This window comes from Macaca fascicularis, chromosome 11 (assembly GCF_037993035.2).
Source record: "Macaca fascicularis isolate 582-1 chromosome 11, T2T-MFA8v1.1".
Classification (NCBI taxonomy): domain Eukaryota; kingdom Metazoa; phylum Chordata; class Mammalia; order Primates; family Cercopithecidae; genus Macaca; species Macaca fascicularis.
This window is the reverse complement of record NC_088385.1, coordinates 75,366,368-75,427,315: the sequence shown is the minus strand read 5'-3', so window position 1 is coordinate 75,427,315 and position 60,948 is coordinate 75,366,368. Positions and strand designations below refer to the sequence as shown.

The 60,948-nt window shown below is 39.4% G+C and overlaps 1 protein-coding gene and 1 non-coding gene across 23 annotated transcripts; one reads left to right on the top strand and one right to left on the bottom strand.

The window, feature by feature from the left end:
- Positions 1–6,652: 6,652 nt before the first annotated feature.
- RAP1B (RAP1B, member of RAS oncogene family) lies at positions 6,653–57,120 on the bottom strand. 22 transcript variants are annotated; one of them, XM_045365582.3, is made up of 10 exons: positions 56,975–57,120; positions 46,728–46,764; positions 30,760–30,790; positions 19,908–19,990; positions 18,222–18,290; positions 16,621–16,677; positions 14,363–14,503; positions 11,093–11,236; positions 10,321–10,437; positions 6,653–7,895 (listed from the first exon to the last, which is right to left on the bottom strand). In XM_045365582.3, exons 4-9 carry the CDS (start codon positions 19,962–19,964, stop codon positions 10,351–10,353), a joined length of 555 nt encoding a protein of 184 aa, XP_045221517.1. In that variant the 5' UTR covers positions 19,965–19,990; positions 30,760–30,790; positions 46,728–46,764; positions 56,975–57,120; the 3' UTR covers positions 6,653–7,895; positions 10,321–10,350. The 22 variants fall into 22 exon arrangements, with proteins under 22 accessions (XP_045221517.1, XP_045221515.1, XP_073863470.1 ...); XM_045365580.3 differs by having other exon boundaries at positions 56,984–57,120; XM_074007369.1 differs by lacking the exon at positions 56,975–57,120 and adding an exon at positions 49,550–49,611.
- LOC123567773 (small nucleolar RNA SNORA70) lies at positions 40,531–40,664 on the top strand. Its single transcript, XR_006690876.1, has one exon. It is a non-coding gene; the product is annotated as a small nucleolar RNA SNORA70 (small nucleolar RNA).
- Positions 57,121–60,948: the final 3,828 nt, after the last annotated feature.

The following is a 60,948-nucleotide window of genomic DNA, read 5'->3' as shown; positions in this document are numbered from 1 at the left end:
TAGTGTGTTGCTTCTGGAATTGTAGAACTAGTCCATACTAAACCTTTGATGGACTCTAATTAAAGTCTCACCTGATCCCAGACTTCCCTCGGAATGCTTGTAGAGTGCTTAATTCTGGGGCTTTCCTAGGTCCTCAGGATCTCTCTAGGGAGACCTGAGGGTCTGCTGATTCAGTTCAGAATGTTTTGAGTTACCCTGGAGCAGACCCATACTAGTCTTTGGTACTGAAAAATTGTTACAATGTTTTGGTAGGTTAATGGCTCCCAAAGATATGTCCACATCCCAACCCCCAAACTTCTGTTAACTTGATTTGAAAAAAGTGTCTTTGCAGATGTGATTAAGCATTTTGAGATGAGATTATCCTGAAGTATGTGGGTAAGCCCTAAATGTCAAAACAATTGTCCTTGTAAGAGAAAGATTAGACAGAGGAGGAGATACAAAGATGGAGGCACATGTGATGTGGCATAATGCCAAGGAACAGGTTCTCTCCAAGAGCCTCTAGGAGTACATCCTAACACTTTTGATTTTGGCCTTCGACCTTCAAAACTGTGAGAGTACATTTCTGTTGCTTTAAGCCACCAAATTTGTGATAATTTGTTACAGCAGCCCTAGGAAACTAATACATACTTTTAAACTAGGACACTAATTTTTTTAAGAAAACAATAGAAATAGATCAACATATGAGAATCCAATTAAAAAGAATTTTCTCCCTAATATGTTGGGTAAAGCAACAAAATACCACTTATGAACATTGAGAGAAAATGAAGTTTACATTACTGGGGAAGTAGAGAAATACTGCAAAGGCATGTATTTGAAAGATGACTTGCCAAGCACAGTGGTTCATGCCTGTAATCCCAGCACTTTGGGAGGCTGAGGTGGGTGGATCACGAGGTCAGGAGTTCAAGACCAGTCTGGCTAAGACGGTGAAACCCCGTCTCTACTAAAAATAGAAAAATTAGCTGGGCGCGGTGGCGGGTGCCTGTAATCCCAGCTACTCGGGAGGCTGAAGCAGAGAATTGCTTGAACCTGGGTGGCGGAGGTTGCAGTGAGCTGAGATCACGACACTGCACTCCAGCCTGGGTGAGACAGAGACTCCATCTCAAAAAAAAAAAAAAAAAAAAAAAAAAAAAAAAAAAAAAAGATGACTTATCTTGTTACAGCTGAATTTTAAAGTTTGCCAATACTGGCTCTGAGACAGACTTTATAGTTGCTGCAGATATACATAGACCTGGTACTAATTAGAGGATGGTATTTCCAAAAACTATCCCATCATCTCCTTACATTTGTAGCAAATTCACCACCAAGTATATACAGAGTGATAAAAATAATGAAACATTTTAGAGCATAAAATTACTGCTGGTTTATAGCATACTAGAAGAGGAACAATAGTATTTTGCTCTTTGCCATAAGAAATTCTCAATTGCTGCTCAGCTATTTGCCTTGTTCTCCGCCCGTGTCGTAGTCCAACCCTTCTCCCCATCCCAAGCCTGTTTAGGCCAGGCTTTCCTTTTTATTACTATTTTTAACCCCATGTAATTCTTAGGAAAATAATTTCATTCACACTCATGGTTTCAGTTGCCTCCAATATGTCAATAACTCCAAGGTCCAGCCATTCAAATCTGACTGTGCACTGAAAATACAGGTTCAGAGGTAGCTGACAAACTGGCTGTGTTAATCCTGGCTCCACCATTACCCCTCTCTGGGTTATCTTTCACACATCTGGCAAATCTGTTGCTTCAGTTATGTAACATTTACTATTAGTCTCATTTAGAACAGTAGAGGGCTCCCCACAACTACCTGCTGTACCATACCCATCCGATTCTATTCCATTTCCAGTAGGGAAAAGATACTTTTTTCTTTTTTAAGAGACAGGGTCTCCCTATGTTGGCCTCAAACCACTGGGGCTCAAGAGTTCCTCCTGCCTCAGCCTCCCAAGCAGCTGGAATTACAGGAAAGCACCACCACACGCACTTATTTTTTTCTGCTAGCCACATAGTTTTTCATCATTTGTTGATTTGCTCAGGAAATCTGATACTGACCTGTTAATAATTAACTAGATGTAATAGTTGGGAATATAAATCAAACAGTCCATATATTTTGCAAAATACAATTTTTACTACGGGTCACTTGTTTTAGTATGGATAATGGAACAAGAGCCAACTACGGTTAGACAAGTTACTAGATTTGATAGTTTGACTGGTCTTTCCCATCACTGACTTGCCAGCAGAGACTGGATTTTTTTTTTTTTGCAGAGTCTCTGTTGCCCATGCTGGAGTGCAGTGGTGTGTTCTCAGCTCACTGCAATCTTGGCCTCCCAGGTTCAAGTGATTCTCCTGCCTCTCCTGAGTAGCTGGGATTAATAGGCACACACCACCACGGCCATCTAATTTTTGTATTTTTAGTAGAGACACGGTTTCACCATGTTGGCCAGGCTTGTCTCGAACTCCTGGCTTCCAGTGGTCCACCCATCTCGGCCTCCTGAAGTGTTGGGATTACAGGTGTGAGCCACCATGCCAGGCTAGAGACTGGATTTACCATATCGTTTACTCCTTCCTACTCTCCTCTGCTCCAAACCTACTGCACTGCATGTTAAAGAGTTCGACAGTAATAGAATTTCCTGTTCTGAAATCAGTGCCCACAGGGGACATAACTACCAGACTATAAATAGAAATTTGAAAGGGTAATAATGGTAGATGACAAAAACAGAGGCTTTTGATCTCTGCCTATTTAAAAACTGAAACCTGACTTAAGTGAATATATTATTCACATAAAAATCCTGTAATATATGTATGTGCTGTTTAGTTTTCAGAAAAAAACCCTGCATTTTGACCCAAATGTTGAATTTGGATAATTGTCTCATTTATGTGGGTCTGTAAGGAAAGTCAGGTTAAACTAGGTTCACAGTAAAATATAGTAAAAACTGTCTTCATACCCTTTTGGAGAAATCAGAAAAATTAGATTACCTATGAATAAAAAAATTTATGAAAAATGATAGCTCACTTTTCAATCATTACAATTTTCTCCAATGGAAAGCTCTTAGAAAGTTTAACAAACCGTTACCAATAGAGCTTTGTTCACTTGCTGTGTGTTTTCCCCATGTGGGCAGAAAATCCCTGCTGTACCTCTTGATATTGTAAACAGCACCTGAAACACGGTAGACAATACTGAATGGATTTATTGATTCTTAGAGACAAAAATCAGGTAGATATCCCTAATTTTGGATAAAGGTCAGTAACCTACAGGCCACCAACAAGGATGTTTTAAGGAAGCAAGTTTAAAATATGTGTAATGTGGAATACTTTTTTTTAAAAGAAGGCAGCATTTAGAATACAGACCTATTTAGCAATAAGCACTTTTCAAAGATAAACTAACGTCAAGCCTAAGGAATTAGTTGATTAATCTGTTTAGTAGTCTTGTTTCAACAGGTATCCCAACAGACTCATCCATTTTCCTCCCAATAGTCAAGGAAACATAAAACGTTTAGTTCTGTTCTCAATCTACTTTTCTTCTCTCATGTATTCTTGAAATATCAAATGTATTGATTAGGCTGGGTGCAGTGGCTCACACCTGTAATCCTGGCACTTTGGGAGGCTGAGGCCAGCAGATCACCTGAGGTTGGGAGTTCGAGACCAGCCTAACCAACATGGAGAAACCCCATCTCTACCAAAAAATACAAAATTAGCCGGGTGTGGTGGTGCATGCTTGTAATCCCAGCTACTCGGGAGGCTGAGGCAGGAGAATCACTTGAACCCGGGAGGCAGAGGTTGTGGTTAGCCGAGATTGCACCATTGCACTCCAGCCTGGGCAACAAGAGCGAAACTCAGTCTCAAAAAAAAAAAAAAAAAAAAAAGGAAAATCAAATGTATTGATGCACTGTAACAAATAGAACAGACTTACTTATCTTTTGATTTTTTCTAAGACAGGGTCTCACTCTGTTGCCGTGGTGGGAGTGCAGTGGTGCAAACACAGTTCCCTGTACCCTCCATCTCCTGGGATCAAACAATCCTCCTTAATAGCTGGGACTACAGGTACAGATATGCACCACCATGCCCAGCTAATTAAAAAAAAATTATTATTTTTTTTAAGAGATGGGGTCTCTGTTGCCCAGGCTGATTTTTGTTTGAAAAAAAAAATTTGGCCGGGCACGGTGGCTCACGCCTGTAATCCCAGCACTTTGGGAGGCCGAGGCGGGCGGATCACGAGGTCAGGAGATCGAGACCATCCTGGCTAACACGGTGAAACCCCGTCTCTACTAAAACTGCAAAAAATTAGCCGGGCGAGGCGGCGGGCGCCTGTAGTCCCAGCTACTCGGGAGGCTGAGGCAGGAGAATGGCGTGAACCCGGGAGGCGGAGCTTGCAGTGAGCCGAGATTGCGCCATTGCACTCCAGCCTGGGCGACTAAGCGAGACTCTGTCTCAAAAAAAAAAAAAAAAAAAAAAAAAAAAAAAGAAAAAAAAATTTTTAGTCTTACAAATCACAATGTTAAGGCTCACTGACAGATGAGACAAGCCTGCAAACACTTCTAAGGTTTCTAAGGTAAGAGTTATTAATTGTAAAACACTGTGTAACTCCCTTTTACATTTCCAATATTTAAAAAGAGACAGAATAGATGGAGATTAAATTCAATGAAAACACAGATTAAGAGTTTACCTCAAAGAAAAGTTGTAGTGATGAGTTTTGATTCTAAGTTTGCTGTCCCACAACTAAAGATGGAATGATTTAAAAAAACAAGGCAAAACTTCATTTTATAAATGGAATTTTAAAAATTTCTATTTGTAATGCCCATATATGGTAAAGATGAGCTATTTACATTTAAGAAATAACTGAATCAACAAAAAAGTCAATACAGGGTTTTTACACTTTTTAGAAAAATGTAAGTGAAAGACCACTTTGATTTTCTCCTAAAACTCAAGTTTCTCCAAGTATCCTCGGGGACATGCAAAGGAACTCATGCCTTTTCTGACTCAATTATTTTAGTATTTTCCCATTAAGCACCAGAAAAGTCAGTCTACATGAGTTGTGTTCCTAAACTGCAGTTACTATTTTGTATAGGAGAAAATGGTGCTTTTTGCCAAACCACAGCCTTATTCCAATCAGCATTAAAAAAAAAAAAATTACATATTATATATATTATTTTATATATATATATATATATCTCTCTCTAGAAGACAGCACTGGCATTCATTTCACTCTTCTATGAAGTAGGTATTATCATTCTCATTTTATAGATAAGGAAACCAAGGCACCCAACCAAAGGTATATAGTAGGAAGTGGAAGAGCTGGGATTAAAAACCCAGGAAGTCTGGCTCCAAAGTTTATATTCTTATTCACTATAGTAAACCATCCACCTTGTAACCCTAATATTCATCTGTAACTAATGTGTTGTTTCCCACCAGAGCAGTAGTTCTTAACCAGGGTGATTTTGCCCTCCAAGTTCACCTCCCCCGTCCCCCAACAATCCAACTGGGGGACATCTGGCAATGTCTGGAAACATTTTTGGTTGTCACAACTTGAAGGCTGGGGTGGTGTTACTGGCATCTAGTGGGCAGATACTAAAATTCCTATAATGCACAGGAGAGTTGCCAGAATACATTATCAAATAGAAAACATCGATAGTGCTGAGATTGAGAAACTCTTCAATAGAATATAAATTCTAGGAGGACAGCATTTCATAGTTGACCTTGGTTGCTGCTACATCCTTAGGCCTAGAACAATTTTTATACTTAAGTACTTAATTTGTCCAGTGAATGAATATTTAGTTGTTCGAGCCTACAACTGTGCCTGGTACATAGCTGGTAGGCAGCAAACATTTATTAAAAGTAATTATTGAATTAATGGCAGTATCAACGGATGTAACAGGACATACTAAATTGAAGTAATTTTAGTGTTTCACAGTCCCAGTTTTTTGGGCTTAATTTTTTTCCCAAATGAATATAAATAAAACCGGTTCTTCCAAAAACAAGTCTCTTTTGTAAAGAATCAGACTTCTTTCTTAACATGAAAGCCTTTAAAAATGTATCATTCAAACAGTGTATATTTAGGGAATTAGCAGATACCCCTCTATTAGATATTATCACTAATTAATTACTCCAGTAGCTGGAAAATACTTTGAAAAAGTTTGTGTGAAGAGCTTCTTTACAATTTATTTTTACACTTTAAAAATAATTCTGTAAGAATTCAGTTCTTACAGAAGAATTCAATTATAGCATATTTAAGAAAAATATCAATTCTCTAAAAAGTGCTTAATCCACATCACTCAGATTTTTATAACCACAATATTCTAACTTCATCCTGTATTTTAAAAAATCATAGTGTAACATCCATCAAAGTATTTTAAATCGTTCCTCTTTTACCTACCTCCTCAAAGAGCTACTGAACATTACCCAAAGGCTCTGTTCATAAGTAATACTGCTTGATTTACAAAATTATTTCTCAAGGAAAACTTCAAAAGGTGGTTATGTGGATACTCGAACAATACCAGAAAACCCCCTGCTTACTTATTCCTGTAATTAATGAGTCTGGTTGCCCAAATGTTAAATTATGAAACCACGCTGTGTAAAATGCACCTATTACAATTAAAACCAGGGTAAACCCATATTTATTTACTAGCACTGTTAAAACATTACACAAAACACATTCAAGTGGCAAGTAATTATAATGCAAGCCCTTGCATGGCAATCCAAATTTATTGAACTACTGATGCTAAGTTATACAAAATTGCACCACTTTAATTAAGGCTTTTAGTTTACATTTGGCCACCTCAAAGTAGTTGTAACATTAGGTTGGTCAATTTAAATACTGTGGCTCCCTGTTGGATAGACACACAATCTTTACATCCAAACATTAATGCATACAAAGCAACAAGGCATTGTTAAATAAAACAGCAATAGTTACTGCAAATTAGGCCTTGTGACCAATTACATATGATTAAAATTACTTCCCACATTCACATCCACAGTACTCGTCCACCATTTAACATCTCAACCAAAACGTTACACATGTGAAACGATCACTAACAGGCAAAAATACTAAACCTGTATATTTGGTATTGCAAATACACTTATGCATGAGCAAGCAAGGGATTCACAGTGAGAATCTACAGCTGCAGAAGCCTGAAAATGATTTACAAAAATTGTTAAATCATTAAAAAATTGTTTGAAAATATACACTTCTTGTTGTAGACCCCCACTGTACACACGACTATAAACATTGTTCCCTATGTAAACAAAAAAAGGAAACATATAATAAGAGATTTGAAAAGTCTGGACATTTCCTTCCCAACAGATATTAAAGGCAACGTCTTTAATCTAAGACATTATACTGAAAGGACTATCATATTTTAAAGACAAGATCACTGTCTCCACAGGTTTTTTAAAAATTAAAAAAACTATATAGCTGTGTTAATCAAAGCGCTTATTTTGTACAATAATAATGACCTTGAATTTCTTAAAAAAAATTACAATAAGCTACAAGTATCAAAGAAGCGAAGTTATCTGGAGTAGTCTATATAGGAGCTCTTTGGACTTTCTTTTATTATGCTAAAATAGTGGTGCTTTTAGGATTTACATTATTGTACTCTCCAATACAAAGTATGGGGCATGTTAAAGTATACAGTACACCATTTTCATACATGTACAACATTGGTGGATGAAGAATGTCTCTTAGCAGTAATACTGGATGTAACCTCTGGTTTTACCAGCTGCGTACTCTAGGATTATTATATAAGTAAAAATCTCTCTTGTGATACTGGAAAGTGATTAGAATGTGCAAACTGATATAGTAGCTTTCATCCGCCTCTTAAAGGGTACCACCACAGGAAAGTCCATTTAAGATGTTGGTAGGTTTAACAAAGTTGGAATGCTGGCACTGTTGAATTGGGCAACAGTTCTTCAGACCTGTCAAAAGGAAAAAAATTAATTAAAAACATGGGCTGGAAAAAGTAAAAACCCAAAAGGAAACAGTTAAGAAAACAAGTCTTAAAAGTGTTAGAAATGAATATAATCTAGGTTCTTGTTCTAGGCATTACATTAGTGGCAATGTACCACAATTAATGGCAGACCTTTTCATCTTTTCATTCCAAAAAGATGAAGTCTATTCTGTTGCCCTCTTGAAAGTCAGTTAAATGAAAATCTTAGGAACAGAAAGGGAAAGTACCTTTGTGCACATTTTTGTGCATTACCTTCCAAGGATTAAAAAGGAAAAAATCACATTAAAATTGTTAGTCAAGTCAACCTTACTAGAATTAGGATTAAAAAGTCAGATAGCAATATTAACAAAATGGGTGATCCTGTGTTTACACAATTGTAGTGTAATCCTAGAATTAGATCATAAGTATAGAATGCACATCTAACCATTTTTTTTCTAGTATCAGATAATCAAGTTCTTCCTTACTCTTTCAATAAGAGTGGCTAAAAAGCTCGTTTAGAGAAGCAGACAAGTAGAATTTATTTCATGATGGTGTTTTACAGATTTACAATCACGTTATATACTTTCTAAATTCCACATTTAAACATTCTATTAAGACTGATGTCAGAAAAAGTTGGTATTATACTAAAATCACATGTAAAGTTTTTTAAAAAGTAAACTTAGAACTGTTAAATATGTACTTTGAATAATTTTCTACATACATGCCTGCACTAAAAAATGTTTCCTATTTTATTTTCCTGGTGATCAGACTTGTTACAAGCTCCGAAGAGTTGTTAATATAGACGTGGCTGCTGAAATAATTTTCACAAATGCCTAGAACTTTAGGTCCTCATTCTGAGTCTGAACGAGGTTTGCAATCAAGTTTTCTAAATCCTAGCAGACTTGCAAATTAAAAAAGACAGATGGAAGTGTGTGAGCTCAAGCACATGTGTGCTGCTAAGAATGGGCACGTGGTCAGGAATTACAGGATATCAGAATGAGATGATATATCACTAAACAGAAAGCCCTAGATGGAAGGTGGGAATAAAAACTCTAAAAAGATACAGAATCAAAGTGCTATGGCAGCACTGAATCAATTAACATAGGAAGAAACAAGAGTCAGGAATATCAAAGGTTCTTAAGAATAAACAAACAGTTTAACAATAGTTTAATGACAGGTGAAGAGGAAACCATTATCATTGGCAAACAGCAGCTAACAGCTGAGTGTTAAGTATGTGCCAGGCAATGAGAGAGATCTGTGCAGCAAACCCCCATGGTACACGTTTACCTATGTAACAAACCTGCACATCCTGCACATGTACCCTGGAACTTAAAGGTTGAACGGGAAAAAAAAAGTGACTGGTGCATGATGAACATCTCAGGGGTGGGGGTGGGGTGCGTGCGTGTGTGTGTGTTTTAAATTAGGGATGGGGTTGGCTGGGCATGGTGGCACACGCCTGTAATCCCAGCTACTCAGGAGGCTGAGGCAGGAAAATTGCTTGAACCCAGGAGGTGAAGGTTGCAGTGAGCTGAGATTGCACCACTGCACTCCAGCATGGCGACAGAGCAAGACTCTGTCTCAAAAATAAATAAATACATATAAATAAATAAATAAATAAATTAGGGATGGGGTCTAGCTATGTTGCCCAAACTGATCTTCGACTCCTTGCCTCTAGCAATCCTGCCTCAGCCTCCCAAAGTTCTAGGAATATAGGCATGAACCGCTGTACTTGGCCATGTTAGGGGTTTTTATTAGCAACACTACCCTGTATTTATCTTAATACAGAATTTATCATGTTTTGCAATTAACTGTCTTTTTCGTTCAGTATACCTGAATTAGCTTAAAGTAATTAAGAGTCAAGGAGAGAAGGCTGGTCTTGTTCAGCACTGTATTGCCAGCACCAACCAGTATACAGAATGAACTTATTTAGAATATTCACTTAGTCAGGTGTGGTGGCCCAGCACTTTGGGAGGCCAAGGTGGGTGGATCACTTGAGGTCAGGAGTTCAAGACTAGCCTGACCAACACGGAGAAACCCCGTCTCTACTAAAAATACAAAAATTAGCCAGGCATGGTGGCACATGCCTGTGATCCCAGCTACTCGGGAGGCTGAGGCAGAAGAATTGCTTGAACCTGTGAGGCGGAGGTTGTAGAGAGCTGAGACTGCGCCACTGCACTCCAGCCTGGGTGACAGAGCGAAACTCCATCTCAAAAACAAAAAAAAAGAATACTTTACTCATGATGATAGGTAAATATTTTAATTAATAAGACAGCATACTAACTCATGGATATCTTATAAAAATAAACCATTTATTTTTCAGAACCAACAAAAAGAATTCTATACTTGCTTTCATGACAGAGTGCCCTTAATAAGGTTGAGTGATTAAAAGTTAGAGGAAAGATAAGTGAACATACCTGGCTCAGAGCTACAATGCATTTAGTATATTAAAGCAGCTGACATGATGACTTTTTGCGAGCCTTCCCAGGCACTGGAGTTTTTCTGTTAATTTGCCGCACTAGGTCATAAAAGATCTGCAAATACATTAATTTGTTTTAATTTACAGGAGGAACACCTCCCCCCGCAAAAATAAAAAAGTAAATTGAAAAAACAGAAATTTCCATGGATATAAATTAATCCCCAGAATTGTTCAGCTAAGGAATGAGAATAAAATCAGGTGTTATAACTGCCAAGCTCAAATTTTTTGGGGAGTGTTAATATTGTGCTCCTTAAAATAATTAATTGAAGGAGTGCAGAGACCTTAACTTAGTTCAATTAGAACATTTACCATCACACAAAGAAAAAATCCTTTTAAAAACTAAGTTTTTGCTCTACAACATGACTTGGAGCCTTTCAAGAACCATGCATGCCTTTTGGCATTTTAGTCTCTTTTTTTCATAACATCCTTCATATACCTGAAGTCTTAAATCTGTCTTCCCTATCCCTGTATTTTCTGTCCAGTCTTCCTTTTTCATGGTACATATCAATGTACAAGTATTTAATAGAGACTGAAATAGTATTGTTGTTTATTTACTACATGGATACATTTAACATAAGAGGTTTTTTTTTTTTGTCCTGTAACATCATTATGTACCCTGAGTACCTATTAAGTTGGGGTTAAGACATTTTCTGTTCATCTTCAATGTTGTACTTCAAATAAAGAGCCACTGTAAGTATATTTGACCATACCTCATTAACATTTATTTTTGATTTTGCAGAAGATTCTAAGAATGCACAGTTGTTCCATTGTCTTGCTAGATTTTGACCTTGTTCCTTTCCTACAACTCTTTCATCTTCCAAGTCACACTTATTACCAACAAGAATCATCGGAACCTAAAAATACATTTGTGAGAGTAAAAACAAATAAGTAAATATGCTATATGAATTGAAATAAAAAGAATTCTAAGAGTCAAATCTAAGAATTACTTTTCATATAATGCCACAGAAAAAAATAATGTATAATAAAATTTACAGCCTTAATAATTTAATCTGTAACATAAACATTAGTATTAACTTTGATGTCAATTATCTCCACTGCCTTCTCTTTTCATGGAGATGTCAAACAATAACTCCAAAGGGAAGAAAAGAGAGAAAGAAAGAAAACTCTCATATGTTAAGTAAAAAGAACACAACCTAGTCAATGCAGACATAAATAAGACACTTTTACATAAAATTTTGAGAAAACAAGCTATGATCCTGTTATGAGAGATGGGGAAAAAACCTTAAAATTTTATCATAATGAACTTATAACTAATTATACAAAGCAAAACATAAACTTTTTAAAAGGAAGTACAAAACGGTGTTACTGTGAAAATCTAATATATTTCAGCACTTTAAAATGTTTCTCTAAAGGGTGTGAATCAACTTCAAGTTTTCTGGTTTCCTGACGTGCATTTATTAAACTCAGCATTCTCAGTTGCACAACACGAAAAGGAGAAATTTGGAAGGCCCCCAAAGCAGAATTTTTAATTTCTCAAAGTCTTGTATTAAAAAACCCAATCAAGGCCGGGCACAGTGGCTCACGCTTGTAATCCCAGCACTCTGGGAGGCCGAGGCAGGTGGATCACCTGAGGTCAGGAGCTGGAGACCAGCCTGGCCAACAGGGCGAAACCCTGTCTCTACTAAAAATACAAAAATTAGCCGGGTGTGGTAGCACACGTCTGTAATCCCAGCTACTTGGGAGGCTGACACAGGAGAATTGCTTGAACTTGGGAGGCAGAGGTTGCAGTGAGCCGAGGTCATGCCATTGCACTCCAGCCTGGGCGACAGGGCAAGACTCTGTCTCAAAAACAAAAAAAAAAACCAAAAAACCCCAAAAAACCACTCAAACTTAATTTACTAAAAATCAAGACCACTTATTAAATGGATTTACAAATTAAAAAATGTTCCCTGAGGTTGCTGTAATTATGTAGGGTCCCCCCAAATTCCCTTGTTTCAGAAGTCCAGAAAATAACAGTATTTACCATGGGTGTCTCCCAGCTCTCACAATATTTGCTATAATTAAACTGCAGTACAACGAGTTGTATTTATTTATTTTGAGACAGGGTCTCACTCTGTCACCCTGGTTGGAGTGCAGTGATGTGATCTGGGCGCACTGCCAACCTCTACTTCCCAGGCTTAAGCAATTGTCCCACCTCAGCCTCCCAAGTAGCTGAGACCACAGGCACGCGCCACCACGCCGGCTAATTTTTTTTTTTTTTTTTTTTAAATTTCTGGTAGAGGTGGGGTTTTGCTGTGTTGCCCAGGGAGGTCTTGAACTCCTGAGCTCAGGGGATCTACCTGCCTTTGCCTCCCAAAGTGCTGGGATTACAGGCTTGAGCCACCGCGTCCTACAGGTGATTCTGATGCAAAATCAATTTTGAGAACCACTGCTGTATTTAGTGTGATGAGGAACTAAACTCCATTATGGTAGACTCTGAAGGGGCACCTAAATTAATAATGTTAGAATCTAATGTATTTGTTGCCTTTCTTTTTTTTTTTTTTTTTTTTTTTGAGACGGAGTCTGGCTCTGTCGCCCAGGCTGGAGTGCAGTGGCCAGATCTCAGCTCACTGCAAGCTCCGCCTCCCAAGTCTACGCCATTCTCCTGCCTCAGCCTCCCGAGTAGTTGGGACTACAGGCACCCGCCACCTCGCCCGGCTAGTTTTTTGTATTTTTTTTTTAGTAGAGACGGGGTTTCACCGTGTTAGCCAGGCTGGTCTCGATCTCCTGACCTCGTGATCCGCCTGTCTCAGCCTCCCAAAGTGCTGGGATTACAGGCTTGAGCCACCGCGCCTGGCGCCTTTCTTTAAAAATTATTATTATTATTATTGTCCGGGCACAGTGGCTCATGCCTGTAATCCCAGCACTTTGGGAGGCCGAGGTGGGTGGATCACCTGAGGTCAGGAGACCATCCTGACCAACATGGTGAAACCCCGTCTCTACTAAAAACACAAAAATTAGCCAGGTATAGTGGCATGCGCCTTCGTCCCAGCTACTCAGGAGGCTGAGGCAGGAGAACTGCTTGAACCCAGTAAGGTGGATGATGCAGTGAGCCCAGACTGCGCCACTGCACTCCAGCCTGGTGACAGAGTGACACTCCAGCCTGGAGACAGAGTGAAATTCTGTCTCATAAAATAAAAATAAAAAAAAAGGCCAGAGGCAGTAGATCATGTCTGTAATCCCAGCACTTTGGGAGGCTGAGGCGGGTGGATCACAAGGTCAGGAGATCGAGACCATCCTGGCTAACATGGTGAAACCCCGCCTCTACTAAAAATACAAAAAATTAGCCAGGCATGGTGGCGGGCACCTGTAGTCCCAACTACCCTGGGAGGCTGTGGCAGCAGAATGGCGGGAACCCGGGAGGCGGAGCTATCGGGCCACCGCACTCCAGCCTGGGCGACAGAGCGAGACTGTGTCTCAAAGAAAAAAAAAAGAAGGAAGGGTATAACATTTAATTTTCTTTTTTTTTTTTTTTTTTTTTTGAGACGGAGTCTGGCTCTGTTGCCCAGGCTGGAGTGCAGTGGCCGGATCTCAGCTCACTGCAAGCCCTGCCTCCCGGGTTCACGCCATTCTCCTGCCTCAGCCTCCCGAGTAGCTGGGACTACAGGCGCCCGCCACCTCGCCCGGCTAATTTTTTTTGTATTTTTTTAGTAGAGACGGGGTTTCACCGTGTTAGCCAGGATGGTCTCGATCTCCTGAACTCGTGATCCGCCCGTCTCGGCCTCCCAAAGTGCTGAGATTACAGGCTTGAACATTTAATTTTCACAGGATAATGGCAAATGAGGAAATTTCTCACTTTCCACATGATATATATTTGAAAACATGTATGGGTATTTTTGCCTTTCAAGGAAAAAGTATAAAAAAACCACCACCCCCCTCCCCACCAAAATACATGAGCTTTAAAATGAATTTAAATTTAGACTTATACAATTATAATCAGAGTTTTGAAATAAAATATATTTATTAGGAAGTCAGCTTACATCATCAGTGTCTTTAACTCGAAGAATCTGTTCTCTCAGGTCTTGTAAATCGTTAAATGTGGACTGTGCTGTGATGGAATAAACTAATGCAAATCCTTGTCCATTTTTCATGTACAAATCCCTCATTGCTGTAAATTGTTCCTACAATAGAAAGAAAGGAACGTTAAACAACAAGAATGTTTTGACAGTTATTTTTACAATTTCGAAGTCTATAATTATAGCTCAATGAAGAATATTGTAGTATTATGTAACTTTGTTAAAATTACAATCTATGACAAGATACTATTTGAAAAACTGGCATTTTAGTTCCTTTTTTTTGAGACAGAGTCTTGCTCTGTCACCAGGCTGGAGTGCAGTGCGCGATCTCAGCTCACTGTAACCTCTGCCTTCCGGGTTCAAGTGATTCCCCTGCCTCAGCCTCTAGAGTAGCTGGGACTATAGGCGGGTGCCACCATGCCCGGCTATTGTATTTTGGTAGAGATGGGGTTTCACTATGTTGGCCAGGATGGTCTCCATCTCCTGACCTCGTGATCTGCCCATCTCGGCCTCCCAAAGTGCTAGGATTTACAGGCGTGAGCCATCACACCTGGCCAGAAATAGGTTTCTTATTTTAAAATCATACACCAAAGTAGATTTATATATAAAAAATATACTCAAGTGGAACAGAAATATCCCGTCCCCAAAAGTTACTAAAGGCAGCTTTTAAAAATACATCATAATGTGTAAGAGCACCTCAACTGTATCAGCCAAGTTAATCTATACAGCTATGACTCAAATGCTGTAGTTCTGTAGGGCTCCATTAGCATGATCTACACCATCCCATTTTCCCATACTACTTTTTCTTCGCTAGACTGAGAGCATTCGAAGGTAAGAACACAGTGACTGACATGTATCAGGTATTCAAACATTAGCTGAATGAATACCATACACCAACAACAAATCTTCCCTTCCTCTTCACATACCTACAAATCTAGTTTGTCTATAAATACCTGGAAGGAGAACAGATACCAATCAAAATATTTCTTTTTCTGGAGACTCGCTCTGTCACCCAAGCTGGAGTGCAGTGGTGCGTTATCAGCTCACTGCAACCTCTACCTCCAAGGTTCAAGCAATTCTCCTGCCTCAGCCTCCTGAGTAGCTGGGACTACAGGTGCCTGCCACTGCATCTGGCTAATTTTTGTATTTTAATAGAGACGGGGTTTCACCATGTTGGCCAGGCTGGTCTTGGAACTCCTGACCTCAGGCGATCCACCCACTTTGGCCTCCCAAAGTGCTGGGATTACAAGGCATGAGTCATCGCACCCAGCCTCAATCAAAATATTTCACACAGCTGCTGAGGAATGAATGTATGCCTGTATTATTTGAAATATGGTAATATATTGTTTTAAAAGTACTAGTGAGACTGAAAATTTTCCTTCTAACACATTTTCTAAACTTTTAAATGACCCACTGCAATTACAAAAAGTGCAATATACTTTTTTTTGTTTTGTTTTTGAGACGGAGTCTTGCTTTGTTGCCCAGGCTGGACTGCAGTGGCACGATCTTGGCTTACTGCAACCTCCGCCTCCTGGGTTCAAGCTATTCTCCTGCCTCAGCCTCCCGAGTAACTGGGATTACAGGTGTGTACCACCACACTTGGCTAATTTTTTAATATTTTTAGTAGATATGGGGTTTCACTGTGTTGGCCAGGCTGGTCTCGAACTCCTCACCTTAAGTGATCCACCCACCTTGGCCTCCCAAAGTGCTGGGATTACAGGTGTGAGCTACTGCGCCCGGCCAATATAAAACTAAGAATTCAACAGAACAACAAAAAAAAGATTTAAAGTTTAGCAACCAGTACTCTTATTTTTTTTTTGAGACACAGTCTTGCTCTGTCACCCAGGCTGGAGTGTAGTGGCACAGTCTCCACAGTCTTAGCTCACTGCAACCTCTGTCTCCTAGGTTCAAGAGATTCTCCTGCCTCAGCCTCCTGAGTAGCTGGGATTACAGGCATGTTCCACCATGCCCAGCTAATTTTTATATTTTTAGTAAAGACGGGGTTTAGCCATGTTGGCCAGGCTGGTCTAGAACTCCTGACCTCAAGTGATCTGGCAACCTTGGCATCCCAAAGTGCTGGGATCAGAGGTGTGAGCCACTACGACCAGCTGCAAGCAGTACTTTTAAATAAGCTTAACTAATATTTGTCTATAGAGTACTAGCGTTTATGAAGTCAATACTGTACAAACGGTGCATATACTTTGATATTTAGTTTTACCTACCGTTCCTGCAGTATCCAAGATTTCAAGCATACACTGTTGTGCATCTACTTCAACTTGCTGGTAGAAAAATTAAAATACATGTTCATTTTTTAAATGTAAGACTACCTTAATATACACAAAAAAGCTAATGTATCAAAAATAAGATACACAGATTATAACAACTTTACAAACTACTATCAAGCAATACTTCAACAAAGCAGGAGGAAAAATAGCTAAGTAATCAAGATTCAAAGACCCCCAAATTGTAATCGGGTTCAAAAGCCATGTGTTCTCAAGTCAACAGAGGGAAACCTACAAGATCCAGTCTCAGTATGATCTCTCAGCACTTAATTCTAGAGAAAAAATAGTTTCAAAATAGCTCAAATAAATAAACAAAACCAGCAATAGTTCCAACAATATCGTAAGTAATCTATCTCAATTCTCCCATGATACTTTCGATATACCTCATTTCTCTAGGTAACTATATGCCCTCACCATACTGGAACAAGATTTCTGGTATTAAGGAAGCAGAGCCACAGCTATTAAATAACTTGCACATATATCCCTGTTACCCCTTTCCATCTAATATTTCCTAGGAAAAAATAGGTATTTAGAATTAGATATAGAAAGAAAAGAGTATTACTGTCTCATAGCTGGGGTGCAAAAAAGTTTCCAGTTTTTTTGGTAGACTGTGGACATGGAGGGAGGAACGGAAACACAGTATTTGTACAACAGCAGGGCCAGGTTAGTTGCTTCATAAAAGCTGGGAAATACCTCTTTCCCTACTATGTTAAAAATGTCTACACATTGTTTTATTGTCACATAATGTTAGTGGTCACAGGAATTCACCTTACTATAGGCTGAGCATTCCTAATCTAAAAATTCAAAAATTGCAATGTTCCAAATCCAAAACTTTTTGAGCCATGTGTGGAACATCATGCTACAAGTGGAAAATTCCACACATGAGCTCATGTGACCAGTCACAGTCAAAATGCAGCCAAAACTTTGCTTCATGCGTAAGAATATTAAAAATATTACATAAGATTATGTGTATAAGGTGTATATGAAACCATGAATTGTTTAGACATGGGTCCCATTCTATTTCATTATGTATATACAAATATTTTAAAATCAGAAAATAATCTGAAATCTGAAAACACTTCTGGTCCCAGGTATTTTGGATAAGGGATATTCAACCCATATTGTGAGTGGTGGCACTTTCTCAAGAGGTTAGTAAGTAGAAAGCTTAGGAAGACTTGTGTCCACCAATTTCTAGGTTAAAAAGAAGGGAGCTTGAGAGTAATCAGTCTTGCTAGGTAGGGGATAGGAAGTAACATGGGGCTACTACTTGAAATGGATGGCATGCTTTAAAGTTTGCGTGTCAAATTACAACTTCAGGGTCAGGATAAACTTAAAATTCTGTGAATATGTGAGAGTATGAGGGTTTATGATCCTCTTAAACTGGTAAATATGCAATGCCAGAAAGTAATTATAAACTTTTCCCACTAATTTTATAAATTAACTCTGCCTCCATCCTACTTTATACAAAACATTCAGTAATTATACAGCTAAAATATTTATATTAAAATCAAAAGCAAAAGGCCTTCCAAAGTAATATATACCTTTCTATAAGAATCTTCTATCGTAGGATCATATTTTTCTACAAAAATTCCTTGAACAAACTGTACAGTCTGAAAAAAAAATTAAGAAACCATTATACTTCTAAAGAAAAGAGTACATTCAATCTTTAAATTGTAAACTGATTTCACACAGGGAGTTACACCATCGGTGAAAAAAACCACAGCCAATACTACATTTGAATGTATATATTTGGTAAGAAAATTACCTCAGAAAGCTGTTTTCTATTTTTAAATAAATAATCACTATGCTCCTTATTGGGTAATTCTAAATTTAGAGATCATATATTTAAAAATTTTAAATGTCTCTTGTTTCAGTCTTTTATTCTTTTATTTTTTTTCTTTGAGACAGAGTCTTGCTCTGTCTCCCACGCTGGAGTGCAGTGACACAATCTTGGCTCACTGCAACCTCCGCCTCCTGGGTTCAGGCCATTCTCCCACATCAGCCTCCCAAGTAGCTGGGATTATAGGCATGCACCACCACATCTGGCTAATTTTTGTATTTTTAGTAGAGATGGGGTTTCACTATATTGGCCAGGCTGCTTTAGAACTCCTGACCTCAGGTGATCTGCCCGCCTCGGCCTCCGAAAGTGTTGGGATTATAGGTGTGAGCCACCGTGCTGGTGTTGTTTCAGTCTTAAGAGCTTAAATTTGAATTTTAAATTAGAAATTGACTAATTTTATGTTATGTATACACACATACATGCACAATCAACTCCCCATCACTTTGGATACAAATTGAAAAAGCAGTTCATTTCACATCATATATACTTCTCCGTTTGTTCCAAGCATGTCAATTCTCAGCTAGGTGGCCTTTCTAAGTGGCCAAGATGGTTTATCTTATGAGTGAGGCAGGTCAATCTATTTGCTTGTGAGGCTTTGCTAAGCTCTGAACTATTCATCAAATTATTTTCCCTACGTTTTTCCCCTTTCCCAACCCTCATTACCGAGTTATTCTTGCTACACCATTCCTTGATGCAGAAAACATGGCCATTAAAATAATAATGTAAAACTGGACAGTCAAACGTAATATTTGAAGAAGACTTTTTATAAGCTTTGATATTTTCTAACATAAAATGTATAGGGTAAGACTATAGGTAAGAAGAAAAAGCAAGCCAGGCATGGTGATTTATGCCTGTAATTCCAGCACTTTGGGAGGCAAAGGTGGATTACTTGAGGCCAGGAGTTTAAGACCAGCCTGAGCAATACAGCAAGACACCATCTCTACAAAAAACTTTATAAAAATTAGCCTGGCATGAAGGCACATGCCTGTAGTCCCAAGCATTCAGGAGGCTGAGATCACCTGACCCCTTAGCCTGGGCAACAGAGTGAGACCCTGTCTGAAAACAAATAAAAATAAAAAGACCAAAACTTATTCTACCTGCCTCTGAAATGCAAATGCAAAAAGACACATATTTGTATGCTCTCAATCTCTGTGCTTAGCTCAAATTGTATTCCAGCATAATTCGTGTCATTCTGGAGTCAATGTTCCAGAGAGAATATGATCCACCCAGATATAATTAAAAGTTGAGTAAAATTACAAGAAAAATATTACATTGCTTCTAAAGTCATTAAGGGATTTTATCTTAACAAAGACTTATCAAAACCTAAAACTCAACAGAAAAAGAACGTCTCGGAGTGAAAGGCTTAGGTAAAGTAAGAATGACTTACCAAAGCAGACTTTCCAACGCCTCCTGAGCCAAGAACGACTAGCTTATACTCACGCATGATGCAGGCTTGTCAAAACCTAGTACCTTATTAAAGAAAAAAAAAAAAAAAAAAAAAGAATTCTAAGTAAAGTTTTGTATTCCTGTGCTTTTCACAGAAATAAAACATTCAGGAAAATAGATTTATTTAAAATGATTACTATACAACACAAATACGGAGCACCCTATGAGCAGACTTACTAAAAGATGCTCAGAGGTAGAAGAAAACTACAGAATCACTTGATATCAAGAGTTCAAGACCAGCCTGGCCACCATAGCAAAACCCTTTTTTTTGGGGGGGGGGAGGGCGGCACTTCACCACGTTGGCCAGGATGGTCTCAATCTCTTGACCTCATGATCCACCCGCCTTGCCTCCCAAAGTGCTGGGATTACAGGCGTGAGCCACCATACCCAGCTGCAAAACCTTGTTTCTACAAAAAAAAAAAAAAAAAAAAAAGACAAAAATTAGCCGAGTGTGGTGGCACATGCCTGTAATCCCAACTGCTCGCAAAGCTGAGGCATGAAAATTGCTTGAACCTGGGAGGCGGAGGTTGCAGTGAGCTGAGATCACGCCACTGGGCTCCAGCCTGGGCAACACAGTGAGATTCTGTCTTAAAAAAAAAAAGATTTAATGGGATACAAAATAAAAATTGATTTAAGGAAATTTTCAAAAGTATTCTGGCACAGCCCCAATAGCTAAAGTAAAGAGATGGCCTTTCTTTTTGTATATGGGTTCAGGTCTGAAATAGGAAACTTAAAATAGAAAATTGGTAATCTGAAAAAATCTACAATGGTTGAGATTTTCAGTCTTACAAACAAGCTAGAAAAAACTAAATAAAAGGGTCTTTGTTTTTGAAGAAATGAAAACCTACAGATGAAGCTACTTGTACAAACAGAGCCACAGGAGAAACTGATGTTGCACATTCACTAAGAAATGGAAGTACAATAACCCCAAATCTGTTCAATTTTGCTGCTCCAAGGGTAATATGAGCATCCAATTCTCCACCCTTCCTCCACTGGGGGTGGGAGTGGGACTGACTACATATAGTCACAGGAAACCTTTTGGGGGTGATGGAAGTGTTCTAAAAACTGGTTGTAGTGGGCCGGACTACACCTGTAATCCCAGCACTTTGGGAGGCCAAGGCGGGCAGATCACGAGGTCAGGAGTTTGCGACCAGCCTGGACAATATGGTAAAACCCCACTTCTACTAAAAACACAAAAAATTAGCAGGGCGTGGTGGTGGGCACCTGTAATCCCAGCTATTCCGGAGGCTGAGGCAGAAGAATCGCGTGAACCTGAGAGGCAGAGGTTGCAGTAAGCCGAGATCACACCACTGCACTCCAGCCCCAGCAAGAGTGGGAGACTCCATCTCAAAAAAAAAAAAAAAACCCCACAAAACAAAACACGCCAAAAACCGGTTGTAGTGATGGCTGCGCAACTGCGCAACTATATTCACTAAAACCTCCAAACGTAACACAACTGACCGAAACAACATAAAAACAATTTAAAAATACTGAATATAAAAACTATACATTTATCAGAGGTGTTTTCTAAGAGACGTATGCCTTTATTTTCTTATCTCACAAAGGTGGCTGAGTTGGCTGTGGGAGTTATACTTCTTTAGTGAGATTAGGGACTCTTTTTTCCCAGCTGCTTCATTTATCCATGAATGAGCATTATTATTTGTTGCTAGAATGAGTCAGGTTAATCCATATTATTGTATCTATCAGTAATTTGCTCCTTTTATTATTATTGATTAAAATATACCATCTGAATACATGACATTTTCTTTACCCATTCACACCAGCTGATGAAAATTTGGATTGTTTCCAGTTTGGGGATGTTATCAGGGTATTTTTGTTACCTTAAAGAGCAAAACAAAACAAAAAAGCCCCAACAGTACGATAGTCAAGATTTGAATCAATATTTTTTCAAATCTATGCTTTCTACTACACCAGTCTTGAAAACACTGTTTAAAAGACTTTTTAAGACTGAAATAACAAACAGATTTTTATTGTGAATGCCAACTCCGACTGACTGGCAACAGCCATTGTCCTGTTTTTAGGATAGTGTGGTTGCATCTAGTTTTGCAGAAGAGACAACTCTGCTCAATAAGCAACATAACTGGCTTGTAGTGCTGGTAGGGACTGGGAAAGAGTTGTAGCACCTGTATCTGTGTAGTGTATTTGTGATCTTTAGGCATAACCTTTCTGTTCAAGTGTTCTTTTCCTGAAGTCCTTAGTTCAGTAAGAATGAGCATTTTGAAATATGTCAATTCCCTAAAATTTCATGCACAATTAAAAATGGGAATAGTTACATCAGATTTTCAAAGAGATTTGTAACAACTACTATTTGAGACGTTGAGATTAATTGTTCTCTTTCACAGAACCCCATGGGGGAACAATTTTGACAGCATAGCATAGTGGCGAATGGTACCTAAGTTTCAAATCATGGTCTTCTATAATCTTGGGCAAATCATGAAACCTTTCAGAGCCTCACTTTCCTTCCAGGTAAAATTAAGATAGTAACAGTTACATGATAAGGTTGTGAGATGGATTAAAAAGAAGGTAAACTCCATAAGGATAGGGATTTTTGTCTGTTTTACTCACTGCCATATTCCCAGAACCTGAAACTGTGCCTGAAGTATGTGTTCCATAAATTAAAGAAAGAATAAGGAAACAAATGTAGTAATTCTTCAGTCACTGACACAACACCTTGCACATACTTGGGCAACAAAAGATAAATTTTAGGCTGGGCGCGGTGGCTCATGCCTGTAATCCCAGCACTTTGGGAGGCCCAGGCGGTTGGATCACTGGATGTCAGAAGTTCAAGACCAGCCTGGTCAACACGGTGAAGCCTCTAAAAATACAAAATTAGCCGGGTGTGGTGGCACGTGCCTGTAATCCCACTTACTCGGGAAACTGAGGCAAGAGAATACCTTGAACCTAGGAGGGGGAGGTTGCAGTGAGCCCAGAGCGCACTGCTGCACTCCAACCTGGGTGACAGAGCAAGACTCCGTCTCAAAAAAAAAAGTAACTTTTAAAATAATAGTAATGTCAATGGTTTGAGCTGCCACTCACTACGCTAAGAGAACTGCTATTCCTTCAGTTAAGAATCACTGCTCGACTTTTTTTTTTTTTTTTTTTTTGAGACGGAGTCTCGCTCTGTCGCCCAGGCTGGAGTGCAGTGGCGCAATCTCAGCTCAATGCAACCTCCGCCTCCCAGGTTCACACCATTCTCCTGCTTCAGCCTCCTGAAGAGCTGGGACTACAGGCGCCCACCACCATGCCCGGCTTATTTTCTGTATGTATTATTTTTAGTAGAGATGGGGTTTCACCGTGTTAGCCAGGTTGGTCTCCATATCCTGACCTCGTGATTTGCCCACCTCGGCCTCCTAAAGTGCTGGGATTACAGGCATGAGCCACCATGCCCCGCCCACTGCTTGACTCTTTAATCTATAGCTCAATAAAACATATAAGAACCCTCCATGTCAATATAAAAAAGCAAAAAGCTGTGCACACATCAGTATTGTGAATCATTTAAAAATGTTCAGAGATAATGACTGGGAAATAGCCCTCCTTTAAGTATTTAAAAAACACATTACTAAACAAAAATCCTGTAATATTGGCATTATCTCTGACAGCTAATATTAATCACAGAAGTCTTAATGAAATCTATTGTACCTCAAGTTATGCAGACTGCAATTTTGACAGCCTAGGAGGAATCTCATTATTGAAAAAATCTTGAGAGTATAATAGAAAATAAATTTCAATTCCCTGGAATAAAAAAAAAAGAAAAAAAAATACACAACAAGGTGGTAGGATAGGGAATTTTCTTTTCCTTTTGCTTATTTTTTTCTGACAGTTCAATTGTTAACAAATAAAAAAATATACAACAAATGAAACAAAACCTGAAGTTAACAGAGAAATTGTGAAGTTGTTCCATAATTACCCCAATATTATATAATAAGAATGCTGATAATTACTGGTATTTTTAAGAAGCAGACTTTAGAAAATTCAAAAATACCAAGTTTAGCCACTCAACTCATAGAGTAACTATAAAACACTGATGCTGGAAGAGAAAAGTATTTCTTGGATTAATAAACTAATGGTGAGGGTACCTTTTTAAAGAAATAAGCAGGTAAGCATAAAAGAATCAATTAAAGTTTAATTCTGTTAAGCCTTAATTACTTCCCAGAAAACACTTCTCAAAAAGGGCTAAGAGATGCTTAACTACTGAAAATTACAACATTAAACATATTTTAAGTGCTTTATAGGAAAAGAAATACTCAATGTAAATGCTGACATTTTAAACACCTATCTTACATCAATGCAATATTTACCATTAATTAGCAAGCAAAGTTTATCTAGAATGAAAAGATAAATAAGGTAGCAAAGGACTTAAGTTAGTACTTTAACTGGTGTGCCACAAGCAAATGATTATATTCTCAGAAGCTTGCTCATTTTTAACTACTTGTACATCAGGTAGTTAGAAGATAAGGATTAAGTCAAAAAGAGGATACAAAGTAATACCAGAATACCTGATATTACAAATTATTAAGAGTTCTGACTATCAGAAGGTATTACTGCCATGTACTACCATTTAAAGTGAAGAGATTTTGGAAGAAAAATAAAAACTATGATCAACAGAAAAATAAACTCAAAGAAATTTTAGAATGAACAACCTTCAAGAAGTCAAAGGCAACACAAATTAAATGAAACTGTGTTAGCAATGAGAGATATTGGCTAAATACTGTGCCTAAAATTATGGTGCTATTGGTCTACTGTGTAACATTCTAGTTTGAATTTCCAGCATAAGTGATAGGATTTTGTTCATTTACATGTGCTCTCTTTACGGTATTCCTTGTAAACAATAGCATTTGTAAAAACTGGATGCAGTTTGAAACTATCTGTACAGTTAAGAATTACTAGTTATCAATAATATGCCTATGTATGAATTAATCTGCAAATGTAGTACATTTGTATTAATCTTTAGTCTATGAATTAACCAATTATACCAACAACTGAGGGACTCCTGGATCTTCATTTTACTCAACCCGTTGAACAGAAAAGACTGTAGCATATATGCAAAATGAACTTAATGTTATCAACAGTGCAACTATACGATACTTCATCAGCAAAAAGGTGCAATTTCTATATCAAGTAGGCACATACACAATTATAAACTTTATGCATGATTCACACTGCCTCTCCAACACAATCTAATATTACAGATGAAGAAAATCAATTAAATCTCTAAAGAAAGCTATCAAAATACTAAAAATTCCACTACTGTTCAAACTTAAAGTATTTTCTACACTGATTTAATTTGTTTTTATCTTTGATTCAGAGGAACTGTGGAATGCACTGATCTTTTCAAATGCATAAATGTTTCTGCTATTTATCTGAATATATTTTTGGTGTAGTTTTTAGTATTAGGTCATTTACATTTAAAGATTCCTAATCTGAGTTCCTCAAATAAACACCTAAAATTTCTGTGACTACAACTAACCTGACTGATGAAAGTAACTGACAGCTTTTACACTTGGCTATTTACTTCTTGCAAAATACCTACTACCTTACTCATTTGTTTAAAAGTAGTTTACTTATTATTACTTTTACAACTTTTTCCATTTCCTCTACAGGCTGGAGTTTTACTTGCATTGGTTCTTTTTTATCAATTCAAAAAGCTGTTTAATTCTAGTTTCAGAGCAAACCACAGCAAAGACATGGAAAGACAAGAAAATAAAACCTCCTTTGGCATTGTCCAGAGTCAGGTTTCAGTGGCTGCTTCGTAACTATTTGAAATGAAAGTAGAAGAAGGGGGTGGTGGCTCATGCCTATAATGCCAGCACTCTGGGACACAGAGACAAGTAGACTGCTTTAATGCAGGAGGAGTTCAAGACCAGCCTGGGCAACATGGCAAAACCTAGTCTTTACAAAAAATACGAAAATTAGCCAAGTGTAGTGGCACACACCTGTAGTCCCAGCTACTTGGGAGGCTGAGGTGGGAGCATCACTTGAGCCCAGGAGGTCGAGGCTTCAGTGAGCCATGTTTGTGCCACTGCACTCCAGCCTGGGTGACAAGTGAGACCCTGTCTCCAAAAAAAAAAAAAAAAAAAAAATCATATTCTACATTAAGTTCAGTAAATTTATCTAAGATAATATTTCATTAATCAGAAATTATTAACTAGTATTTTCACAAAACAATAATGAATGCAATAATAATTCTGAGTTCACAGAAAATCCTGAAGACATGACTCAAAGAAAATAAAAACTGGTATTACCGGGTAGTTTTTGTCTAAATGTGTTCACTATATTAAACATCACAATGCAAATAACTGATTTAATTATCCAACATTCTGGATTGCCTGTAACATTCTTCCTAAGATTCAACTGTAGATATTACTGTTCCAAATTATGAACAAGGGTTATTCTAAAAAATCACTGAGGAAACTAAAAAGCATAACAAAATGATAAATTTATGTATTAAAAAGAAAATTCTTGTTTACTTGGTGCTGAGATTTATTGAGGACATACTCCATCATCCCAAGAACTGTGCTGGTCAGAAAAGAAAATCTAAGAAGTGACACCTTCCATTAACACTACTGTAATACAGCATTTAATATTCGACACCCATAAATAATATACTGAGTGTCTAATATGTGTTAGGCACTATTCTAGGCAGTGGGAATATAAAGCAGTGAACAAAATACCCTGTCCTCAGAATTTATAATCCAGAGTGAAGGGTATAGAGGGGAAACAAAGCCAATATAAAGTGTCAGGTGTGATAAGCAGTATGGAGGAAAAAAAACCAAAGGAGATAAAAATGGATGGTTTTATACAGGGTGGTTATGAAGGACTTCTATTAAGGTGAATCTATATTGCTCAGTACACAGAGTCCTGTCAATGGATTGGTATTAAATTTTGTTTTTAACAAAAGACTACCATTAAGCTTTGTCCTGTTGAGCATTTAAAAAAATCATCTTTGGGCTGGGCACGGTGGCTCATGCCTGTAATCCCAGCACTCTGGGAGGCCGAGGCAGGCAGATCACGAGGTCAGTCAGGATGGTCTCCGACTAACATGGTGAAACCCCGTCTCTACTAAAAATAAAAAAATTAGCCAGGTGTGGTGGCGGGCGCCTGTAATACCAGCTACTCAGGAGCCTGAGGCAGGAGAATTGCTTGAATCCAGGAGGCAGAAGTTGCAGTGAGCCGAGACTGCGCCACTGCACTCCAGCCTGGCAACAGAGCAAGACTCAGTATCAAAAAAAAAAAAAAAAAATCTTTGGTGGGGTGACATGCTAATTAGTTAAATTTGGATTTGGGAGTCAGAGATTTAATCAGCCCCTTCCTCTGCAAAAAGGGGCATAAATGGGATTTCTGGAGAAGTCTAAATGTAGTTGGTCTTATGAGGTGCTGTTTTTCAATATGTACAAAATGCCCTTTGGTGATTTCCCATGCCAGCTCTTTACAGGAGGGCATTTATCTCTTTTCCTCAACTGTGTAGCAAGAACAAGACAGAATCAGGACAGCACATTTCAAGATGCAGTTCTTAGGAGGTGTCAAGGAAATGTCTCTGAAGCATTCTTGCACTAACTCAGCCCACAGTGATCATTCTCCTTCATGACAAGTTATACCAAATACTTTAGGACTTGATTATGTATTACCTTGTACTATTTTCTAAGGAGACAACAAGCTGTAGAAAGTAACATTAACTTTGAATTTAAGCAGCTCTATTTAAAAAGTTTTTATCTTGAGATAAATCACTTAATTCTCGGTTTCCAGATTCCTTGTCTACAAAAAGACGGAATGAGGGAAGGGGGAAATATTGAACACTCAGATGCCTTACATCAGTCAGCTAGCCATGTAAATGCCTGAAGCAGTAAGGTCTTATTAGGTAATAACGTGAACTGTGGTCAAGTAGAGAGTGAATGCTTTATAGGTAAAGTCATTTGAATTCTAAAACTTATGAATATTGTATAAACCAACAAAATCAATTTGAGAGATAAGAGATCTGAACCCTGGTCTGGCAGTTTTTGACTTCTAGACTAGATCCCTAAAGTCCCTTTCAATTATAAAATGTTTTGTTACAATAATGTTACATGCACCAGACTTTGAAGAATTAAACATAAATGGAATTTTAAAAGCATCAGGTTGGGCATGGTGACTCATGTCTGTAATTCCAGCACTTTGCGGGGCCGAGGTGGGCAGATCACTTTAAGTCAGGAGTTCGACACTAGCTGGCCAACATGGTGAAACCCCGTCTATACTAAAAAATACAAAAATTTGCTGGGCATGATGGTGCACGCCTGTAATCCCAGGTGCTCAGGAGGCTGAGGCAGGAGAATCATTTGAATCTGGAAGGCCGAGGCTGCAGTGAGCCAAGATCGCGCCACTACACTCCAGCCTAGGTGGACAGAGGAGACTCCATCTCAAAAAATAAAAATAAAAAAAAGTCGAGCAGCGATTCTTAACTGAAGGAATAGCAATTCTCTTTAGTGTATTGAGTGGCAGCTCAAACCACTGACATTACTATTATTATGTTTCAAAAAAAAAGTTATATTCCTTAATTACTATAAAAAATATAAATTGCATTAGTAATAAAATGTAATGATAATCTAAATATTCCTTCTCTAACTTCATAATGGTGGTTTGATATTATAGATATATTAGAGTCATTATCTTTCAAAAACAATACACATTTTAAAAAGGAGTGAAAATAAACATAAGACAACATCCTTACTCCTAAGGTACGCACAACTGGGAAAATCCATTAAGATTAGTGGGCATTCAACCAGGACAAGATGCAACCACATTTTCTTTTACCTTCTCGCAAGCTAGTCCAAGATGCTTTATGCAATAAAAGCAATATAACTAAAAATTAGGGCACAGACATGACATCTCTCTCAGGAAGCACACTTCTCTTCAAATAATACCACAAATAAAGAGACTGACTGCATAAGGGATTATACAAATTGGTTACAGAGATTAAGACTGGGAAGTAAAATATAAAAAGTAAAAACAAGTGACTACCAAGGAAAAAATCTATATACCAAATATACAAAAAATGTGGACTAGTGAGACAAGTGTCACCAGAATGTACTATAAAACATTAAAGCCAACAACAGATTACCTTTAAAGACTGCTTTAATCCTATCCAGGATAAAACACAGCAGACCAATGGAATTTTAAAAACTTTAAATTTATATTAATCCAATTAACAAAATTTGCATCCAAGGTTACCTTAAAAACTTTGAATCCAAAATCTTGAAAAGCAAACAAATTAACTCATAAAAAAAATGGACCCATATTTAAGTAACATAAAACAATTCTACATTTTAAGAAGATGAAACTAAATAACTGACTTTTTAAGAGACTTCCTTAACTGAGTGAGGCTAGTTCACAATTGGTAAATAAAGAAATCGTGGGGCTGGTTTGAGGCCCAAACTGAGTTTTTCCTTATACACTTAAAAGTAAATACTGTATCATCTTTGGAGCTCAGTGTGGTAAAATATGAAATCTGGAAATAAGGAGACCAAAACTAGCTATGTAATTTACTGGGGGTGGTCATTTATTTCTAGGCTGGCATCTTTTATTTATTTATTTATTTATTTTGAGATGGAGTTTTACTCGTCACCCAGGCTGGAGTGCAGTCACTGGTGTGATCTCAGCTCACTGCAACCTCAGTCTCCCTGGTTCAACTGATTCTCTTCTCTCAGCCTCCAGAGCAGGATTACAGGGCCGTGCCACCACACCTGGCTAATTTTATATTTTTAGTAGAGGTGGGGTTTCACCATGTTGGCCAGGCTGATCTTGAACTCCTGACCTCAGGTGATCCACCCGCCTCAGCCTCCCAAAGTGCTGGGATTACTGGTGTAAGCCACTGCACCTGGCCTCTAGGCTGGTGTCTTAATCTGTGAAATACGGACAACAATAATACTGACTGTACAGAGTTGAGGGACAGATTAAATAAGAATGTACACTGTTGATAAAAGCATTAAATGTTAGTTATTACCATCATCAAGCAGCTGCAGGGTAGTCCTTATGTTGGTGTCCACTATTCGGTCTATAAGTGTTTGCTGAATAAAGATTAATAATTCTTTTCCAGCAAATGACGGAAGTATAGACTTTTAGAAGATGAGTAATAAGTTATCTTTTTACAGGTAAATTGCCATTTAAGTTCATATCAATTATTGACAGATGCCATGAATCCCAACTGAAGATGAAATACACAAATCTTGGCATTAAAAAAAGTAGGGACAGGCCGGGTGTGGTGGCTCACGCCTGGAATCTCAGCGCTTTGGGAGGCCAAGGTGGGTGGATCACCTGAGGTCAGGAGTTCCAGACGAGCCTGGCCAACATGGTGAAATGCCATCTCTACTAAAAATACAAAAATTAGCTGGGCATGATGGCGCACACCTGTAACCCAGCTATTCAGGAGGCTGAGGCAGAAGAACTGCTTGAATAGAGACTCCCGTCTCAAAAAAAAAAAAAAAAAAAAGTAGGGATAGGCATGGTGGCTCACGCCTGTACAACCCCAGCATTTTGGGAGGCTGAGGTGGTAAGACTGCTCGAGACTAGTCTGGACAACACAGCAAAACCACACTTCCACAAAAAATTTATAAAGTAGCTGGGTGTGGTAGTACATGTCTAGAGTCCCAGCTGCTCAAAAGAATGAGGTGGGAGGATCACTTAAGCCCACCAATTGGAGGTTACAGTGAATTATGATTGCATTACTGCACTCTAGCATGGGTGACAAGACCTTGTTCCTAAAACAAACAAACAAACAACAAAAAAATAGTTCTTATACTTGCCTTCGAGGAATTACAGTCCAGTAGAAATGCCCTGCAGCAGAAACGCTAGTGTTAAAACCAACTTCTGGGTTCCAGAGACAACTGCTCTTAACTTTATAACCTGATTTATTTAAATCTCATTGATAAATGAAAAAGTAGCTTATAAGAATCAAATCCTTGAAAAGCAATAAGCAACATTTAAAAAGCGTGATTTCTTTCCCTTAAAATACGCCAAAAAATAGCTGAGTGCAGTGGCTCATGCCTGTAATCCCAGGACTGTAGAAGGCCGAGGCGGGCGGATCACCTGAGGTCAGGAGTTTGAGACCAGCCTGGCCAACATGGTGAAGCCCCAACTCTACTAAAAATATAAAACAAACAAAAAATTACCCAGGCGAGGTGGCGGGCGCTTGTAGTACCAGCTACTCAGGAGGCTGAGGCAGGAGAATCACTTGAACCCAGGAGGCAGAATTTGCAGTAAGTAGAGATTGCGCCACTGCACTCAAGCCTGAGCGACAGAGCGAGACTTGGTATTAAAAAAAAAAAAAAATCTCAGGCCGGGCGCGGTGGCTCAAGCCTGTAATCCCAGCACTTTGGGAGGCCGAGACGGGTGGATCACGAGGTCAGGAGATCGAGACCATCCTGGCTAACACGGTGAAACCCAGTCTCTACTAAAAAATACAAAAAACTAGCTGGGCAAGGTGGCGGGCGCCTGCAGTCCCAGCTACTCGGGAGGCTGAGGCAGGAGAATGGCGTAAACCTGGGAGGCGGAGCTTGCAGTGAGCTGAGATCTGGCCACTGCACTCTAGCCTGGGCGACAGAGCAAGACTCCGTCTCAAAAAAAAAAAAATCTCTGCATGGGTATAACTAAAATGGAAATTTTGCAAAACACTGGTGACAAGCAGTTCTCCAATCTCAAGCTGTTTAGCTACTGCACTCACCCCTCCAACCCCAGTTTGAAATTTTGTGATCCTAAATTATAAAGAAAGCCTAATTAGGCCAGGCACACTGGCTCATGCCTGTAATCCCAGCACTTTGGGAGGCCGAGGTGGGTGGATTGCTTGAGGTCAGGAATTCGAGACCAGCCTGGCCAATATGGTGAAACCCCGTCTCTACTAAAATACAAAAATCAGCCAGGTGAGGCGGTAAGCGCCTGTAATCCCAGCTATTAGGGAGGCTGAGGCAGGTGAACTGCTTGTACTCAGGAGGTGGAGGTTGCAGTGAGCCGAGATCGTACCACTGCACTCCAGCCTGGATAACAGAGTAACAGAGTGAGACTTTGTCTTTAAAAAAAAAAAAAAAAAAAAAAAAAAGGCCTTAAATACTGGTTCCTGAAGTCAGGTAACATTACTTCTCTCACTGCACTTTCTGGAAGAGAAGATACTTGATTTCTCCTTTCCACCTCCAACTCCAAAAGTAATATTTTAATAGCTAAAGAGGATAACTGTGTTTTCTCATTTCCAAATAAAATCAACTAATTCAACTGTCAGATGGACCTGTTATGAATCTGTTGAACACAATGACAGACTTTAAAAATTCTTTTTGAAGGAAAAAATAAGGGGCCCAAACACTACCTCTCCTACCCTCTTTTAAAAATAAAACTTCTGCGGCAGAGCGAGACTCTGTCTCAAAAAAAAAAAATAAATAAATAAAACTTCTAACAAGGAACTATAAAATAAATAGAAAGCTGCTAAAATGAAGACTGCTTATCATATTTACTTTGAGTTGTCTGCCTCTCTCATAATGAGGACACATGGAAAATGTTTCCAATCTTACTCATTCTGCCAAGAAAGATCTCCTGTGAACAAGAGTTCTAAATCTAGAAAGTGCAAAATTTGTAGATTATCAGACTGTGTATAGCATTTTCTCTATTCTGACCATATTTATAATACCTCAAGTAGGAAAAAATTCCCTTGCCCTTTCCATGGATTAACACTGCTAGTAAATCAAGTTTTTTCCATTAATTACACCAACCTTCTCACTGAAATATTCAACAACATATAATTTGACATGCAACGTAAGGTTAACTTTTACAGTTTTTTTTTTTTTTTTTTGAGACAGAGTCTTGCTCAGTTGCCTAGGCTGGAGTGCGGTGGCCACCACAATCTCGGTTCACTGCAAGCTCCGCCTCCCAGGTTCACGCCATTCTCCTGCCTCAGCCTCCCAAGTAGCTGGGCCTACAGGTACCCACCACTACGCCCAGCTAATTTTTTTTTGTATTTTTAGTAGAGACGGGGTTTCAATGTGTTAGCCAGGATGGTCTCAATCTCCTGACCTCGTGATCCGCCCGTCTCGGCCTCCCAAAGTGCTGGGATTACAGGCGTGAGCCACTGCGCCCGGCCTTACAGTTTTATTTCTATAGTTACCTTTTCAGTTCAGTATTTGGTCATGTATGGTAGAATATAAACAATTTATCAATAATCTGACAAATGCAGAAGAATCAGTTTAATAGATTTCTCACCTGAGTCAATAGATAAGCAAAATAGTTAAGTGATTTTTTAAAAAAAGGAGAGACCAATTTCAAAAACAGGTAAAAAAAATAATAATGATGTAGGCTCAAGATCACCTTATTAGTTTCTATCAGATCTTTCCAAATAGGCATATTTGTGCAGAACTCCTCCCTGCTCCCAATTCTCTAGATGTGACTAAAAAAAAGTCATTCTTTTCCTGTCATCTGAACTAGCAGTAAAATCTATAGGGATGCATACTGACTCAGTATAGCCTTTACATCCCATTGTCTGGGTTGGAATCAGTTCTACTAAGTATTAGTTGAGTGGCTTTGGTTATATTATTTTAAACTCTGTCTCATTTCCTCATTTGAAAATGGAAATACGAGTATCTACTTCTTACAGTTTTTAAAGATTCAAATGAAATAACTTACCCTATGCAAAATGTGTAGCACAATGAGTAACACATAGGAAGTAGTCAGTAAATGTTAATTTGCTATTTTTAAAAATTACATCTATCTAGGTGTTTACAGTGCTTAAGACACCTAAAGGACTTCAATAGCATACTATTTTAATAGGTAACTGTATACCTGGGAGTTGTCATGGATTCTTCTCTCCATTATCAAGTCTGATTCATTCCACCTTGGTATTTCTGGAATCAATTCCATTCTCTCTACTCCACTACCTTATAGTGGGCCTTATTATTTCTTACACAGGAAAAGGAGGATACAAGAGGCAATGAGAAAATATTAATTTGCTTTACACCTCAATTTCAATGACCAGATTAGAGATGTTTAGGTTTTTTTGTTTTTTTGAGACAGAGTCTTACTCTGTTGCCCAGGCTGGAGAGCAGTGGCATGATCTCAGCTCACTGCAACCTCCACCTCCCAAGTTCAAGTGATTCTCCGGCCTTAGCCTCCTCAGTAGATGGGACTATGGGCACACGCCACCATGCCTGGCTAATTTTCGTATTTTTTAGTAGAGACAAAGTGTCGCCATATTGGCCAGGTTGGTCTAGAACTCCTGACCTCGTGATCCGCCTGCCTCGGCCTCCCAAAGTGCTGGGATTACAGGTGTGAGCCATCGCGCCAGGCTGAGATATTAGTTTTAACTGTAACAAAGAGGTTGTGTGGCCCAGAAATCAGAGGAAAAACAAATGTGACAACTACATATTAAAGCCCAGAAGACACTCCGTTTTATAAATTAAAATGTTCAGTGTTTGCACTGTGTTAGCACAATCAAGCAGGGTCTACAGAATAAAGTGCTTGCTGTGGATGCACAGAAGAGAACAATTGTCTACCTATAAAGAACTATCAGGCAAGAATTCCTAAGTGGATATTTAAACCAGACCAGTGGATATATAAATCGTTAGGGAATAGGGGAGTTCACTTGGAAAGTGAGGGCACTCTGGGGAACGGGATGAGTATGATTGAAGTCATCAAGTCATGAGTGGTGGGAGGTCTGCTGGAGATATGGGGGAATTTATTCTGTGATAATAAATCTCAACTTAGTTTTAAGGTTTTAGATGTAAGATGTCACCCCAATGAACTTTGATGATGTTTTTCCCAGCTTATGAGAAATAGAAATATGAATAGAAAAAAATACTGCACAAAACTGAAAAACCTTCTAACTTAGTGAGCTTCTCACAATAAAACACACAGTGAGTAGCTTGTATTGTACAATAAACCATAACATATAAAAATCACTTGCCAGGTGGGCATGACAGATCACATCTACAGGGCCAGTTACTTGAGTCTTGCTTGAGTGGGACGATTGCTTGGGGCCAGGAGTTCCAAACCAGCCTAGACAACATAGTGAGACATCATCTCTAAAAAAATCATTAGCCCACACAGTGCCTATCATCTCTGGACTTGCTCCCATTTTCTCTTTATCTGAAGCCTTTGGTAAAAAGGGGAGTTAAGTATCTTACATCCTATTTTTAATTTCTCTAGCAATAGATACCACTGTTGTGGTCAAACCACTGCCACCATTTACTCCACATTCTTTTAGGTTCTACTCTAAAAAAACTGTGTCTACTAAACAAACCAAAACTACCAAAGAGTCCCTCTATGAAAAGGACATCATTCTTTTTCAACTTTAGTCAAAATTTTCCCACATTTTGGTCTTTTTTATCTTCTGAATCTGATCTTTACATTTCTACATATGAATATAATCTTCCAAACATTTGCTTAAAAGGCACAAGTAATTTTTCTGTTAATTAAAAAAAAAAATTTTTGTTTGGCTGGGCATAGCGGCTCAGGCCTGTAATCCTAACACACTGGGAGACTGAGGCAAGAAGATCACTTGAGGCCAGGAATTCGAGACCAGCCTGGCCAACATGGCAAAACCCTATCTCTAATAAAAATACAAAAATTAGTCGGGCATGGTCTCACACACTTGCAGTCCCACCTCCTCTGGAGACTAAGGCCCAAGAATTGAACCTGGGAGGCGGAGGTTGCAGTGAGTCAAGACTGCAGCTGCAATCCAGCCTGGGTGACAGCCAAACTGTCTGAAAAAACAAGACAAAATCCAAAACCCAAAAAACTCACAAGTTTCTTTCATGTTCATTTTATGTGTTTATTTTTTAAAAAGAAAAAAAAAAAAAAAAAACCTGCAGTAAAGCACTGATATGCAAAAAAGATGGCTACATCATACAGCGCAATCAGGGTGACCAACAGTCCAGGTTTAAGCACTGAAAGTCTCATGTCTGAGGAAATTCTCCATCCTGGGCAAACCAGAATGGTTGGCCATTTTAGGTGGAATACATTCTGACAGGAATTTGCTTCTTATTTCATATTCTTAAAGACGGATGAAACATACCTGCTCTCAAAAAGCTTACAATTTTGTAGGAAAAAATGGAGACATAAAAATATGAAAAATATCATGAGATGTACAAAATACTATGGGAGTTCAGAAGGAGAGATTAGGAGATTTATGAAGAAGGTGGCGAAAAAAAAAAAGTTACAATATTTCAATAGGAAAGAACATACCAGGGATAAGAAAAGTGAGAGCAAAGGCACAAAAGACAGCATCACATGGGAACATTAATTAGACTATAGTGGAAAAAGCAGTCTGACTGGCTCACAGGGCACAAAAGGAATAGGAAAATAAAAATAGCAGGAGTCTTCAGTTAAGATTAAGGAGATCTCTGAGTATCAGTGAAGAGCTCTGACTCATTTAATAAGCAACAACAGACATTTTGAAGATAAACATGAATACTGAGAAAACTAAAGATACTTTTAAATTAACGAAAGAAGTTCTAACAGTAGAAAGCTGAACAATATATCTAGGCATGGTAAGCATTTCATTAAAATATGAGTAATATGTGATATATTTTTAAAATGTATAAGGTTGATTTGCAACAAAAACCTATATTAAAATGGTGAAAAACAAAAAATGAGGTCAGAAATAGCATACCAAATGAAGAAACTGCAAGAAACTGACATAAGGGATAGTTAAGAAACTGGTAATTCCAGCTTTATTCAATATTATATGGACATTAAGTATCTGCTATGTGCAGCCAGTGTAGATATCATACGTAAACATTTTTGGTTCCCTATTTTTTATAACAGGATATTAATTTTGATACCACGGCATCTAATATCTAAGACACATTGAAGTTACACTTAGTTATACCACTATCACAGAACTTGTAGAACAAGTGCTAACTTATAGCACTTGCGGTATTTGCCTACGAACTCACATGTATTAACAAACAAAGCAGATGCATGGGGCAGGCCCCATTTTTCCCTCAAAAAAGTACTCTGAATCTGCCAAAGTGCATGAAAAAAAACATATTCAGGCTGGATGCAGTGGTTGATACCTGTAATACTTGGGCAACAAGGCGAAACCCCACTCCTACAAAAAATACACAAAATTAGGTAGGCGTGGTGGCATATGCCTATAGTTCCAGCTACCCGGGAGGATGGCAGGTCAAAGGATCACCTGAGCCTGGGGAGGCTGAGGTTGCAGTGAGCTGTGATAGCACCACTTCACTCCAGCCTGGGTAACAGAGACCCTCTCTCAAAACAAATAAACAAACAAAAAAACACCCCAAAACCAAAAAAAGCAAAAAGCCCCAAAACCATACTCAGTCAAGGGTTAAATACCTCATGACCTGGGGCCTACCTGTAATGATTATTGCTATATAATCAAAACTTAACACAGTGCCCAGAATATGGAAGACATCTAATTATTTGTTGAATTAATCAAAACCAGTTTCTTGCCCTAGGAGAGGTTGGCAAACTAGAACTCCCAGGCCAAATCCCATTTGCTCCCTGTTTTTTTTTTTTTTTGGTAAATAAAATTTTATTGGAACACAGTCACACTCATAAAGTTGTAATGGAACATAGTTCATTTGTTGTGTCTTGTCCATGGTTGGCTTCAGGCTACAATAGCAGAGGTGAATGGCTGTGATAAGAGATTGTATGGTTAACAAGACTTAAAATAGTTATCTGGTCCTTTACAGAAAAAGTTTGCCAACACTTGCACTATAGGCGAGAGCCTGGAAGAGACGAGGATAGACCTTGCCCATTAACTCAGAGGTGGCAAATGGGTTTTAGCTTAGTCATCAACTCAAAATGTTAATAGCTACCTGTAGCTAAGTGCAGTGTTGAGAATGATTTTTGAGATCAACTAGGACTCAAAGGGAAAAAGAATCTAGTTCTCAATTACCAATGGCTACTATGGTTTAAGTGAAGGAGAAAAACGGTTGTATTAATGATTCCAAAAACATTTGAAAATTTCTGCTGTAGAGTATTTTAAATATCTAGCATTGTTGTCTGATGGTTTTGCAAAAATGAATTAATTAGCTGCAAAATATATGCCAAACAACCCCCTCAAAACAAATCAAAACACCTATAAAGAATTACTGAGAATGATCACGCTGAATGCTGAAGTCTGTCTACCAAAACCAGTGATTTCTGGCACAGATAGCTATCATTTTTATAACATTCATTCAACATCTCTATGTGACAGGTACATTATTCACTTAGTTAACAGATTAAGATCATTCATGAGGATAAAATAGTACGTAAAACGGGAACCTACAACAAGAAGGTAAGTCCCCAGTATACATAAAAACTTTAAGATTTAAAGATAAATTGAAAAGGACAGCTTGGTAAAATATTTTACATTTAAAATGAAAATCTAATCTGTCAATTTTGTGCATTTAGATTCTCCAAGTGGCTAAAATACACATGGTCTAACATCAAAGTATTCACGCCACTGGGGTTCTGAAGTTTCTCTTCAGATTATTTTAGAAAAATCTATTGTTAACCAATAAATAAATTACTAATCTGGAACAAGTACATGTCTGTATGGTGCTTTCAAAGCACTTACCATGTCCTTTCATATATTAAATTTCATTCAATCTTCAGAGCAACAATGAAGATAAGGTACTGTCTTTAGATAAAGGATTTGGCCGGGCACAGGGGCTCACGCCTGTAATCCTAGCACTTTGGGGGCTGCAGCAGGTAGATGGCTTGAGCTCAGGAGCTCGATACCAGACTGGGAAACATTGTGAACCTTTGTCTCTACAAAAAATACAAAAAATTACCTGGGCATGGTGGTGCACGCCTGTGGCCCCAGCTACTCGGGGGGGCTGAGGTAAAAGGATCACCTGAGCCCACGGAGACTGAGGCTGCAGTGAGTCACGACTGCACCACTACACTCCAGCCTGGGCAACACAGTGAGACTTGTCTCAAAATAGATAGATAACTGACTGACTGACTGACTAACTAACTAAATAAAAATAGATAAAGGATTTGAGATTCAGATTACTTACCTGAGGTTGCAGAACCACAAGACTGTAGATTTAGGATTAGAATATAGGCTAGTGCTGTCCAATAGAGATTCCTGTGATAATGTTCTAGCTGGACTGCCCAGTATAGTAGCCACTAGCCACAGATGACTATCAAGCACCTCAAATGTGGTTAGTGTAACTGTAAAACTAAAGTTTTGATTTTATTTAATTGCAATTAAAACTCTTTCTACACTTTTGGATTTCTGCTATGAAACTACTGAATAAGGCATCCAGAGCTTCAATATTCATGAAAAACTTGGATCTACCAAAAGTGTCATCATCAGGGCCTATTTCTGGAAAAGCAGCTTGCCCCAGTCTTTTTGTACTTTTCTCTCACAAGGATACCACTCATTTTCTTCACGTAAATATCCCTTTGAAAACTTTTTGCTAAATTTTCTAAAGTCATGCATCGGACAAGGTTTCCTCTCTTGGAAGTTATACAAATCACATTTACATATAAAAAGTCATTAAAAAATATCAAGCAACTTACAAAATTACTGTGGAAACTAGAGAACGAAGGTGGAAGCTAACATAGCCACAAACACCCAAAACCATATTACAAAACTGGCCAGGTGAGGACACTGCTGTCACATCACTAACAGTAGATGCTTCAGTTTATATCAGTTGTTTCTGCAGCAGAAAACTGATTTGTGGTGTACATCAACCAAGCGGAAAAGAGAAATCCATCAGAAATTTATCATCTCTTCCATCTCAAGTTAAAGTACGTGTAATTTTGTGGGGCCTATGTCAAGTACTTGTGCCCTAGCTGCAAGGGAGGCTGTAAAAGCTAGTATCTGGCATCTTCATTTTCTTCTTCTTAAGAGACAGGGTCTCATTCTGTTACCCAGGTGGGAGTTCAGAGGCGCAATCATAGCTCACTACAGCCTCAACTTCTGGGCTCAAGTGATCTATTCACCTCAACATCCTAAGTAGCTGGACTATAGGTGTGTGCCACATGCCCGATTAATTTTTTAAAACATTTTTTGCAGAGACAGGGTCTTGCCATGCTGCCCAGGCTGGTCTCAAACTCCTGGCCTCAAGTGATCCTCCTGCCTTGGCCTCCCAAAGCGTTGGGATTTCAGGAATGAGTCACCACTCTCTGGCCCATTTTCATTTTCTATAAAGCAAGGCTATCTACTAAAACTTAGGTCTGTTTTTTCAGTATGCTGGGGAGTCTCTCTAAAGATAAATTAACGTACCCTGTATATCTATCTACATGATAAAAGACGCTTTTAGTCAGGTATTATGTTTCTGTTAGATGTAGTCTGGCTGGTATGGGTCATATTCCAGCATGATGTGAAGTAAGGAGCTATGCACGGGGTATTTCGAAAAGTGCATAAAACAAAGTCACTGCTGGGAATAACGAGAGGGGAAGTTTCAAGGTCAGGTCAAATTTAAATGTGAAGACCCAGAAGCTCGGGAAAGCTAATCAATTTTAAAGTAGTGGTTGGCTACCAAACCATTTACACTTCTAACACTATTATTAGTAAAATCTCTCATTCTAGTAGGGATTGGGTGTATGTGTGTGTTTTAAAAAACACCCTGCTGCAGCCCATTAAGCCAACTGAGTTCCTTTCCTCATGTGGGCCCAGTGTGCAATGCTGCAAACAGCAGCTTCCTTGGTAGTGTATGCAGCCTGTTTGTTGTATGGATTGCTTTAAGGGACCTTGGAGCCCCTCCTTTCAGATGGATGTTCATGTGTCTGACCTTGCACTACCCCAGTGCAGGCTCCAAACAGGCATGTGAGGTGCCTTTGGAAAGCCCCAGGGCACCGTGGCCAGGGTTCACATTGGCCAAGTTATCATGTACATCCATACCAAGCTGCAGAACAAGGAGCATGTGATTGAGGCCCTGTGCAGGGCCAAGTTCAAGTTTCCTGGCTGCCAGAAGATCCACATCTCAAAGAAGTGGGGCTTCACCAAGTTCAATGCCAATGATTCTGAAGACATGGTGGCTGAAAAGCGGCTCATCCAGATGGCTGTGGGGTCAAGTACACTCCCAATCGTGGCCCTCTGGACAAGTGGCAGCCCCTGCACTCATGAGGGCTTCCACTGTGCTGCCCCCTCTTAATACTCACCAATAAATTCTACTTCCTGTCCACCTAAAAAACAAACAACAACAACAAAAAAAACACCCTGGAAAATTCTGATACTACCTTCCCTCATTCTTAAGACCTTTACCCCTAGCCCAAAAATATTAGGGGCTGTCTACTAGGACCATTTAATTCATCTTTTTGCCTGTAAACTTCCCCAGTTTAGTACAGAAAAGGGTGTCTGCTATTCCTCAGACCTCTAGAAATCAGATTATTTAGTAATTTAAATAAGCTACTCAAAATGCCTTAACTTCCACAAGTCACAGATTAAAAATGAGACACTACCTCCAAAGGGATGACTTGAGACTAGGGGGAAAAAGTTATCCAAGATGGTTCTCTATGTGCAAAATTTAAAGATACCGCCAAAAACGCCCCATAGTATTTGCTGAACAGGTTGCAAAGTAGCTACAACCACCACAGAAATATGCCCATTAGTTAGGGAAAATATCTACTTTTATGTATTTCAAGCAAATACTATACTACAACTTTATAAGTTGTAAACTTATAAACTACTTATAAACTACATAAACATAAAACTACTTATAAACTTATAAACAACTTATAAACTACAGTTTATAAGTTGTTGAGGTAGTGGTACAAGAAATCAGAAGTGACGAACTTCAGAGTTAGTAGATAACAGTAAGAACTCCAGAACAAAGCATACCTGTTTTCATGAATGGAAGAATGCCATAAATATTTTCTCAATGTAAATGCTTAAGTGGGGTGGTGCTTTTGCAAACCACCACCCTCCACAAGAATGGGTGAAGCTTTTTTAAAACATGATTTTACAGTCTGTTTCAACACAAGGTCGAATTCAGAAATAAACAGAATTAGTCTTTCATGGCAGAAGAAACAAATGGCTCAGAAAAATATTTTATTTCATTTTACTGTTAACCTCATAACCAGGATCAGATGACAAGCTTAATATAAACACTTCTGAATACATCTGAAACTTTTTTTTTTTTGGAGACGGAGTCTTGCTCTATTGCCAGGCTGGAGTGTAGTGGCGCTATCTCGGCTCACTGCAACGTCCGCCTCCCGGATTCAAGCAATTCTCCTGCCTCAGCCTCCCAAGTAGCTGGGACTACAGGTGCACCATGCTGGCCAGGATGGTCTCGATCTCTTGACCTCATAATCCACCCACCTCGGCCTCCCAAAGTGTTGGGATTACAGGCATGAGCCACCACGCCCGGCCTCATCTGAAACTTTTTAAAAGAATGCCTTGATTCTAGACTGTGGGTTCATAATCTTCATGACATTATTACACATTCAAAATGAAACTTAAGGACCAGAATATTCCTAATGGAAAATTCCCCAGTAAACCTGCCAGAAGTTCAGAGGAGAAAAATTAACCAAATAACAAAACATAGTGGAAGCATAGGTACTTCCTATAATTTTCTCTAATAATTATTTTAGTATCTCAACCTAAGCATTTATACTACCTGCTTATGCACACACTGGTTTATGCAGCTAATTGTGTTATAAAGTTGTTTTTGACTAATTTAACAGTTCTTCCTTTTACAATCTACCCTCTTCAGTTTATTCAAAGATCCATTAAGTATTCCACAAAATAAAGACCACTTAGAAAAATGAAAGGCACACCACACTGCTCTGGAAGAAATAAATAATGCTTACTTTGGGCTTTCATATACATATCATTAAAATAAATAAACTTACTTGCATAATTATTAGGCCAGTAAGCACTTAAAAAAAAAAAGGAGCTCCAAAAAATGCCCATCTTGGCAATTCTACAAGTGATAAGATGGTACAAAAAAACATCACATGCATTAATGTGTGCATCGTTGAACATTAGTATATACACCAAACAAATGGATAAAGGCAATGAGAACCAAAGTCTAGGTGGTTAATTACGCTGTTAAAATAACCAGAGCATCTGAAGAAAATACGGAAAGGGGGCAGTCACTTCCTGTAATCAATTCTGAGTTTCTAAGTAGCCTCTTCCGAGATTTACTTCAATCCTTGTCACTACCAAATGGTTCCATCGAGGAGCTTTTGTTGTTGTTGTTGTTTGAGACGGAGTCTCGCTCTGTCGCCCAGGTTGGAGTGCAGTGGCACGATCTCAGCTTACTGCAACTTCTCCCTCCCAGGTTTCAGCGATTCTCCTGCCACAGCCTCCCGAGCAGCTGGCACTACAGGCGCACACCACCATGCCCTGCTAATTTTTTTATTTTTTAGTAAAGACTGGGTTTCACCATGTTGGCCAGGCTGGTCTCGAACTCCTGGCCTCAAGTGATCCGCCTGCCTTGTCCTCCCAAAGTGCTGGGATTACAGGCGTGAGCCACCGCGTCTGGTCCAAGGATTTTTAAATGAGGATTACATTAGTCCTATTTATAATATTCCTATTCTAATCTTCTATTGTATTCTTACTTTACAATTAAATGTTTCAAATAATTCTTAAAAACATCTATTAGGAGACAAACTGCCTAATATAAGACTAAAAAAATCACCAAGATGAAACTGTGGTTAAGATATGAGCTCTCAATATTTAAACATTTAAAAAAAACTGTTAGTGTTTGTCAGGCACCAACCTCAACTATTTTCAAAGATTAACTGGACTCTGCAATTATTGAATTAGGTGATTTTCCCATACCCTAAAGACTCATCACCCTCAGCAGTGCATTCCATCCTGAGTCAGGGTCAAACAGAATTCCTTGGCAGAGAGGGTTTGGAAAGCTAATTGCTTCAAAGTAACATTTTCAGACCCTGGTATCTTCTCCAAACAGTAATGAATAAAGCCTTTTTTAACTCATTTGAAACCAATTTCTTCTCTTTTTTTTTCTTCCTGAGATGGAGTCTCACTCTGTTGCCCAGGCTGGAATGCAATGGCGTGATCTCGGCTCACTGCAACCTCCACCTCCTGGGTTCAAGCGATTCTCCTGCCTCAGCCTCCCGAGTAGCTGGGACTACCGGCATGCACCACCATGCCCAGCTAAGTTTTTGTATTTTTAGTAGAAACGGGGTTTCACCGTGTTAGCCAGGATGGTCTCGATCTCCTGACCTCGTGATCTACCCACCTAGGCCTTGCAAAGTGCTGGGATTACAGGCATGAGTCACTGCACCCAACCTGAAACCAATTTCACATAGAACTTCTGAAATCCTAAAGTCTCTGAAAACTCAAAAGTTCTACAACTATTTTGGTGGCAAAGACTGACCTGATATATAATGACAAAACTTCATCTGAGCACTGATGGGAGACTATTTTTACCTTTTACTTCTCTCAATGTGACTATCCATGTTTCACATTAATATTGTGTTTGATTACTCTTACTAAAATCTAAAACAAATCTTTCCTCAAAATTCTGAAATCCAAACCTGGCACCAAAGGTTATATATAGATAAGGGATTATGGCCCTATCATCAATTTTACAAACATCTACCAGAGCAAAACACTCTTGAATTTACTTCAATTTCTCTAGTGTTGCTCACTATAATTCATAGTTAATCTAAAACTCTTTTAATATGCAGATTCTACCTTATTTTTACTGTCTTTTCTAACTAATAGATAAGGATTTCACTTCTTCCCTTGACTCTAATAAGCACTCATTTATATCACTCATTTCGATATTTTGAACTGCTAACAGTTTTATATTGGTTAACTTTTCATGTCTTTGCTAAAAACCTTTTGTGCAAAATTACTCAATTTAATCTTAACATATAGTAACTAAGAACAATTAGCTCTCAACAACATGCAATGAGATCAAATAGTCCTCAAGAGACAGATGACCTAAATAAAAAATGAGGAATTATAGTTGGACACAGATAAAAAACTTTAAAAATTAGTTTAAGGCTGGGTGCGGTAGCTCACGCCTGTAAATCCCAGCATTTTGGGAGGCTGAGGCAGGAGGATCACTTGAGCCCAGTAGTTCCAGACTAGCCTGGGCAAGATTATGAGACCATGCCACTACCAAAAGAGTAAAGAGAAAAACAGTTTAAGGAGTAGCTTATGGGAACTGATATGGACAAACCGTTACACACTTTACATATTTTTTTAACTAAAATAATTATCTTGAGCACTAAGTAGTTATTGGGCTAACCATTTGAGATAGTGGTAGAAAAGTAACATGATCTTCCTGTCCTCCTGAAACTGTTTAGAGGGGATGAGAGGTAAACAAATGGATATATATAACAAATGGATAAATATAATTATTGATTATGATAAGAACTACAGAGGCAATGAAGAAAAATGTTCCTTTATATAAGGTGATCAGTAAAAACTGTAACTGTGACATCTGAACTAAGATCCACTGTTGAGACTGAGGCAGAATTGCAGAGAGCTGGCAAAAAATTGTCACAGAAAGAAGTACAGCTGGCTAGAGCTTAGTGAGTAAGAGGGATAAAGTTGTGAAGTAAGCAAGAACTGGATTATGCAGTACCTTGTAGGCCTTGAAAAGGAACTGGTTCTTAAGGGTAAAATGGAACCAGAGGGTATTATTAAATGATCTGATTTACATTTTTACATCTTTTTAAAGGTCACTTTGTATTCTGGGTAGAAATAATGTGGGGAAGGACAAGAATGAAAACAAATTAGGAAGCTCCTGTGAGTCCAGACAAGAGACGACTGTGGCTTAAACAAGGGTGGTATCACAGAAACACAGGATTTGAAAGCCCGAAAAGACCTTAACAGCCATTTAGTCAAACTTTCTCTACATAAAGATAAGGTCTTAAGAGAGGAGTTAACTTGTTCAAGGTTTCATGACCAGTGCCAAAGACTAAACTGAAGCCTGTCACCTAGGTCAATGTTATCACTACTAAACCATGCTATTTAAGACAACAGGCCAGGCGCGGTGGCTCAAGCCCGTAATCCCAGCACTTTGGGAGGCTGAGACGAGCGGATCACAAGGTCAGGAGATCGAGACCATCCTGGCTAATACGGTGAAACCCCATCTCTACTAAAAAAAATACAAAAAACTAGCCGGGCGAGGTGGTGGGCGCCTGTAGTCCCAGCTACTCGGGAGGCTGAGGCAGGAGAATGGCGTAAACCCGGGAGGCGGAGCTTGCAGTGAGCTGAGATCCGGCCACTGCACTCCGGCCTGGGCAACAGAGCGAGACTCCGTCTCAAAAAAAAAAAAAGACAACAGAGTACAATAAAAGGTCTAACTACTTAAAACAAATACCTGAGTTCTCAGATTTAATTTCACACCCAATGGAATGAGCTAAAACATATGAGGACAATGAAATAAAGGTATAATTTGATCACCTGAAGGTCCAGAGAAAAGTACAGAAGGGACTACTGGGGAGCAGAACTAGTGAAAGGCTCTCCAGTCAAACTGCTTAGTGATGAAATTTCAAGACTATAATCTCTAACTCAAATATAATGTCAGTTTATCCTCTACATAGGACCTTCTGATGGATAAGATGTATCAACCACTAAAGCATCACAAGTGTTTTTCAATGTTGAGTTTATCATTCCTGTTGACCAGAACTGTGAAGTGAATTGCTTTTAACAGTAGTCTTGCACTTAACAAGAACCTCTTAATAACCATCCTCACTCTCTTTTCTGGTCTACTTCCCGCCCTTTCACCTCTTCATTGCCTATTATCACCATCATTAACCATCATCACTTGTATCTAAACAAAGAAATGTTATAAATGCTTTTTCTGTCCTTCAAAGCTTGCAAACCTAGTCTTACTTCTTTTTTTGTTGAAGGATGATTAAGTTGAGAGCTCCTGGAAGAAAAAAACACAAGTATAAACAAGCTAAAATAGAAGGATTTAATGCAATATTTTCAACTAGCAACCACAACTCTATAAACAATAGTCAGTGACAACCTTGTGACTAATTTGGATGTCCTGGACATAAAATATGATCTCAGTATGTTCCCTAATTCAGAACTGCTAGAACAGCTGACCAGTTAATTATTTAATATAGAGAGCACTAAAGCTTCCTGTTAAATTCCCCTGCTCTCTCTGGGATTAGCTCATGTAGGCAGGAATTCTATAATGCTTAATCCCAGAAGCTACCCTGAAGTTAGCATTTTCACATGTATTCCTTCCCTAAACCTTTTTCTTCCTCTGGTGTCAACTTTGTTCTTTGCAACACTGGAGGTGTTCAGACTGAATTAACTCTTTTTCTTTCCATTTTAATCTCTCTAGGGAAATAACTGGCACTAAATTTCCAAGAAACTGTGCACAATACAAACTGTAACTTAACCATCTTTCTTACCACTTTCCTAATTTGAACTGATTACTAGATCCAAACAGTCTAAAAAATCCTTTAAAATTTGGAACCAGACCGGTGTGGTGGCTCACTCCTGTAATCCCAGCACTTTGGAGGACTGAGGTGGGAGAACTGATTGAGCCAAGGAGTTTGACACCAGCCTGGGCAACATGGCAAAACCCTGTCTCTACAAAAAATACAAAAGTTAGCCTGGTGTGGTATCACGCGCCTGTAGTCCCAGCTACCTGGGAGGCTGAGGTGGATCAACTGAGCCCGGGAGGTCAAGGCTTCAGTTGAGTCGTGGTTTTGACACTGCACTCAAGCCTAGGTGACAGAGTGAGACCTTGTCTCAAAAAAAAAATAAATAAATAAATAAAATTTGGACTTATCCCATGAGTTTATAAAAAGTTTAACAAGGATTGCTACAAATGTTTTTAAATTAACATAAAAAAGAAGGCCTCCCAGTGGCTTTACCCAGCACTTTGGGAGGCCGAGGTGGGTGGATTACCTGAGGTCAGGAGTTCAGGAACAGCCTGGCCAGTATGGTGAAACCGTCTCTAAAACTAGAGAAATCAGCCGGGCATGGTGGTGGTGCCTGCAATCCCAGCTACCTGGGAGGCTGAGGCAAGAGAATTGCTTGAACCTGGGAGGAGGAGGTTACAGTGAGCTGAGATTGCACCACTGCATTCCACAATCCAGCCTGGGCAACAAGAGACTCAAGTCTCAAAAAAAAAAAAAAAAAAAAAAAAAAGAAAAGAAAAAAGAAAGAAAGAAAGAAAAAAAAGAGGCAAGAAACAGCATTCTCCTGAAAGGTAAAAAAAGGATCATTCTACAGGTGTGTTTTTGAAAAGTGTCCTTAAGGAAAGCCAACATACCAAATTCTCAGGTCAAAAAGACATTACTGAACTTGAAACTTACAGCTTTACTATGGGAAAGTTAAGAAATATTTTAAAACTGAGAAAGTCAACTACTAAAAATCTAATTAAGGATTATGTTAGAATTTGGACACAAGGGCATTCTGTCTATAGATGAGCGGTCAGGTATACAAAACAAGTATTAAAACCAAAAAATAGGCTTAAAAGTAATTATTATCTAATCCATTACCATGACCAAAAGTTGAATAGACTGCTCAGAGAAGACTACAAAGAAGTTAAACTTAAATTGATTATATATTAATAAGAGATTTTAAGATAAAGCACATGAAAACATTGCTTCACATTTATCTCTGGCTCCCATTCCTGTTTCCAAAATATAAACAAAATAAATCAAAGAAGACATTAAACACTGACAGCAAAGCATGGTAAAATGAGTAATACAAAAAGAATACATCAGACAGTTGGGAATATTTTAATAATAGCGTTTTCAGATAAATCTGGATATTGGTCTTTGACACTACACCAAAACTCAGCAATTAGTTGCAATGTGGAACAGGATACCTTATTGATAAACTTTATGTTCTCTATAACATTAAAATCCATTGGTCTAGCACATTTTGGAAAGATTTCTTACCCATGTATGATTTTTATAATACTATGAATTCATCATTTGGAAATACTGACTCAGTTATGCACATAATCAAATAATGACAGATTTCATTATATACTTACAGCAGCTGATACAAGCTTTCTAAAATTTTTGCTTAAAATCTAGGAACTTTATCATTGACCATAAATACTATCACTATTTTCCCTAAAGCAAAGGCTCACTGTTTTCAAGAAAATGTCAGCCTAATGCCCAAGTCTGGCATTCTTTTAAGCAAAAATGGCATTATATGAAAAAATGACTGCTTCAGCGTGTGACTCAATCACACAAATGCTTTCCCTAGAAACAACCATTATATTTCAGTATGCTGCAAAGTGTTTTTGTTTTGTTTTTTGAGACAGCGTCTTCCTCTGTCACCCAGGTTGAAGGGCAGTGGCACAATCAGAGCTAACTGCAGCCTCCAACTCTTGGGCTCAAGAGATCCTCTCACCTCAGCCTCCCAGAGTAGCTGTAGGTGTGCATGACCACGCTGGCTTTTTTTTTTTCTTTAATAGGAGAGACAGGCTCTCACTACATTGCCCAGGCTGGACTCAGCCTCCCAAAGTGCTGGGAGGCTTGCTGTCCGTGGTCTCGCCAGTGTTTTAAGCATACTTCCCATTTTGCTGAGTATATTATAAAGATGTGTACAAAGGTAGAGATTTAGTTAAAAATTTTTTTACTTCTTCATCAAGAGCATTTAGGTGAAACTTAAAAAACTGTGAGTGCATGGCAGTGAATAATACAATGATTATAAGCACAGTGGAGTACTCTAACCTGGTTTATTCTGAAGTGCCAGAAGTTTTATCCACCACTGTTTTTACACTACAGGTATGTCACTACAGAGAAAAGAGCAAAGAATGTCTCAGCATTATAAAAATAGTTTTGCACTTGTACACTCCCCAAAAAAGTCTAGGGGACCTCCAGGATTCCTTGGACCATACTTTGAAAATACTGATCTGGGTAATTCCTTTGTTAGACTAATCAAAAATCACATTTATTAGTTCTTATTCATACTTCAATGGGAATCTTAAGCAATGCTATAGGATAATAAAAGCTTTATAGGGCCAGGCAAGGTGGCTCACACCTGTAATCCCAGCACTTTGGGAGGCCAAGGCAGGCAGATCACAGGATGAGGAGTTTGAGACCAGCCTGGCCAATATGGTGAACCCCCATCTCTAAGAAAAATACAAAAAAAATTAGCCAGGCATGGGGGCGCAGCTACTCGAGAGGCTGAGGCAGAACTGCTTGAACCCGGGAGGCAGAGGTTGCACTGAGTGGAGATCATGCCACTGCATTCTAGCCTGGGCGACACAGTGAGACTCCATCTCAAAAAAAGAAAAAGAAAAAAAAAAAAAGCTTTATAAAACAAGAACTAATATGGCTGGTTGGGAAGTGGTGGCGGGCAGATTACTTGAGCTCAGGGGTTCAGACCAGCGTGGGCAACATGGTGAGACCCCATATCTACAAAAAATACAAAAATTAGCTGGGCGTGGTGGCATGCACCTGTAGGCCCAGGTACTTGGGGAGCTGAGGCTGGAGAATGGCTTGAATCTGGGAAGTTGAGGCTGCAGTGAGCAAGTCTGTGCCACTGCACTCCAGCCTGGGTGACAGAGTGAGGCCGTCAAAATAAATAAATAAATAGTACAATACTATATTATTGTATGGTTTATAAAATATTTACAAATAATACTGCATTTGATCCTCAACAACTCTAACAACAGTATGTCATCATTCTCACTGAGGAGGCAGAGGCTGGAAAGCTTCAGAAGGAAAGTACACATTTTGCTTTAAAAAAAAGTCATTGTAGTGATTGGATTACGGATGATATTAGTTTTCTTTATACTTTTCTATATTCTAAACACTAATAAGAAAATCAAAAAGACATGTTTGAACTCAGCCAATCTTATAAACACAAATTCAGTACACTATCTCAAGTTTGTTAATTTCAAGAGCAGTAGAAGAAAATAACAGATAACATACATTATATATCTCATCCTTATCCCTCAATTCAAGATTCCAGAGGAATTCCTGCATTTTGCTATTGTATTGAAGAACTTATGGATAACTTAAAATCTTAGAAGCATGAGCCACAAATATATTAGAGCACAATGTTGTAATAGGATTCCACATTCTAACTGCAACTTTAAAACACAAGGTAACAAACAGCTGGATGCAACATACATACCTTTTGATGCATAAAAACTAAGTAAAAATAGATTTTATATATAGTCCTTATTTTATTGATACCCTTTCAGTTCTATTAACTGAGAACTTAGAACTTAGAAACTTAGAAAGTCCCTGAATTTAGTATAAAGTAACTTTGGAAAATATATTCTAATGTAAGAAGGATAAATTTTAGAATACACAGATAACTATAATTTCATTTTACCCAGCATTTTCCATTTCCTCTCCAAAAGCTTTCACCAAAAATTGCAGGTAGAGGCAATCCACCACTTCGGCAATTAGTTCACTGTATATTTTTAAAATAAAGTTACTTAGTGAAATGCTGGGCCAGGCACAGTGGCTCATGCCTATAATCCCAGCACTTTGGGAGGCCAAGATGGGCAGATTCCTTGAGCCTACGAGTTTGAGGTGAGCTTGAGCAACGTGGCGAAACCGTCTCTACAAAAAATACAAAAACTGGCTGGGCACCGTGGCTCACACCTGTAATCCCAGCACTTTAGGAGGCCGAGGCAGGTGGATCACCTGAGGTCAGGAATTCGAGACCAGCCTGACCAATATGGTGAAACACTCCCTCTACTAAAAATACAAAACTTAGCCGGGTGTGGTGGTGTACGCCTGCAGTACCAGCTACTCCGCAGGCTGAGGCAGAATTGCTTGAACCTGGAGGCGGAGGTTGCAGTGAACTGAGATTGCGCCACTGCACTCCAGCCTGGGGGAGAGAGCCAGACTCCATTTCAACAAAAAAAAAAGAAAAAGAAAAAATTAGCCAGGCACAGTATTCCCAGCTACTCTGGAGGCTTAGACTGGAGGACTGCTTAACCCCTGGAGGCGGAGGAGGATGTGGTGAACTGAGATCGTGCCACTGCACTCCAGCCTGACAGACACAGCCAGACTGTCTCAAAAAAAAAAAAAAAAAAAAAAAAAACCGCCAGGTGCAGTGGCTCACTCCTGTAATCCCAGCACTTTGGGAGGCCGAATCGGGCAGATCACGAGGTCAGGAGATCGAGACATCCTGGCTAACATGGTGAAACCCCGTCTCTACTAAAAATACAAAAAATTAGCCAGGCGTGGTGGCGGGCGCCTGTAGTCCCAGCTACCCGGGAGGCTGAGGCAGAAGAATAGCGTGAATCCAGCAGGCGGAGCTTGCAGTGAGCCAAGACTGTGCCACTGCACTCCAGCCTGGATGACACAGCAGGACTCCGTCTCAAAAAAAAAAAAAAAAAAAAAAAAAAAAAGAAGATCCAAATTATTTATTAGAGTTTTTAATGGATGCTCTCTTCCTTTATTCAGTCTATTTGCACAACAGTCAAAAAACATTTAAACACAGTTAAAAAACACAACAGTTAAAAAATAATCCCCCAGTACTGGAAAAAAAAATCACAACTTATGAGATCAGAATTCAGTTAAAATGTAAAAGGTTTCACTGATATATACATATGTGTATATATATAAAGTAGTGTAACTACAAAAACATAAAGTAAAAGTAATTACAAGTTTTAGGAAATGGTTTGATATAAAACTCAAACTCACAATATTAAATAATTACTCTCTGTGGTCAGAGAGAGAGATTTGTAACTTAAAAGAACATTTCTAGTATGCAGGCACCTCATATAATCAAGTAATTTTTTTTTTCTGACAGTCTCACTCTGTTGCCCAGGCTGCAGTGCAGTGGAGCGATCTCGGCTCACTGCAACCTCCACCTCCCAGGTTCAAGGGATTCTCCTGCCTCAGCCTCCCAAGTAGCTGGGATTAGACACCTCCCACTACGCCCAACTAATTTTTTGTATTTTGAGTTGCATACTGATATTACAAAATATAGTCTTCCTGTACAATAAAAACCAGATGGAAATTCTGCAATTCATACTGTAAATATTTTTACTTTAGGGAATTTAAATTTAAAAAACTGGTACATTTCCCCTTTATTTTCATAAGTTTTAAGGTTCTTTGGAAACAGTTTTAAAAATTTTGACCCTCTACTAATTCAAAGGAAAAAAAATCTTTCTAAATCACTATATAATCAGTTGCTACTGTACCCTTGATTTGACCAACATTAGGAATAAATAGTCTAGTGTTAAGAAATACAGAATGTGATACTATTTTTTGTTGCTAGTGAATTTTAAAAAGTGATGTTTTTAAGGCAGCACAAAAGTTCCTGAAAACTTCTCTTGTTTAAAATAGAAACTCTCTATGACCAAAGAGATTTGTTTTAGAATCCGGTGCTCAACTGGGTTCAAAGTACAACAGATTATATACAAGTCAGTTTTTACTGCAAATGGATAAATTCATCTATTCTTTGTAGCTGCTTCCACTGTGCTCATGAGATTTACAAAGAACTTAAGACCTCAAATGGTAACTAGTACCTTTCAATACCATTACAAAACATCTATGAACACAGAAAAACATTAGCTTCCAGAGCCATAATACAGTACTCCTGTTTATAGATTACTGAACTAAAAATTTTGTCCAATGTTACAATGAATCATTGCATCAGCCAAAATGTCTTAACTTGTTCTAAAAGAAATTTAATTTGAAAAGGTTAACAAAAACTTCAGCCTAATCTCTTAGACCATGGAGTCCTCAATGACAGGAGGGGGAAGAACACCCAGGGCATATTTTTAGTCACAATCTATGTCTTACAAAGTTTAAGAAATATTAACTTTACCTAACTTTTTTATAGAGTGAACATGTGACATCACTGTTATAAAACAGCAGTAAATAGCTAAATCATAAATGCTAAATTACTCCTAGTGCCAGTCAAATCTAGACACTGCAGATCAATACCCAACCTCCTCTTTAGCAACACAAACATACAGAGAAACAGTTATTTTACATATTTAAGGAAATGATGCAAATCACTAAGATCTGCCTGACAGTCGATAATAAAACAGCCTATTTAAATACTTATGGGGAAAAAGTAAATGGACACCTAGTAAAATCGGTCAAATTCTCTGTATCAGATCCACTTTCAGATTTATTTCACTACCTCAATAAATATTTATCGAATACCTACAACAAAAGGCAAAGAAACCTGAACGTGAGTTTTTCATCCAAATCTTAGACTGCATTTAAAATAACATGTCTAATCAGTTACCATGTTATCAATCTCTGCATAGACCTTTCACCAATCTTGAATTAGAGAGGAAGATACACTTGAAAGGATCCTTACAAAAATGGATCTAGTTATTTTAACGATTAATTCTTTGCTATACCCTTCTTACATGGTGGCTCTTTATTATGGGAGAGGGTCACTTTACCTTTCTACAGCTAAGAGAAAATACTGGAATTCTGAAAAGGATTGAGGATAAAACGAAAATTAGTTTGTCAAGTAAAAGAGATTCCAAAGCCAATATGGAAATGTTTCTTTTTAAAGGCTTACACTGTTCTCTTCAAGTATCCTCTCTTTGAATGTTCATTACCATTAATCCCTAAATTCAAACGCTAACCATTACTCTGTGCCCAGGCAAAGCTATAGGAAGAAGAATACCGTGAAGAATGAAATGGATCAAGTCCCTACTCTCATGGTACTTACATTTAACTGGTGTTGTATGTCTATTGCAAGGCACCATGCCAGTGCTTTAAGGCATACAAAAGAATATATATCTTGTGGTTGGGGTTTACAATACAATGGAATAAATAATATATAATGGTAACAAGAGGCAGGAAGTAATGTGTGTCATAGAAGGTAAGAGATACGTCTTTTATGCGGTCAGGGGTAAGGGGGAGAACGTAAAAGAGAGCAGAGCAATCATTTTCTTTTTTCGTTTTCTTTCTTTCTTTTTTTTTTTTATACAGGGTCTAGCTCTGTCACCCAGGCTGGAGTACAGTAGTGTAATCTCGGCTCACTGCAGCCTTCAGGTTCAAGCGATTCTCGTGCCTCAGCCTCCCAAGTAGCTGGGATTGCAGGCGTGTGCCACTACGCCCGGCTAAATTTTGTATTTTTAGTAGAGACGGGGTTTCACCATGTTGCCTAGGCTGTTCTCGAACTCCTGACCTCAAGTGATCCGCCTGCCTCGGCTCGGCCTCCCAAAGTGCTGGGATTACAGGCGTAAGCCACCACGCCCGGCCAGAGCAATCATTTTCATGCCCCATATCACATTTTGAAATTAAGTTAGTTTAGTATTGGTTCTTCAGTTGTATTTTGATACCTGGCATATTAGAAACAACAAACTGGTTACATGTGTTCCAATGATTTACTTTAGGACTTCCTCAGATAAGGCAGCTTCACAATTTATTGTCAATGTCAAACAAGGAAATGCAAGTGAAAACACCTAATGCAGTACAGATTAAAAGCACAGATGGGCTCAAATAAGACTATCATTCAGGCTCTGTGTGCTTAAAGTTATTTAATCTGAGTATCAGTTTCCTTACCTAAAACCTGAGGATGAAACTACCCAAGTGGTGTTTCCTCCTATTTGACTAAGGTACCCACTTTTAGAAAGTGCGATATGGGAAGAATATTCTTTGTAAGATGATAATTCACTATCTTTCTCCAGGTTGTCTCTTACGGATAGACTACTGTCCTAAAGGTCAGTGGACCCACTAATTGGTTATCTTATCTAGACCTCAGTTTCCTCCTCCATAAAATGACAGGGTGGGACTGGATGATCTAAATAGTCCCTTCCGGCCCTTAAAAAGTCCCATGACTCCACTATGACTCAAAAATACTATTTCAAGAGTCAGCTTTTAAGAGTAATATGGGCTTGAAGTTAAATGAATGTCTCCCTTTTCTATTTATATAAGTTACTTCTTGTTAAGATATGGTCTTGTTGAGCAAGTCCAAATAGTATTCTAATTACAAAAAAAGAGAGTTCAAAAGTAAATTTACGAGTCAGAGCTTTAAATTGTTAAGTACTCGACATATATTAGATGCCGCCAGCAAAACCAAAATCCAATTAGACGGAATTAATTTTAAAATACTAAAATCACAATCTTCATTTAGTGTCAACTTTCTACCCGTAAAAATGTGATTTCCCGTTACTGCAACACACAACTGCTTCTATTCATACCAATCAGAAGTTACACGGCCAAAACGTTTTTCTAAACTATTAAAGAGAGTGGGAAGAGGGGGTAAAGCGAAGGGGAAGGAATCCATCTGCTTTAACTTGCAAGAATGATCTTTTCTCCAAAAGACATCAGTGTTTTTCAGAAGAAAACTCCGGAGGGCCCGGTTCATTGGGCGTAGTTTTAAATAAAATTCATGGCGCTGATAGTTTTAGGATTAGACACCCAGAGATGGCGAAAAAGAGAAGAGGACAAACTTCCTGGATTTTCTCTCCCTCTGTAAGATAAAGAGATTTCCTCTTGCTGACGAAGGGAAAGGCCCCTTTAACAGTTTTTCTCTGCACGGTGGCTGCTGCCAGACTAGGTGGGGCTCCCTCCGCTGCCTTCCTCCTGCCACTTCCCGCAACAAATGGAGCAAGCCAGCCCCGTTTCAGGCAAACTTTTTCCCTGTCAGGCTCAAGCCTGCGGGGCGCAGGGGAGTGGTTTCCTCCGAAGGCTCCTCTCCCTAGCTCGGGGCTAGGGGAAGCTGGGTCTTCGCAAAGGACAACTTTATGGTTTCCGTTCTAACTTCCACCCATACCACGGAGGGAACCCAGGCGACAAGCGAGGGGACTCGGGGCGGGGAGCGAGTCTTCGGGGGAGCCGGCGGGGAAAGGAGGGCGGCGGGAGAAGCTGCGGCGGCCGCGGGCTGAAGAGAGCGGGCGGGTGGGGGGGTCCTCGGGCTCTCACTTCCTCCGCCATATTTCAGACATTTGACCCCTTCCGCAAAGCGCGCTGTTCCCCCGCGGCGGCGGCGGCGGCTCCTCCTCGCCGGCCCGCAAGGCAGCGCGCTAGCCGGCCGGGCGCCTGGCCCTCGCGCCACCTGCCGCGCGCCAAGGGGCTGCCGCCGCCGGGGCCCCTGACCGCCGCTCCCGGCCCGCGCCTCGCCGCACCCCACCCGCTCCCCTCAGCCGGCGCCCGGCCCCCGCCCCGCGCGGCCGCCACCGCCGCTTCCCTCAGCGGCCACGCACTCACTCTGCGAACCTCTCACGCTGTCACCGGGTCCCCGCAGCCAGCGTCGCCCCGCGCTCCCTCCGGGTCGCTACTCTCGGCGCCACGGCGATCCTGCCGCTGCCGCCGCCGCTCCGGCTGGTTTACACGCCTGACTCTGGGCGAGGTTTGGCGATGTCGCCTTGACGTCAGGCGTTCAGCCTCGCTCCAGCTTCCGCCCGCGGGCGGGGCGCGCGGGTGCACGGCCCGGGAAGGGGCGGGCCCTAGGGGGCGGGGCGAGGGGGAATCGAGGGGGCCTGGCCGCCGCGCGACGGGTCCTCGGCGCCGGCCTCTCGCCGGCCTGCGGCGCAGCCGGATAGCAGGCCCTGCCCACGGGCCCCTTAGCTGCCTCTGGGCGACCTGAATGCCGAGGTTCTCTCTAGCTGCGCCGCGCCTTCAGGCTCGCTTCCCCAGGATGTCTGGTGGGCGGAATCCGCGCGTCGGTGTTCCTGACCCTGGTAGGTTCCAGTGGAACCCTCCGAAACCCAAAAAGCGCCGCCTCTTAATGCAAACTGTAGTCACCGACTCGTCCAGTCTGTTGGTATTCGCGTCGTCCTTTGTGCTGGGCAGTAACCGAGAAGTAACGGAGAGCGCGCAGTTCCTACACCTAGAACTCCCTGAGGGAGCCCGAGCCAGCAAGTCTTTCCATTCTTGAGATGCCTTTTCTCCGGGATTGACAAGTATTTCATCCATTGGTGTCTTAACCCGGGCGAACTCTTTCCAAATTACCCTGCCAAACGCAGTTATCAAAACTATGATTTCCAAATAAGTTTGTACCCTGCACCTAAACCAACGCCATTTATATAACTAAAATAAATTGAGTATTTAAATGCGTGGCCTGGACGCTTTATTCACTTCACAGGATTACGCATAGGCAGGTAGGTTTATTGTGTGACTTCAGGGCACCAGAAAACACTCTCTGTTTCAAAATGCCTCCTTCCAAAAAGGGCGGGAACTTAACACGGGAACTTACCATTTTTACCCTTAGTACAAGAAACTTACCAGAACTTTTTCTTGAAGCAGTTTTGATGGACGAAGAGATTAAGAGAGCAAAGTGCAGGAAAAAGTGGGGCTTGAGGATCATTTAAGACTAATTTTGTTGGTTCATAATTTAATTAGGCCCGGTACAAATTATTCTTGAAATAAATCTTCATAAACGTTGATAAATTTGGAAGATAAATGGAATGTGACTAATTTCACTCCTTTTAAGAATATGTAGTGATTCAAAACTAAGCTAACCTGAGTTAAACGAATAGATGAGAATGAATTATAACAGTTCTCTGTGTTTTATAATGTTTTACAATTTAGGTTAATTGAATGTATTACCTACTTCGATAATTTCTATTTCCTTAGGAAAATATTTTTTAAAAAATTATTTACTGTCTGCATTTATTGTGTATACAACATGATCATTTCAAGTAATGTATACATTATGGAATGGTTAAATCTAGCTAATTAACATATTACCTCACAGAGTTACTTTTTATTTATTTCTTTTTTTTTGAGAGTCTTGCTCTGTCACCCAGGCTGGAGTGTAGTGGCATTATCTTGGCTCACTGCAACTTCTGCCTCCCAGGTTCAAGCGATTCTCTTGTCTCAGCCTCCCAAGTAGCTGGGATGATGGGCGCACACCACCACGCCCAGCTACTTTTTAGTAGAGACGGGGTTTTACCGGGTTAGCCAAGATGGTCTCGATCTCCTGACTTCAGATGATGCGCTCGCCTCAGCCCCCCAAAGTGCTGGGATTACAGGTGTGACTCACCGCGCCGGCTGAGTTAGCTTTTTTATTTTATTTTTATTTTAATTTTTTTTTGAGACAGAGTTTCTCTCTTGTTGCCCAGGCTGGAGGGCAGTGGCGTGATCTCGGCTCACCACAACCTCTGCCCCACCGGGTTCAAGCGATTCTCCTGCCTTAGCCTCCGGAGTAGCTGGGATTACAGGCATCTACCACCACGCCTGGCTAATTTTGTATTTTTAGTAGAGATGGGGTTTCTCCGTGTTGGTCAGGCTGGTCTGGAACTCCTGACCTCAGGTGATCTGCCTCCCGCGGCCTCCCAAAGTGCTGGGATTACAGGCGTGAGCCACTGCGCTGGGCCTTGAGTTAGCATTTTTTTATGAGAACACGTAACATCCATTCTTTCAGAAAACGCTTTTTTTTGTTTGTTTGAGACGGATTCTCACTCTGTCGCCCAGGCTGGAGTGCAGTGGCGCCATCTCAGCTCACTGCAAGCTCTGCCTCCCGGGTTTACGCCATTCTCCTGCCTCAGCCTCCCGAGTAGCTGGGACTACAGGAGCCCGCCACCTCTCCCGGCTAGTTTTTTGTATTTTTTAGTAGAGACGGGGTTTCACCGGGTTAGCCAGGATGGTCTGGATCTCCTGACTTCGTGATCCTCCCGTCTCGGCCCCTGAAAGTGCTGGGATTACAGGCTTGAGCCACAGAAAGCCCTTTTTAAATGAAAGTTTCAAAGGCAAATTTCAGAGCAGTCCGTTGGAATTATTGTAACTTCTCAAGGAATGAGTGAATTACAAATAAATTTGACTTTACTAACTTCAATTATTGCATAAAAATTTGATAACTGAAAGTCTGAAACTTTGAGCTCACAGAAGTGTTACCTGGGAACACTGTGCTTTTTCTTTCTTTTTTTAGAAAAACTCTTTGTCCTTTGGGCAATTGATTTTTTTTTTTTCCAGAAAGAAATTGGTTTTAGAAAATGGAAGCTAGAATTTTTTGAGTTTGAGAGAACGTGTGAAATAATCTATTTAATTAAAAACACGTTTTCTCTTATTAGACTGGAAATCATTGTATTCATATTAAACTGTTATCACTATGCAGAGAATACCATAATCTGCATCTCTTAGAACTGAACTCACTTTTTAGTTTGAGCCTCTTTTCCTATTTATTTCCTTGACTTCTTCTCCAGGATATTCCACTGGCAATTTGCACTGGTCGTGTGTGCAAACTGAACTCATTGTCTTTGTAATCAAACCAGTTTCTTTTCCTTTTCCTTTTCCTTTGTGAATTGTATCACCATCTTTTAAATTACCCGATCTTCAAGCCTGACACTTACCTCTCTGCTTTTCTTAAATAATCCATCCATTGGCATATCTATTAGACAGTAATTCTACAAGGTCTTTCATTGTGTTTCCTCTTTTCCATTTCAACTAAGATCATACTTTTAGTATGGTCTTTAGTTGCCAAATTTAGTGTGGTTTTCAGTATGGTTTTTATTTGCCAAATTTAGGTTGGCACAAGTCATCTCCAGGACCTTTGCAGCCTGGTGGCCTCCAATCTGTTCCTGCTGTGATCCATTCTACACGTTGTTGCCAGATGATTATCTTAAAGCATACCAGGCAAGTCACACCCTTCTTCAAAGAGCCTTCAATTACTCCCCTATTCTACCAAAATAAAATTAAAATCCTTGTGTCTCACCTTTTCCTTTCACTTAAAACTGATTTACAGTCAGAATGGACAGTGGACTTTCCATCTTGCCCAAATAATTTGCTTCCCCATCTCTCTGTTGTGCATAGGTGAATGATTTCCTCTGCCTGGAATGCCCCTTCCCATTCCATCTCATTCTGGAAATACCTTGCCCATTATTCTAGGTTTATCTACTTTCTCTTAAGAATGAGCTTCTTGACTGGGCACAGTGGCCTATAATCCCAGCACTTTGGGAGGCAGAGGCGGGTGTATCACTTGAGGCCAGGAGTTCAAGACCAGCCTGGCCAACATGGTGAAACCCCGTCTCTACTAAAAATACAAAAATTAGCTGGGTGTGGTGGCGCATGCCTGTAATCCCAGCTACTCGGGAGGCTGAGGGAGAAGAACTGCTTGAACCAGACCCAGGAGGTGGAGGTTACAGTGAGCGGAGAGCAAACCACTGCACTCCAGCCTGGGCTACAGAATGAGACTCCGTCTCAAAAAAAAAAAAAAAAAAAAAAAAAAAGAAAAGAAAAGAAAA

Coding starts and splice junctions, on each gene's coding strand:
- RAP1B (XM_045365582.3), bottom strand. CDS start 19,964: ATGCGTGAGTATAAGCTAGTCGTTCTTGGCTCAGGAGGCGTTGGAAAG. Junction 18,291..19,907: donor GCGTTGGAAAGTCTGCTTTG/GTAAGTCATTCT, acceptor TTTTTTTTTCAG/ACTGTACAGTTTGTTCAAGG. Junction 14,504..16,620: donor TCTTGGATACTGCAGGAACG/GTAGGTAAAACT, acceptor TTTCTATTGTAG/GAACAATTTACAGCAATGAG.